This window comes from Quercus robur, chromosome 3, assembly GCF_932294415.1.
Source record: "Quercus robur chromosome 3, dhQueRobu3.1, whole genome shotgun sequence".
Taxonomy (NCBI): domain Eukaryota; kingdom Viridiplantae; phylum Streptophyta; class Magnoliopsida; order Fagales; family Fagaceae; genus Quercus; species Quercus robur.
The window spans coordinates 16,175,052-16,247,140 of NC_065536.1; the positions used below are offsets into that span (position 1 = coordinate 16,175,052).

The 72,089-nt window shown below is 35.0% G+C and overlaps 3 protein-coding genes and 2 non-coding genes across 5 annotated transcripts; 3 read left to right on the plus strand and 2 right to left on the minus strand.

Moving 5' to 3' along the window:
* Positions 1-7,138: 7,138 nt before the first annotated feature.
* LOC126720139 (U1 spliceosomal RNA) lies at positions 7,139-7,291 on the plus strand. The gene has a single exon (XR_007653294.1). It is a non-coding gene; the product is annotated as a U1 spliceosomal RNA (small nuclear RNA).
* A 3,485-nt stretch (positions 7,292-10,776) lies between these two features.
* On the plus strand, positions 10,777-10,929 carry LOC126720142 (U1 spliceosomal RNA). The gene has a single exon (XR_007653297.1). It is a non-coding gene; the product is annotated as a U1 spliceosomal RNA (small nuclear RNA).
* A 2,083-nt stretch (positions 10,930-13,012) lies between these two features.
* Positions 13,013-13,968, plus strand: LOC126717285 (uncharacterized). The gene has a single exon (XM_050418804.1). It carries the CDS (start codon positions 13,119-13,121, stop codon positions 13,650-13,652), a length of 534 nt encoding a protein of 177 aa, XP_050274761.1. The 5' UTR covers positions 13,013-13,118; the 3' UTR covers positions 13,653-13,968.
* A 5,864-nt stretch (positions 13,969-19,832) lies between these two features.
* LOC126717286 (serine/threonine-protein kinase EDR1) lies at positions 19,833-36,851 on the minus strand. The gene is made up of 13 exons (XM_050418806.1): positions 36,185-36,851; positions 34,537-34,959; positions 30,761-30,864; positions 27,760-28,955; positions 27,149-27,189; positions 26,170-26,238; positions 25,393-25,493; positions 25,123-25,201; positions 24,944-25,042; positions 22,667-22,735; positions 22,490-22,539; positions 20,387-20,563; positions 19,833-20,288 (listed from the first exon to the last, which is right to left on the minus strand). The coding sequence occupies exons 1-13, from the start codon at positions 36,656-36,658 to the stop codon at positions 20,153-20,155; spliced, it is 3,018 nt and encodes a 1,005-aa protein (XP_050274763.1). The 5' UTR covers positions 36,659-36,851; the 3' UTR covers positions 19,833-20,152.
* Positions 36,852-45,693: 8,842 nt separating this feature from the next.
* On the minus strand, positions 45,694-47,217 carry LOC126720044 (aldehyde oxidase GLOX). Its single transcript, XM_050422520.1, has one exon. The coding sequence runs from the start codon at positions 47,200-47,202 to the stop codon at positions 45,694-45,696; it is 1,509 nt and encodes a 502-aa protein (XP_050278477.1). The 5' UTR covers positions 47,203-47,217.
* Positions 47,218-72,089: the final 24,872 nt, after the last annotated feature.

Here is a 72,089-nt window from a genome sequence, read left to right on the forward strand (position 1 = left end):
CCGCCGAAGTAAACGAGTCTGGTGGATCAAACTTCAATAGGTGGCGGATGGGTCGGTTAGCGACAAAGATTTGAGAAAACGGTAAGGAAACTGCGAGAAAATCTCATCAGAATCTATGAGATTTCGCCAAATCCGGCGGTAGTCTCACCGGATTCGATGAGATTTTGCTAGATTCGGTCAAAGTCTCGTTGGATCTACATGAAATAGCGCTTGAATCCAGGTTTTATTGCCGAGATCTGGGTTTTTTTATTGCCGAATTCTGGGTTTTTATTGCCGGAATCTGGGTTTCTTGTTGGAATTTGGGTTTTTTGCTGGCCGGTTTGGGTTTTTCAGGTTTCTCGAGGAGAGAAACCAAAATTGACCTGCCAGAGTCGGTTTCTGGTGGATAAAATTTGACGCCGACAGCTGGAGTAGGTCGGGTCGGCCGGTTTTGGATCGGTTCCGGTCGGGTCACCAAATATGTTTGGATAGCCCTATCCAAGAGAAATTTGAAGTGGTCGAGATCAATGGATTTAACCCTTTAACCAAATGCATAAGTAGCTTTGAGTAAAAAAAAATCATTCTATTTAGCACTAGAATTAAAATTAAAAAAAAAAAAAAAAACTAACCAGTGGTTGGCTTCTTTGTTCCCACTCTTCAACATGCACAACTTCAAAGTTCAAACATCCCCATTATCACACTTCTCTGCATACTTATATCTTTTCTTCTTCTACTTCCAATTGGGGGGTAATTTTTTTTGTCAATCTCTTCACAATTTTATACTATGAGTTTTTAGTATAAATTTAAAATCTAAATAATTAGAAAAATAAAAATTTTAATTATAATTATTGAACATAATTAATCTTATGATTTTGAGTTTAAACATAATGGGGAAATTATTTTCTATGAAGGATTTAGAACCTCTGCATTTTTTCTTGGTCTTGAGGTAGTATACAGTTCTGATGGTTTGTACCTAATTCAAACCAAAAATACAATGGATTTGTTCTATTTGAGTCATTTGACACTCCCATATATCCCTTTTTGCGGAAACCAAGTGTGTCAATTCATGCACCAACCTTCAGCAACTCACTAGATTGCTGTTAAACGAATCTTAAGATATTTGAAGAGAACTCCTGATCATGGTCTTTTTAATCAACTTTGTTCTCTACGTTTGGAAGCATATCTGGATGCTGATTATGCTGTGTCCTGTGAGCCTAATGATCGTTGCTCTCTTGGAGGCTTTTGTATTTATCTTGGTCATAGTCCCATAAATTGGAGTCTTAAGAAAAATCGTATTGTATCTCACTCGATAACTAAAGCAGAATCTTGTCAATTGGCATATACTTAGCTGAGATTTTGTGGCTTCAGTCATTATTCAAAGGTTTGGGTGTCTCTCAATCAATTCCACTTATTTACTGTGACAAAATTAGTTCAATTTCTTTAGCCTCAAACTCAGTTTTTCATGCTCGAACAAAACATTAGAAAGTAGATTACTATAATGTGCATGAAAAGGTTGTTCACAAGGAGCTTGAGGTTCGCTACATGTTGTCCAGGTCGGAGATGTGTTCATTGTTTGCTAAAGGGCACTTCTTTGCTTCCTTCAATTAATTATTGACAACCAAGCTTAAAGTATGGTCACACTCCATTAGCTTGCGGGGGTGTGATAAACAGGTGACTAGTGAGTCCAATTCAAATCCAAAGTTTGCTATTAATGAGTCCAATTCTGATATAATTCAAATATTGTTAAAAATAGGTTACCAATATCACTCCCTTAATTTTCACCAAAATTTTGGTGAAAATTAAGGGAGTGATATTCCTTGATTTAAGATTTAATTTAATTTGTAATAGTTGTATATTCCTTGATTTAGTTAATTTAACTGAGGAGTATAATTGTAAAGGTTCATGTAGTAAAACTTGTAATACCATTTACTATTTTCTAATTGTAAATCCTTATAGTTTAGCTGCTGATTAGTTTTTACTGTATTTCCTACCCAGTTTGGGGAATTGCTTTTGATCTTTTCCATATATACAAGTCTAAACACACCTCATGTAGTTTTCAATCTAAACAAAATTCCTAAGTTTGAATTCCTTTATTAAGGATGCCGAATTCCCTATAAAGGAGCATAGAGTATAGAGAAAGACAAAGTTTAGCTACAAAATTGGTTGTAGTTTAAGGTTACAAATTCATTCAATAAAATAAATATTACTACATATTTTGAAAATCTAACCGTTGAATTACATGTTCTTTACGCTCTTAATACACATGTCAAATTTTGTGTCAATTAGATATGATTTACTATGTGATCTATAAGCTCATGTTTTATGCATAATTTTACATTACAAAAATTTGCAATTTAAAAATTTTATTGGTGACATAGCTATTGATCTTTAATTTTCTTGAAATTTTGTAAGTATGGAGAATATAAGAAGAAATTATAATCCAATGGTGAATTTATCAAAATTCACCTCTAATAAAAAGATATTGAGTAAGGTTGTAGCCTAAGTCTACAACTAATTTTGTAATTAAATTTTGTCCTATAGAGAATTGCATAATCCTCATACGTTGGCTGAAAAAATGCTAGTGCTAGGACCACAACAAACTTCACAACTTTGGCCACAACCATGTGAAGAGTTGTAGTGTTGGAGGTGTGGACCTATATAGACTCACTACTTTTTCTCTGCTACTCCCAGGTTGTGTAGGTCTCATGAGATCACAAGAAGGCTCAAAATCAACTTTAACCAAGATTGACTAGCCTCAATTACTTTTTACCCCAAATACAATGAAGCCTTAAAAAATACATTAAAATGAGAAGAAATACAATAAAAAAAAAAAAAACTTTTAATAAAGCCAATAAAAAAAGGACAACTCCAAAACTCTTCAAACTTTTTATATTTTTCTTTTTTGAGTGTGAATATTGAAAATTTAACTGTTGAATTTCATATTCCTTATGTTCTTAATATGAATATCAAATTTTGTTCAAATTAAGTGTTATTTATTATTCGATCAATATACGTATTTTTTATACACTATTTTAGATCACAAAAAATTGAAATTTTAACATTCATTTAATAACATAGAAATTGATCTTTGATTTTCTTGAAATTATGAACAAAATAATATGAACATACAATTCAACGGTTAGATTTTCAAAATTCACACTTAATATAAGGATATATGAGGAGTAATTTGAAGGTTTTTCTCCTAATTAGTTTGGAAAGAAATTTTGTTCTTACATGGATTTAATAACTCTTCTATCTTTTGACAACCTTTACTTGTGTCTTTAATTAAAATTACAAGTTTATGTGTGTATATAAATATTGTGCTTTTTTCCCCTTAATAGTTCGATAGTTGCAATAGAAATAGAGGATTTGGATATTGGATGTCTCTATTGGAAACCTATTTGAACGACAAGGCTCTTGACAAGCCTTTATAGTTTATATATGATTTGAAGAGTGAAGGCTTATTTGTGATTACTTAAAGACTCAATATTTGTGCAGGTTCCTAGAACCAAGTTTTAATGTGTAATAATTCCTTCCTCCATCATTTTGTTTGGGATGCTTGAATGTTGGATGTTGATCTTTTGTCGGTTGAAAGAAAGTTAAAACTTTTGGGTTTGGATTATGTTCAATGCAATTAGTTGCATTGCAGCACTAGTCACATTAGGATGTAGATAAATGTTTAGTTTTGGACACGTATCTATATCTTAATGTGTCCAGTGCATTAATACAAGCCGTGTCCAAAAAGTTTTTGGTGGGTAAGTGGAGGGGTTGATTTCAATAATATATACATGATGATGGAATCTTAGCGAACAATAATGAATATAATAAACCAACATAGACCTTCCATGTTTCTATAAAAATAAAAAAAATAGACCTTCCATGCTCTTAAATAATTCGTAACACCCAGGCAAGAAGCATAGTTCCTTTTTCCTTCAACAAAAAGAAAAAGTAGCCTAGCTCTTATTTACAGTAACAACATTTTGGTTATGAGGCCTGTGGCTCCATTGCTGCCATCACTGTCACATTGTTATGACCATTGTTTTATCAAGTATTTCTCTCCATCCCCTCAAGCTAGCAGACTTGGATGATTTCATGTCATGGGCAGGTGATGATCAAGTTACACAGTTCCTCCGATGGAAGACTTCTACATCTTCGGAAGAGGCTTTGACTTTCATCAAGGATGTTTGCATACCCCATCCTTGGTGTCAATACATATGCATAGATGACCGTTACATCAGTTAACACGGGAGATTGCTCTCTCTCACCTAGGTTGCACGGACATGTCATTTTTAGCGTCATGTCAGTGTCAGACACCGAAACGGGTATGACTCGCCGAATTCTGGTGTCCGGCGAGTGTCTCTCTCTTTTTTTTTTTTTTTTTTTTTTTTTTTTTACGACATGGCTCCGACACGTCCGACACGCTAGCGGTGAAAAAAAAAAATCATAGATTTTGATTGAATACCATTGATTTTGTGATATACCCTAAAACAAAAAAGCAAGTTTAGAGTTTGAGAAGTCATTAGACTGAAATTTGAAACCAACATCTCAAGTTCTCAACCCACTGTCCCACCCTCCCTCTGACCTCTGCCTGTTGCCGCTACCCTCGCCGGAGCTAGATCGGGTTGATCGGCGAGCTCCATAAACGTCGACACCATGCCCTGTCCCTTCCGATCTCTCTCTCTCTTGGTGTGGACAACAAGTCCAACCTCTTCTCTAGTTCTCTTCTCTCTCTCTTTTTTTTTTTTTTTTTTTTTTTTTTTTTTTTTTTTTTCAGATTTTTTGGTGAATGGGTGTACTATTAGTCTGTTACCCACTTATAAGTTATAAATTTATAATGTGTTTGTCTGTTTGTTTTTTTTTTTAATCCCACTCTGTCACAGACTCACAGTGTCATCGTCACTGTGTTATACTTTTTATTATGAATTTATTTTTGTTTCTTTACTCAGCCTTTTGTTTTGCCTTATAAATTATAAACGTATTTTATATCTAAAAATATTAAAAAAATATGCCTAAATATAAAATTTAATTAATTATTTAACCGTTGTGTCCCCGCTGTGTCGTCTCCTTATTTTTCAAAAATTGCCGTATCCCTGTGTCCGTGTCCGTGCAACATAGTCTCTCACAAGCGTTCCAAGGACTTTGCTCAAGGAGGTTATGCTGAGGAAGTATTGTTACTTAGCTTTTGTTGCTGTAGAATTGTCTTGCTTCACATGATTCTCAAAGACCTCAGCGTCTTCCTTCACATTGTTCCACGTATTAGTGATAATGTATCAGTTTGTGGTTGTGGGGGAATATTGTTTAAGGGCAATTCAGCCATGACCACCACAAGCATACAACCTCACAAAAATTCGACTAAGGGTCAGCCAAGTTGCAGAAACTAACATTCGTTTGATTATGATAAACACAATTGGTTAAAAAGTGTAACCAAAAAACTAATAGTAGTTGAAGCATTTGAGCACATGTACAATTAACCTCTGGTTAGTAGAATAAATAGAGGTCTGTATAGTTCAAAGATAAGTGAATATAGTTCATGCATGTTCAATCTGTCACTTTCTCTATTCTCCTCTTGCTCTTTCTGTAATATATGTTAGTCTAGTTTTGTTAAGTGTTTTCAGGCTTAAATCTCTTAATAAAACTCTAAGAGCTTAAGCTTAAGTGGCTTTTTTTTTTGGGTGTTTTCCACATATACATGCAGCCATCCCCTGTGGAAGCTCTCAAATAATTATATATAAATATACCCCTAGACTCTAGTTTAATAGAGACAAAACTTGAGAACAATCCGGTAAAAATATATTTCCAACTCCACGTAAAAATAAAATTTCAATCCACTTTGATATTTTCCTCAAGACCAAGTACACTAGACCAAAAAAAAAAAAAAAAGGCCCCTCATCACATGCACAAAACACATGTGATGAGACTAGTGTGCGTGCGTGTGTGTATATATATATATATATATATATAAAGTGCTAGGCGTGGATAAATAGTATTTCAAGTTTTCAACAATGGCCTATTGATGTTATTAATATATTTGCAATGATTAAAATATCCCATCGCCATCAAAATTTAATGGGTGTTCTTCCTCCCTTCTTCCTTCCTTTTGGGTCCTTGATTTTGAGTATGAAAGCATAGGCATAGTAAGAGATTCAACTACCATGAGGCCCCAGAGTTTTTTTTTTTTAATAGTATATAGTAAATTATTTTATTGTATAAAAAATTAAAATTTAACGTTTAGACTTCTAAAAATTACAATGAATTCCCTTTCAAAGAAACCCCAAAAATAGAAATTACTCGCAAGTTTAAAATGTAAGTTTAGAATTATAACATTTTTTTTTTCAAATATAAGTATAATGTCTATATCATTGAAACCTAAATTTTAAGATAAATTTTTGAATGTTTATTATTTTTATTGGCTTTTTAGGGCCTATCTCTAATTTTTAATGTCTATTTTGTTTGTATTTTTTAACCCAAAACTAAAGATTTTGGACCAAAAAATAAAAAAAATAAAAACATACTTTTTAACTCAAAAATTAAGGGGAAAAGTGAAATTTTGAGCAAAAAACGAAAAAGGCAACCTACAGACCAAAATGGACCAAAGTGGACCGACACGGACCAAATAGTCCCAGGTGGATCAAAATGAACCGAATGAACCAAAGTGGACTGAATGGATCAAATTGAACCAAAATGCTATGCTGTTGTGGCTTAAAGGGAGCTGCAACAATAAAGGCTAAGTTTTAGTTTTTAGATAGTATATAGATAATTAGATATAGATGATTTGAACCTTCAACTTTAACGACAAGCAGGTAACAAGAGTTTTATAATTCAACTGATTGACATCTTATATTTTCAAGGGAGATATCTATGGTTTAAATCTCTCTACAACCCAACTATCGAATTATTGAATAATTAAAAAAAAAAATGCAGCAAGCAGGGCAGGGGAAGCATAGCATATGGGGGCTATTGTGTTTTTTTTTTTTTTTTTTTTTGGAGAATAGGCTATGGTGTTAAAGGTAGTATAATTGTGCTTGCCTAGCCTTTCAATTAATACAATTTAGTTAACTAGACACTTGCGATTAGCCTGAAGTTCGCACATCGAACTAACATAAATGAAGAGACAGGCGCAAGGGGGTATAAATATGTAGCACTATTCAAGGTGAAAAACAAACTTACCTGGACGGGGTCTATGTTTGATCATTAAGGATCATGTCCTAGGTTAGTGACCTCCATTGCACATAAAGGAGGGGTGCAAACCTAAGGTCTTCCCAAGTGGAAGAGCCTACGTCATTATTTGTTGCTATGGGGGCTTCGGCCCCTGCCCAATTTCAGTCTTAAATATTTTGGACATTTAAATGTTAATGTATTTTCACAATAATTTGTTGAAATTTTTCTGTGACTCATTTGTATTTCTATATTGTTTTATGGTAATTGATGTTATTAGTATATAAGGAATTAATTTTAATTATACTGATATCAATGACTCCGAGTAGAAGTAGCAAACATAGAAATTTAAGCATCGTATAGTTATTATTATTAATTAAAATGATAACAAATTGAATAAAATTATACAAACTAATATATAATTATTATATGTAATTTTTTATAGTAAAAGGTCAAAGGAAAACATCAATGAGAAGCAGGGACCAACAAAAGAGCACATTTATGTGGGTGCATTAATGGATATGGTTATAAAAATTAGAATTTTACGTAGGATAGTCAGATCAAATCATAGGATTTTATCAAGAATACTAATATTATAATTTATGTAAAGAAACAAAGTGAAAATTCACCTATAGTGAAGATATAGTGATAATAAAGGAAAAACTTGGGTCCAGTGTTCATTGCATCGGACCTATTGTGATAATGACACTTGCCAACTTTTGGTTACATGTTATCATCTTAACGAACTCAACTCAAATATGATAATGAATTTTGTTAATGCTTTCTTATCTCCCATGAGTGCAAGTAGAAGAAAAATATAAAATATCATGATTAATTTTTTATTTATAAAAAATAATAAATTGATGTCTTTAATTATCTTAGAAATATAATACAAATTTTAATTTGTAATTAAAAATAAAAGATTAATTTCAATCAACTTTGAAGAAAACAAACAAAGAAAATACAGACATTCCTTAACAAAATTATTGACGATGTCTATCGGAAAGCCAATCAATAGAACCCATAGATTTTAGTATTTTACCGTCAAACATCTCTTGTGAACCACCTAAAGATGGAGTGCATGTCTGGTATCTATTTTGAAGCAGCACTTTTTCAATAAAACAGTCCATTTTCAAGAGGATGAAAAAATAAGTTATTTGACCTCAATTAAACTTCAAAATCCAATCAAAAGATTGAAAGAAAGTTTTTCTAAGTAGAAAAGTAGGTGGGATAAGATCAAATATAAATTTGTTTGGGCTTGATGCCTTGATATGAAGTGGAACGCACAAGTGATCAACTGTCAATAACAAATGGAGGCTAGAGGATGCATGGTTGCACAAGTAGCCGGAGAACAAACATTAGAAGAAAATCTAAGTAATTTTATCAAGACTTTAATAATATAATAGTGTAGAAATCATATGTCCGTGTGTGGATTTGTTCACAAACGTATAAATTTTGAATTGTAATAATGAGAAAATATATTATAACACAAAACTAAGAGAGAGAGAAAAAAAAAAACTACGGGTGTAATGAAAAATTATTTCACTTGCAAACACATAAGCCGGAGAACAAAATTTAGAAGAAAATCTAAGTAATTTTATCAAGACTTTAATAATATAATAGTGTAGAAATCATATGTCCATGTGTGGATTTGTTCACAAACGTATTTGTGGGGCCCAATAATTTATGGGCCAGGCCCACTTGCTCAAGGGGAGTCCAAAGGCCCAAGCCGAAGAAGGCTATGGCCCAAGCTCAAAAATATAAAGCACAAAATGGCCCGGAGATGCAGCCGAGGACAGTTCAGTCCTCGGCAGACCCAAAATTCCATTGAGAAGAGGGGTAAAAAAGGTATAGGAACAAACTTGAAAGAAGATCTAAAATATCTCGGGAAAGTTGCCCTTACTACCCCTCCCAGATAAGACTCTGCACCTAACAGAACCGGATTCTTCGGCTTTATCAACCACCCCCAACGATTTTGGGATTAGACTGACGGGACAAATATCAGTCTTAGAAAGGTTGACCCTACACGTGGACGAAGGACAGCGAACGTAGGCTAGTATAAAAGAAAATGTAAAGTAATCAGGAAGGAGAGGATGGCCAAAAAGTAGAGCCTCCCATCCTACCTCCGGGGAAAGACTCCAGGGGTGAAAACACTTTAACAATGTATGCACACCGCAAAAAAACCCACCGCCGGGTAACCGGGGGAAGAGCCTAATGCTCCTCGGACAAAGTCCGAGGAGTCCAATCCCTCAGGTTACGAAGCTGTAGAGCTTGGATGTTCAGGTTGAACTCTTTTTCTACATGAGTTCGCCTAAAATCAAGTCCGGACCATCGCCCCGTAATCAAAGGCAAGCCTTTTAAGCCCACTCTCTACAAATCATATTGTGAGGGATCTTTCATGTGCGAGCCCAACATCATTCTTGGGCCGTTAAATAATCGTGTCCCTAAAGTATTAATCTCAAATTGTAATAATGAGAAAATTATAACACAACAAAAAAAAAAAAACTACAAGTATGATGAAAAATTATTTCACCTGCAAACACATTATACTCATCACACCCTAGGTATTTTGCGATTGGAAAATGTAGTAATCTCAAATTATAATAGATGCAAATTATTAACTTTTTGTAAAAAAAAAAAAATAGAAGAGCCTCTAACCACACGCTTACATGTGTGCTCTGAGGCTATTTTGTGTGTGTGTATATATATTTTTAAAAATATATGCATAATGCCTATATCATTGAAACCTAAATTTTAAGATAAAATTTTGAATGTTTTAACATTTTTATTGCTTTTTGAGGGCCCATATATCTAATTTTTAATGTCTTTTTTGTTTGTATTTTAAAGCCAAAATCTAAAGATTTTGGCCCAAATAAAATAAAATAAAATTTCATACTTTTTAAATCAAAAAGGGAAAAATGAAATTTTGAGCAAAAAAAGAAAAAGGCAACCTATAAATCAAAATGGACCGAAGTAAACCAAAGTGGACTGAATAGACCAAACAAAAAGTGGATCGAGATAGACTGAATAGGCCGAAGCGGACCAAAATAAACCTAATGAACCGAAGTGGATTGAATTGAACCGAAATCCTACGCTTATGTGGCTCAAAGAGGGAGTAATAACAATAAATACTAGACTTTAACTTTTAAATAATATATAAATATAGTTGATTTGAACCTTCAACTTTAACACGGAAAATAGGTAACAAGTATTTTATAACTCAATTGGTTGCCCATGGTTGAAATCCTCTCATCACAACTATCGAATTATCAAATAATTTTTTTTAAAAAAAAGAAAAAAGAAAAAAAGAGAAGAAGATGCAGCAAGCAGGGCAGGGGATGCATAGCATATGGGGGCTATAGTGTTAAAGGTAGTATAATTGAGCCTGCCTGCTTTCAATTAATACAATTTTTTTTTTTATGCATTTCAATTAATACAATTTAGTTTAACTAGACACTTGCGACTAAAAACACTGATAGATGTTAACCAGTTGAACTATAAGAATTTTAACAAGTTTTTATAAGGTACATAACCACGACAACTTACCTCTTCCCCAGTCAGCTTTGAATCCCACATAGGTTAAACATGACATAAGAGAGACAAACAAGATGTATAAATAACCAGTAAGCAGCAATTAACAATACACTTACCTGGACGGCGTTTATGGGAAACCAAGAATGCCCATGACCTAGGTCGGTGACCTCCATTGCACTTATAGGAGGGGCTCACTCCTAAGGTCTCGCCAAGTGGGAGAGCCTACGTCATTATTTGTTGCACTGGGGGCCTTCGCCCCCTGCCAAGTACTAGTTTAAGAATTTTGCTTTGACACGGTTAAATACTAATTTTATATCATCCAAACGGCGAAAATGGGTAATTACCCATAAAAAGCAAACTATATAGTTAAGAGGACCGGTTTACAAACTATATAGATTTTTAGCAACTCGAGCCTTAAAGGCTCGATTTTGGGCCCCTAAATCGAGCCTCTGATGCTCGATTTTCATGGGTTGTTCGTCTCTGATTTGGCACTTCTCCCAGGTGGCGTCTACATGGAAATCGAGTCTCTAAGACTCGATTTACATTTAAAAAGAAAACAAAAAAAAACCACAAGGGCAGCACCAACGTGTTCATCAGAGAAGAGAAAAAAAAAAAAAAAAAAAAAAACCCAGAGAAGAAGAAGGTGTTCATCAGAGAAGAAAGAAAAAAAAAAAACTCGTGCGACCTGGGTTCGCCGCGCGACCTGGGTCGCGGTGCGACCTGGGTTCGCCGCGCGACCTGGGTCGCGGTGCGACCTGGGTTCGCCGCGCGACCTGGGTCGCGGTGCGACCTGGGTTCGCCGCGCGACCTGGGTTCGCCGCGCGACCTGGGTTCGCCGCGCGACCCAGGTCGCACCGCGACCCAGTTCGCGCGGCGACCCAGGTCGCACCGCGCGACCCAGGTCGCACCGCGACCCAGGTCGCGCGGCGACCTGGATCTATCGCGCGCGGCCTGTGTCGCCGGCCTGGATCTGGTGCGGCCTGGGTCAGCTTGAGCTGATCTCCAATTCTTCTTCTTCTTCTTCTCTTTCTTTTTTTTTTTTTCTTTCTTTCTGCGTTTTTTTCCGCTGTTTCTGCATTTTGGGTTGCATTTTGGGTCATTAATATTTTATTTTTGGGTTAGAAATCGAGTCTTAGAGACTCGATTTCCATGTAGACGCCACCTGGAAAAAGTGCCAAATCAGAGACGAACAACCCATGAAAATCGAGCATCAGAGGCTCGATTTAGGGGCCCAAAATCGAGCCTTTAAGGCTCGAGTTGCTAAAAATCTATATAGTTTGTAAACCGGTACTCTTAACTATATAGTTTGCTTTTGATGGGTAATTACCCATTTTCGCCTCATCCAAACTGCTCATAACTCATGCCACTTGAATTGCATGGTTTGTGGGGTACAGTCTCCGAGAGGACTAGTTACAATTGAGATTCCTTATAGTTGTTAATAAAGTTTAGATCTATCCAGTAAATACCCGATGTTGGACTCATCACATACCCACACACATCACACAATTAATCAAATTGGGGTATCACAATAAGTTGAACATGAAATTCAAATATAACTTTATGAGAGAATGTCATGTAATTGTGGTGCATGGTCTTTCAGATCATATATTAAGTTGAGCAATTTTGGACCTAACAAGTATTTTGCCTTCTTTTTTATTCTTTTGGGAATACACATGCTCAAATATTGGTGCCAAATATGGCCAAAACATAATTTCATGCACCAAATAGAGTCCAACTCAATGGAAAAATTATTTAATACTCTGAAATTAGTACTTCTTCCTCTCAAATGAATGATATATTCTATCAAGAATTTTATTAATAAGACCCTTTATTATATGAAAAGAGAATTTATATCATAGTACTAATTACTCCAAAATAAATGAATAAATAAATAATCCAATTGTAGTAATTAATATGTTTATATTTTGAGTTTTTGAATAAATTGATTTTGACAAGGACATAGATGAAATTTCAACCCATCCTATATATAAGTTTATTGACATTTTCATGGCATTAGACTAAAGAGTGAAGACAGAAGACTCATGGCATATGTGCAGCTTCCTATATATATTTAACCAAGTAAAATAGTGTGTAATAACTCTTTCAAATCTTTTTGTTTGGAATGCTTAGAAGTTGGATGCTTATTTTTTGACAGTTGAATGAGAGTTCTCTTTATCAAAAAGATTTACTAAGTGAATTGAAGTTAGAATTTTTTTTTTGGTGGGTGGGTGGAGGGGTTGGTTCCAATAATATATTCTTGGTGATGGAATCTTAGCAAACAATAATCAATATTATAAACTAAAATATACTTTCCATGCTCTTAAATAATGCGTAACACAACTACCCAAGCCTAGTTCTCCCTTCAAAAAGAGAAGCCAAGTTCTAATTTACAATAATAGCATTTTGGTTACAAACCCTGTGGCACCATTGTTGCCATTACTGTCACTGTTATGGCCATTGATCTATCAAGAATTTCTCTCCGTCCCTTTAAGCTAACAGACGTGGATGATTTCATGTTATGGGCAGGTGATGATCAAGTTACACGGTTCCTCCGATGGAAGACTTTTACATCTAAGGAGGAGGCTTTGACTTTCATCAATGATGTTTGCATACCCCATCCATGGCGTCGATCCATATGCATCGATGACCGTTCGATCGGCTTCATCTCCATTTTCCCAGGATCGGGTGATGACAGGTGTAGGGCTGATATGGGGTATGGTATAGCCACAAAGTACTGGGGCCAGGGAATAACTACCAAGGCAGTGAAGACTGCTCTCTCACAAGTGTTCAAGGACTTGCCTAATTTGGTAAGGTTGCAATCTTTTGTTGTTGTAGAGAATATAGCATCTCAAAGGGTCCTAGAAAAAGCTGGGTTCCTCAAGGAGGGTATGCTGAGGAAGTATACCTATCTTAAGGGGAATTTAGAGGACTTGTTTGTCTACAGCTTTTTAGCCACAGACTCCTTCCCAGTTGTTGACCCTTAGATTGTTGTGGAAGAAGTATTGCTATTGGTATGATGATTAAGTGGAAAATTCTACCCTGCAGTCATTACAATGACTTCTACAAAATTTGGAAAGTAATGCATGTAGCACTCAACCTATAAGGTTGCACTATTCAAATTTTAATGGTTTGTAGGTCAATAGAATAACTTTGCGTATAATGATGTATGTGATGTAATGTATACATTTTCTTTGATGTATTGTGTTTATGGTATTTTGTGTGATTTTTATTGCCAATGATTTCATCAAGATGATTTGGCTATGGAAATACAGAGTTGAAATGTCCAATTATTTTTTATAATTGACGGGGATCCAAAACATACATTATTTTTCCTTACTAGTCGCAAACCCATTTGATGCGCAAAATTTTCTGAGAATTTGTATTTTTGTTAAGTAAAAAATGAAAATAGTAGATGAGACTAATAAATGTTTGTTCCAAACCATTTTTTAAATAATGTGATTATTTTCTAATAAAGTATCGTTAATAGTAATACAATAGATTTTCTAAATTAATTAAACTATATATATTTTTTATTTGAAAGTGTTTTAAATTTAGTAAGATTTTTTTTTTTAAATTTTTTTTGGTGAAGGAAACCTATTGCAATTTACATCTAATCATTATATAAGGTGAGATATTTTGTAAGTAAAGTAATGTATGATTGTGTTGATGATCATTTTCGGAAACCCAATAGAAAGAAGAAGCCCAACAACATGGGCAGAAAAGAGTTAGTAAGTGGATAGAAAAAAAACCATTAAGTCCAAATGGCAGGAATAATGGATTGCAGGCCCATGAAATAAACAAATGGGCCTTGAGGAAATAAACGGGCCTAAAGGAGCCTGGAAAGAGAGAACAAGCAAACTCATGGGCAGTATATGATGTAGAAAAGTGAGAATGGGCCATAGTAGGCCCGAAGTAATGAAAATAAGGAAAGTAAGGGGTTGATGGAAAGTCCATGAGCCTCAAGGATGAAGGATAAGGTAATTGGGCCAGGGAAGCCCAAAGGAGTTAGTAAAAGCCCATGAGAATGCAAAACTAGGAAAAGGGCCAAAAGGGCCCAAGGAAAGTAAATGGGCCAAGGATGCCCAACGTAAGCAAAATAGCCCAAATGACTATACTGAGTCATTGAGGGAAGAATAAGCAACAAGCCCAAAGAGGCCCAACATGCTTGGTTCAAATAACGCTACAGCAAGAATAGCAAAGCAGTACAGCAGGATACGCAAAGACTGCAGAAAAGAGCAAGAGAGTGGGCTCAAGGAGGAAAAGCCCATGACCAAGCAAAAGCCTAGCCCCGAAAGGAGCAGGCTTTAAAGAATGAGAGGCCAGAAAATGGTTCATGCCATAAGAAGCCAAGTATGGGTGGCAGGTTGTGCAGACAAGTCTCTAGACCATGACGGACGCGTAAGTAGTAGGCAGATTTCGGATATACATGGAAGTGAAGCACGTGAAAGGCCCAGACATCACCAGCCTATACCCAACCAATACAGGAGGTGGTGAGGTCATGGGTCAGAGGTAAGAGGGCATGGTTTGACGGTGGGGAGAGGGGAAAACCTATTTTGGGGTTCCTACTCTGGCTCTTTTGGGGGAAATGTTCTGCTGAGATGACATACCACCAAAGGAAGCAAGGACGAGCTGGGACCACTAGGTGCATGCCATGAGGGATAGGAAGAGAGAGAGAGAGCACTCACACTGTAGCACGGCAGGTAAACAAACAAAATAGCCTTCTTTGTTTGGTGTCACGGTTAGCACAGGTAAGTGGTGGTGGCTGAGCGACTGGTGAACCAGTAAGTGGTTGGCAAGGACACTCAGATCAGACAAAGGTTGTTAAAGGCTAAAATAGTAAAATCCAGTCATAGCGGGCACTATAAAAAGGGGCCTTGCCGTGCACAGCAGGAAGGGAGGACAATCACAATCACAAATACTGTAATAGCAACCTCTAGGAGAGAATCTCAACAAAGTGAGTAAACACTGAGAAAGAAAAGGAAAAAAAGAAGAAGAAAGAAATGAAAAACTAGGAAGGATAGAGAATAGGGAGTATAGAATGGCAGGCATGCACCAATAGGTTGATCTCTTCTCTCCCTTTAAAGCCTTGCTCTCTATCAAAAAAGACAGAGGATCCTCATTAAACATAAACCATTCAGGCCCATTCCCTCAAAGCAATTAATTTCTTTCCCCTGGGAGATTAGTCGCATTGAGGAAGTGGTTTATCTTCTTGGTTTCAGCTTCGCAGCATTACTTGGCATGGAAAACTGATTTTTTCCTCTTTAATTCAATAACCCCATTATCATTATTACTCATTTATTTCTCTACTTTCAGCCTACGGGGTGCCTCTTGTCGCTCCCTTTTATTCATTTTGTCTACTATTTCTTGTATTGTCTTTATTATATTTGTTTGCCATAACTTACCTACAACAGCTTTGCTTGCCATGGGTCTGTGATCAAAGCTTGGCAAACGGGGCATAGTTTGTGCACAAGCCGGATCAAAGTGAGTTGCAGTTGGACCGGTCCCGACTCTCTTACTCAGAACATTTGGGCCTAATACTGTAGGAGACAGCCCAGCCCAACATTGTAAAAAAGGCCCACTACAGATTGAAATTTGTTTCTAATGCTCCTTACAAACAGTCCATACTCTATACGTCTTGAATAACCTAAAGACGAAGCAAATCTATCATTTATATAGAAAAAAAAAATACTAAACTTTAATAATATAACAAAAATGTAATTTTATCAATAACCTACCAGCATTATGATGAGAAGGTGACATAATTGTTAATGAAGAAACTCCTCTTCCTACTCAAATCTTTCCTCCCAAAGCACCATCAAACTGGAACGAATGAACTTAAGTGGACAAAAATGGACGGAAGTGAACTAAAATGATACATAGATATCGCTCAACAGGAATGTGGGAATAATAAATATTATACTTCAGCTTGTTGAGATTACTAGTCGTAGGCCCACGTAATATGTTTATTTTTTGTGCCGATTTTTTTAAAAAGTTTATCATTATTATTCTTTTGTTTAGTAAAAAGATTGGTGCTTCTTCCAACCACAACATCAATATAAAGAACTTGCTTCATGTAGTTTTGTTTTGTCATATTAACTATTTTGAGTGCTTGCATAAACATATATATATACACACACACACACTAAATTGGTCTTCAAATTTAAATTATATTATTTCACTAAAATTGTGTAATTCACTTAAAAACTAAAATAATAATATCAGCTAAGGGAAGAAAAAAACATAAAGAAAGATAATATTGAATTATTAAATTAAACAATTAAAAATAATAATATTACTTTTTGTCATCTTGGAATGAAGTGGACCAAAATGGGCAAGAAGGATCGAAATGGACACCTTTTTTTTTAGAAGAAAAAAAAAGGTGATTAAAATGGACCGAAGTTGAATAAAATGGGCCAAAGTGGACCAAAATGAATGAAATGGACCGAATTTGACCCAATTGGACTGAATAAACCGAAGAGGGCCGAAGTGGACCTAGTTGGACCGAATGGACTGAAGTGGACTAATAAGTACGAAAATGGACTGAAGTGCACTAAATGAACCAAATTAGACCAAAATGACCGTAGTGGATCATATTTGAAGGCAAGTATCAGTAACAATCCTAGATATTAATTTAGTTACAGGCATATTACATGTGTTGATGATGTGCACATAATATTTTTTTTTAAAGTGATAGAAATTTATTTATGGATTGTAAAAAGGATTATCAGGCGTACAATAAAGATAAATATATTTTAAAAATTAGGAACGTAATTTTTCATATTTTTAGTTGTCATTACAAAGCATTGAAAGTACTACAATGTTTCCCATTAAAGCTTTGCCTTGCATGCAATTTTTTTTTGTCTGGAGTATGCCAACAGCTTCATGGCCAAGTCATTAATTCTAGTAAAATGGAGTTATGTGGGTTCATATATCAGCATATTTTAAGCACCCCATATATCAGCATATTTCAAGCACCCGATATAGGCCGAGTAACCATTTATAGCCTATTTTTCATTCTCCTCGCTGGTTTTTGCGGCCATACACGTTGCGAAAGTGAGAAGCAATAAATTGAGTAAAAGTAACGAAGAAAAAGGAAAGTGTGAAAGAAGTTATTTCTAAATTAAAGTAGATGGATGTATAAAGGAAAAATATATGTAAAGTTAAAACTATCCAATATATTATTATGGAAAAAAAAAAGTTCAAGATGAATGGGTAAAGTTAATTGGTCAATATATTTAATATTATAAAAAAAAATTAGAGGAACAAATCAATAAAAAAAATGGTGACATAGTTGATGTTGCTCAATAAGAGTATTAATATTAAATGCTACCATTTGACTTTAAGATATTATATAAATATAGATAATATTGGCATACTTTGAAGAAATTATAAGATCCCCATGGTGGACAAGTGTTGTGGTCCACCATTCCACTAAAAATCTTCTACTTGTTTAAAATTGCTGAGTTAAAATTTTTTTTTTAAACAAAAACTAATTATTAACTCAACAATTTTAAACAAATGGGAATCTTTTAGTGGAATGGTAAACAAGTGACGTGGTTCACTAGAAAACTATATAATTTCTCCATACTTTGGGCCCTAGCAAGCACCTAAATTACACTTTATCAAAATTTCTAACGATAAACTAGGGATGGCAATTTAGATCCGACCTGCGGATACTCGGCCCGGCCCGACCCAAATGGGCCGGATTTTACCCAGCCCGATAAAGAATAGGGTTGGGTCTGGGTTTTAAAAAAAAAACCAAAGCAGGTCCGAGTTTTATCAAAAAAACCCGAAACCCGACCTGGATAAGACCCGATTATATATATAATTACTAAATTACCCTCACATATATATAGTTAAAAACCCTAAACTTTTCTACTCTCCTCATTTCAGGCTTTCAACTCACACCTCCGCCTCTCCCTCTTCATCTCTCAACTCTCTCACACACACGGCCACAAGCCCACAACACACACGGCCACAAGCAAACTGAGTCCTCTGCCCCTCTCATCTTCCTCACGTCGTCGCCACACAGGCTTTACTCCACGCCGCCGCCACACAGGCTCTCTACTCTCTCAACTCCATTTCGTCCTCGTCGTCGCCGATCTCGCACTGTCACAGACAGCACAGTCCTCTGCCCCTCTCATCTTCCTCGCCCATGGCCATAAGCGTGACATGGCCTCACTCCACCTCATTCTCCATTTTTTTTTTCCTAGGTTCAGTTCGCCTCAATCATGTGAGTTTGTGTTTGTGTTTATGATTTTTGAAAGGGAAAAATGAAAATCATAGACTTGAAATTTGTGTTTGGTTTGTGATTTTGAAAGGGAAAATCGTAGATCTGAAATCTGTGTTTGTGATTTCTGTGTTTATGTTTGGATTTGTGTTTGTGTTTGTAATTTTGGGCTGAAAAATCATAAATCAAAATTTTTGTTTCTGATTTTCTCTCTCAAAAAAAATTTTGTTTTTGATTTTGGGTTGGACTGGTCATGAGGGACGAGGCCCGCGGGGCCTATGGGGCCCGTGGGGGCGGGTCCAGGTCCCGGAAAAAAAATCCGTTTAGTAAACGAGCCTGGGCCGGGTCCAGGCCACGGGCCAGGGCCCGCAGGTCAGGTCCAGGTATGAAAAAACCCGGCCCGAACCTGACCCGTTGCCATTCCTACTATAAACGAGGAACACATTGAACCCTTTGAAATCACTCACCGGCCATTCTCTTTTTTCTTATTTTGGGCTGGCTCTGCGGTCATTCAAAATTTTTAAGTGCGTGGATGATTTTAGTAGATGGGTAGTCAGCAATGATAATGCAAGTATAGTGTCATTATCTTGTAGTTTCCGGTTCATATCATACAGACCAAAAAGAAACAAGATCCTGGTAACACCTTTAAATTTGTAATATTAAATTTGAACAACGAAATTGATCAATTACAAATTCCTGAAGTTTGACATTATGCAAGATTTTCATTGTAAAATGGCAGATTTGGGTATGGCATTGTTGGTAGTTATGGTGTTTGTCTTTCTATGTAGCTAGTCAACAATGTCACCATGTTTTCCTACTCAAATTTAGCATAATTTGATTGCCAGATAATAGAAAACAATTGGTAAGTTTCAAATTATAATTAGAAAAATGGCCAAAGGAAACCTGACATTAAGGGGGCATCAAAATGGAACAGTTTGTAACAGCAGAATGTAATTTTACTTTCATTATGACAATGTGCCTTTTGTCTTACAAAAGGTATGAACACATATATTACACAGTTCCAGTTCTTGTTGGAACAAACGATGTACACCAAGCTGTACAAAAAGAGCTGCTGCAGTCTTTTTGGCTGCAGCAGAAATACATACAGAACTTTAACACAAATTACAAACCTACAAGCCTTCTAATCAAATGTTCCTTTTCTTTTCTGTGTTTTTCCTTTTAAATTTTCATATACTACTCTCATGGCAAAGAAGTAAAATGTCTCCTTATTCACATTTGAGAAAATGAAACAATTCAAGGTGTAGAATTTACTGAAATCTCTTGTGGCAGAGGTGAACTTGGCTGGTCCAGATGTGATGGGATGACAAGCCGCTGCAAAGGCTTGAGAGCTACTGTGAGCTGTGCAAATGAGGGTCGCAAGTTTGGATCCCTGGGAATTAACAGGCAAGAAGAGCAATCAATTAATCTGAATTTTAGTAAAGGAATGATAGCTGAATATATGTAACTGTTCAGATTTCTTGAACTTACGTTTGCCAACATTCCCAAATTATCCGAGCAACCATAGGATCCACTTCCTTGGGGATGTCCAGGCGACGATTCTGGAAACCTACTGCACCCACCACTTGCATTGGGTTCATCCCACTCCAAGGTAATCTCAAGGTAGCTAGCTCCCACAGAATGACTCCAAAGCTATAGACATCACACCTGAATATCCCATATGGGATAATATAATTAATGTTAGTGGAGTTCTACAGTTTCAACAAGGCTGTAAACAGAAGCCATATTTCCAATTTCTGGGCTCTGTTTCTTTAATCCAAAGCCCAGCAACACATGGGTTTTCACAAGGGATGTCATGATCACAAGATTTGATGGTAGAGGACCATAGTTATAGGAAGTCATGATATGCTCAGTTTCATGAAGACATGATTAGTAGGGTAAATTAGGCATATTCCAAGACCAGAAAAAACATGTTCCCAATGTTCCTAACAAACACCCTCTGACCTCCCAGCACTTATGTCTTTGATGAGAAAACATAAATGTGATGCACTGGCTTTATATATAAGGAATTTCAACATTGTCTCAAGTATCTTTCTGCCATACTTTTCAGGACTAAGACAAATCCAAGAAGGCATCAAAACCCATATCCAGACCTTTAAAACAGTAAGCCAAAATAGGCACACTTCACTCAAACTTACCTTGAGCACAAACATATGCCAAAGCTAGTAAACCAACCACAAGACAACTGGAGCATTGGTGCTCTCAATAAATCAGACCTATTAATGTTGATTGATTTTGTTGGACTTTATGAACGTGATTGATGCTGATTACCACTGACTGATGCTATTTAGAGTCGTGGATTTTATTTCCAAACATTGTTTAATCTCATTATGATTCTCTTTCTTTCCATAATTTATGTAATCTATCTTACCTCAATCTGAGCAAGGAGACCGCATGGTTTGGAAATTGTCGAAGAAAGGGGTTTTTGACATCCGCTCGTTCTACAATAAGCTCCGAAGCTCCCTGCCTATTACCTTTCCTTGGAAAGGTATTTGGAAGGCTAAGGCTCCTACTCACGTTTCCTTCTTTGTTTGGACTGCGGCTTGGGAGAAGATTCTTACAGGGGATATTTTGCGGTATAGAGGATTTGATTTTGTTGATTGGTGCATTTTGTGCCGTTGTAACGGGAGTCGGTGAATCATTTGCTTCTCCATTGTGACAAAGCTTATATGTTGTGGAGCATGGTTTTTAGATCCTTTGGGATTTCTTGGATTTTGCCAAGATTGGTTGCAGATATGCTTTTCGGTTGGTGGAATTGGTTTGGAAAGCACTCTTCTGGTGTTTGGAATCTAGCTCCGTTGTGCCTAATGTGGTGTATTTGGAGAGAGCGTAATTGGCGTACTTTTGAGGATAGGGACAAGTCTGATGACCAGTTGCTCGCTTACTTTAGTGGCTCTCTTTTTGATTGGTCTAGGGCTTGGGGACTCACCTCTAGTGATTCTATCCCTATGTTCCTTAGTTCTCTTCTCTGTAATTAATTTGCTATTTGTTGTCTCCGTTTGTTTTCTTATTCTTTTCTTTTTCTTCTCTCTTTTTGTTTGTTTCCTTCTCTGTATTCTCTGTTCTGCCTTGTGTTTTCATGAGGTAGCTTTTAATATATATCTTTCTTACTTATCAAAAAAAAAATAATTTATGTAATTTGGAGACTCGATTTAAAGGGCCCAAAGTTCACTATTGTAAGAAGATAATTGAGGCTTAATGAAATTTGGGTTGGAAGTTTTCTACTTTTCTTCCAATACTTGGTCATGGTTCCAAGCAGGCTCAGGTGGTTCTTCATGGGTTCCTATCTTTATCTCATGCTTGGTAGTGATTCCAAGCAAATGGTGGTGATTCCTAGGTTCTATTATTCTATTTTCATCACCTGGCGGTGATTCCTAGGCCATTTCCCTTTCTTTTTTTTTTTTTTGTTTGTTTCCCAAACACAAGTTAGAGTTTGTCATCCAGCATCAAGCATATCCAGTAACTATGATAGATGGATGGAGCATGGACTAGCCAAGTAGTGTAACAATACAGGTGAACATGCACCAAGTAAAGCTGAAAATTAAAAATATACTTATAACAATAGAAACTCACTTCTCATTTGATGGCTCGTTTCGGAGAACTTCAGGTGCCATCCACTCAGGCTAACACATAGAAGAAGATGCAGTCAGATGTAAATGAAGAAAGAGTGTCAAGTAAGCTGATGAAAATTGTGTCATCTACAGAAACAACTGAAAAAAAATATATTGATTATTGATCTCAGATTCTCACCGTTCCTGCAGTTGATTTGGATGACAAGAAAGTGTTGTGCTTTAAGCGTGATAACCCAAAATCACACACCTGTATATAAGCATCATAGTTTGTCAGAAATAGCTCACACACCAGTGGCACCACAAACATTGACATTTGACACTTTTTTATTTTTATAGTTTGACTTTCATGCAATTCAGTGAGGAGGGTATCATATAATTTCCCACAGTGCATCAACCAGCTTGTTAAGCTTCACCAATCTAAACAAGCCATACTACAGCCTGACTTCCAGGCTAAAACAATTTTTAAAATTCAGAACCAAAGGAAATTTTGGCTTGAAAAAACCCCATAGGCAGACCAAATTTACATAGATTCAAGTGCATAATGTGTCAGGTGTGGGTGAGCATTCAAGTACCAGAGGAAAGAAATGAGGAACAAGAGATCTAGCTGCTGTTTTTCTTTTTACATTCTAGTTTTAACAAGTAGAGCTTTTTCATGTGTGGAAACCACCTGCAATGCCTGGCTGAACAAAGATTTTTATGGCTACAAAGTTTACCTTGCAGGGTTCTGAGGCTTCAATAATTTTTGTTTTGAGTCATTGATTTGAGATTTATAGGTATATATGTGCAGGGGAGAACTAGAATTTCACAATAGTCCTAAACTGTTTTTTTAAATAAGTGCTACTATATCCACAATATTTTTACAACATTTTCACAACAAATCATAGGTGGTAAGTGGTTATTGGTTCTAAATTGAATCCACAACTTAAATTACTTTTTTGGCCACCTGTAACAACCAATAGCAATCTACTACTTAAGATTTGTTGTGAAAGTGTTGTGAAAATGTTGTGGACAAAGAATTTTTTTTTTAATATATATTTCCTTAGTTATGTCTGAGTCTAGAATTCTCTAGGAGTTTTAAGAGTCCTTTTTTTACCCCCTAGGCTTTAATTAAATCCCTGATTTAGCATAGTAATCAAATTAGTATTGTCATATAGGAAAAGATAACATCCAAGAGCCCATAAATATTCTTTCACTGTACTGAAAAGAATCTATAGATTCATAATGGAATATTTAGTGCTTGAATGCTGAGGCAACATTGGCTAGTGTGTTTTCTCTCTTCTTATTTTTTCTTCTTTCCTTCTTAATGTTCAGCACACTATGAGAATACTCTGCACTGTATTTCTTCTTAAAAAACTAACTTCTCATCCCCAAATACTTCCCTACCTTAAGCCACCATCCAAGCAGCCCCAAGATAATAAATACAGCCATTGCCCAATTAAGCCCCACAACATATACATCAATGAATATCGAGAAACCTATATTCTTCAAATCTGCCCCCTTTTGCCTTCAAACATTGTAATGACTCAGCCCCTAATCAGTTTAAAAATAATAAGGCCTTATGTATCCACTAAAATTCTTAAAACTAGAATACATCCCTACCTTCAGCCCACCACATAAGCAACCTTAGGAAAAATTTAAGGCCAATCCCATGTCATCAGACTGTCACATTTGGGCACGTCATAGCTCAAAAGTAGCCATCTTGAAAAATGTAGTTGTATACCATTCAAACCTTAATGACAAACAAGAAATTTGTTCCTCTTTATTACCTTTACCTAAATATCAGATACATATCCAACCATGTATTTTGACTGCATATCCTATACACACACACACACACACGCCAATACCAGGTGCAGGACGTGCACTTCACGCACTTTTATGTCTCCAGTAACTAGACGAAAAGGTTCATCTAGGCCAAAAGAATGTCACTCCTGGCCTCTTGAACAAGCTCCCTGATCCAAAATCAACCAGGCTTTAGTGATTAAGGGTCATGCACTAGGTAGGTTTGAACTTTGGGCAAGTTCACCTAAGCCACACAAAACTGGTATAAAATTGATTTACATTCCCACTCATTTCCCTCAAGTACCAGAGACCACCAGTTGGCAACTAGGATTCTAACTTTGATAAGCATTATGCATATCTGCCTGTCCAGATGATAGATCAGACAGTAGAGCAAATTAGGTTGGTATGGCCAAGTTGGCAGTAAGCAACAAATATAAAAAAATAAGATTACAAGGATGCTATTCTTACATTGGCACAAGATTCAATTTAGGAAACAATAAACACCATAAACAACCAGAAACAGTCATAGTTTACTCAAAATTCTGTGACTAATACACAAATGTGACTCCAAACTATCCAGACATTATAACCACGATTATGTAGTTAGGAGCAATAACCAATAAAAGGAAGAATTACTATGCTAACATAATATTGAAACGAAATCATCATATACCTTGACATTCCAGTTCTTATCAACTAAAAGGTTCGGTGACTTCAAATCCCTGTGAACAATTGTGGGTGTGCTTGCATGTAAGCAATTCATGCCCCTAGCCTGAAAGATGACAATAGCTTTAAATATGGGTATGAAAATAAATGATGATTAAAAAGAATGGAGGGTTAATAATGTCATACCACATCAAGAGCCATTTTTATTCTGCGCTTCTCCTCAAGTTGACATTGAGGACGATGAAGAATTCGATATAAGCTTCCCCTGAAAAATCAAAATTTAGTAACATTACTAATGAAATGAAAGTTGCACATATATAATCATGCATGCATATACATATTAATCAATGCAGGTAAAATTGCAAGGATCATTAGAATCTCATTGCAGATGAATTTTGTTTTGCAAAACACTCAAACTCATTAAGATATGACAACAAAAAGAGCACAGAGTTGTACCTTGGAAGAAACTCAGAAATGATAGAGAGGTTTGGAGGACGAGTAACAGCACCCATGAAAAGAACAACATTTGGATGCCGCAGTCTACGCATTATTCGTACCTTATTTTACATATGAAAAAAATGCAGGTTAATGGCTTTGGATTGATTAGAAAGTATAAGCCATGAACCCAAACCATGGATATTATCTTTTCATTTCTATGTGTCAAGTGGGTTATATGATGTCATGTCTTAAATGTCCAATTTTCAGGGAAAAAAAAAAAAGAAGAAGAAGAAGAAGAAGAAGAAGAAGAAGATGAAGAAGATGAACTTGCCCCACAATTCCTGTCATGACATTCCATTCTATCACTAGAGAATCCAATATTTTATGAAAGGGGTTAGGTTGGGTTTTGTAGTTTTGGGAATTGTTTGGGCTGGTGAAGATGTTAACAAATTGAACTTGGGCTGGAAATCTCATCATTAACAAATTCTAAGAAGGAAGCAGAACGTGTATGCAAGACCACCATTGGTAGTGCCATCACATCCTTCTCATCATCCTGCTCCCTCATTGGTAGTGCCATTCTGCTACCACCTTGGTCACTAGCCATCAACAAGACAACACCACCACTGATACCAAGAATGCTTTAGTTTCCAGAATTCTGATTTTTTTTTTTTGGTTTTCTGGGTGATTAGATATTCATATTGCACAACATTATTTAGTGTGTAAGGTTATTTTACTTTTTCCTGAACAAAAAGAGCAATATCACATGCATATATAGAACCTTAATTCATTGCTTACTTCACTTTTGAACTCAGCCAAAGCTGCACCTGAGAAATCCTGGTCTAAAAACTTCTTCACAGCGACCTCCTGTAGTTCAAAATTTACCAGAAGATTATTAGATTATCAGTTTCCCTTCATTGTCTAAAAGCTCCTATTTTATGTCAAAAGTAAAACATTAAATAAAAAATAATACCAAACTCATAGTAATGGCAAAAAAGCATTATAATGAGACAACAACAAAGAAAGAGATTCCACATTATACATTATTCACCAGTGATAGTCAGAATAAAGAGTTCATTCTATGGTTCACCAATGACAACTATACATGACAGCCATCTAAGTTTACCACTAACTAATGGTGCCAACATTCATGACATCCGTAAATTTTCCTGTATCACTATAGCAGACTCTATCACTATGCATACAAACATTCTACAGTGGATGATGAGCATAATGAAGAGAATTTTTTTTAATTTTACTTTTATTTTAAGTAAACTCACTTGTTATTGCAGTTGTTAGAATATTGGGCAAGTAAATGATTAAATTAACCTTTCCTAATAGCTTAAACTTTTGGAACTACCAGAAATTTATCATGGTCTCAAAGCAAAAGGTCTTGAATTCAAACACTATCTCCACTTTACCACCTATTAAAAAATTTCAAAATTCCACATGTTGGGCCCCACCAATTATAAAGTTTAGGCCCACTTGTGAGGAAGTGTTAGAATATAGGTTGAATGATTAATTTCAATATTTCCAAATAGTTTAAACTTCTGGGACCAGTGAAAGTTTATCTATAGTCAAATAGTAAAAGGATCGATCAATCAAGCCATTAATTGAGCATTCAAATTCAAGTTGAGTAAGTTAACACATCAAGGCATTTTAAAGATGGAATTATACAGAGCAAAAGATAATGGACAACAAAATGCAATTCTTTTAATTCAAAGCAAAAGAGCAAAGAGCAAAATGTGACTATACAAAAAGGAATCATAGAACTCACCGTGCCATTCCAATCAGCATGATAAACCTCCCCATATGAACCTAGTAACAGGAAAAATGAATAAAAAATTAAAGAACTTCCAAGGAAACAAGGGTTATTGCTATGCAAGTACTGAAATAAATGAGTCTCTCTTCCTCATACTTAATTTATTAAGCATAACAGTAGTACAAAGCTACCAAAATAACATGAAACTATAACCTCTTAAGAAGGATTTACCATTCTGTTTCTAGCCAGAAGAGAGAGAGAGAGAGATAGAAGCACTAGATCCTTTATAGGAACATAATTTTCCATACATAATTCATTTACTATTGCTATAACTCTTTCCAAATAATTCATGCACTATTACTATAACTCTTCCCTTTGGAAAGCTTAAACACAACTAACACAATCTTATGGTACTAAACCCAAAACTGCAACATTCATCACTTGCTTTGTTGAGGGCGAAGATGCCATTTGGCCCAAAGACCATAGCAATACACTATAATTAGTAAAACATATACATACATTCATACATACATATTTATATAGAACATGGAACGAATTCCAAAATTGCAAAATGTCTACCAAGATTTGCCAAATATGATGTACTTCCAACAAGCCATATGCATTACCTAGTCCAATCCTTTCACCAATAACCAGGTCTTCCCAACGAATTTCATCTCCTACATCGACATCATCAAATATTTGGTCAGCCCTACTTGTGCTGGAGTATATTTGTTCAGCCTTACTTGTGCTGGAGTCAAAAGACGAGCTAGCACTTTCTGGATCTTTCAATTTCAAATTGTTCCCCATAAATCGATCATGCATACTCTTTCTACGATCGTGAAAACCAATTTCATTGTCCTCAAGTTCTTGAACCAAATCCACCGCATTACTTTGTGATTCTTCCCCATTCCTAGGACGTTCTCGCTTTAAATTAGCATTCAAATCCCCCACATGATGAAACCTATCAAACTGACTTGAGCTAGCTTCCAACAATGAACTGGTGCCACTAACAGAATTTGCTGCATTACTGCCCATACTGGGCATATTTGAATTACCAGCTGATTTGAAACCATCACCATAGATCTTTCCAGGTGTATTAGAACTGGTGGAAGCTAACGATGGCAGATTATAGTCATTAGGCTCACGATTGATTCTTGGATATAGACCCTCCATATAATCATACTCCTTTTTCTGAGGGACTTCATTGAGAGCATATCGATTCTTCCACATCAATGATACAGGGGGTCGACCAGGGTTATTTATCGGTCTCTGAAGCTCATCAACTCTATTCTCTGTAGGTTTGTTATGCAAAGAAGTTTTGCCAGTTCCTTTTATCTGGAATGGATTAAGATCTGCAAAAAGATTTTTTGGATCCTCAGGGTTATTTTGGTTATATGGAACTCCATTGAGATTTATCCTCACACCATCACCGACTGCATGGGTACCACGACTGCCTTTATACAGAGAGGTGCCAATGCCTGATGATGAAAGATCCGACTGATTGGGACTCGGCTTATTCGACATACCAGATGAACTAACAGTAGTGTCACTTGTACTGGGGAATAAAGGAATGGATTCTGCCTTTTCAGAACTTGACCTTCTATCCAAGGGTGAGCTACTCTCAATTGCAGAGTTATGACTGCTACCTTCACCAAGTAAAGGCTTTGGTCTTAAGTATGTAACTCCAATGTCATTAGACAAATGGAGAGGTGGGATTTTGTTTATTTTTGGATTGTATGGCTTAAAGGTATTTTCCATTGCACTTAGAATATCAGCTGGTATAAGTGTTCCAGGAGCTGCCATTAGATCAACCAAAAATTCCCTGAAGGCAGAAAAATATAAATTAGATCTATGTAGAAGCAAAAAAAGTTTAAACCAACTTTTATGAGTCAAATTAAATATGCGCACACACTCAACACTCAATTGCATGCATATCACGGAGATATTGCTTTAGCACACATAGGAGAGAATAAACCATGGGACATGCATGAACTTTGGATTAGTTATGTAGGTTTAGGTTCAATCCTATTCTATATATATATACACACACACACTATCTATAAGAGGATTCCCCTCTTTGAACTAGACTTTTATGTGGTTCAAATGTACCCTCATTAATGAAGGGTAACTTCTCTTATAAATAGGATCATAAATGTCAAATAACAAATTTCATTTTGAATTTAAAAAGAGAACTTCTAAAATTTGGGATTTTTTTCCATTCACGTTCATCCAAATAAAAGTAAAACATCCCCAATTTAAAAATAAAATAAAATAACTAAGAGAACTCTTAAAATTTAGCATTCTTTCCCCTCGCGATCACCTTATTTTTCCCACCCAAACTTTTCTCTATATCACTACACCACTTTCAAACACACGTTCAAAAAATAAATACAGTTATTGCTTATCTCAAAGTTTTATCCTTTTTATTTGTTTGAAAAATAAATAAAAAAATATTTCCAATGTATAATAGATACAAATTATTAACTTTCACAAAAAAAGAAAAAAAAAAAAGAAGAGTATATATATAAGAACTTTACTCATAATAAAGGATAAAAGGAAAGACTTAGTACACAGAAGAATACATCTCACAAACAAAATCATAATGAGTACCAAAAATCAAAGACTTAGAACACATAAGTACACACTTATATTCTAGATGGGAAGAGAGCAGAGAAGGTATAAGATCAGGCAAAGTCAGCGAAAAAGGGGACATCTAAAATGCCACTGAGATCTGATTAACAAAGGAACATAAGCCAGTGAAAGAAAATAGTGAGTACCAAAAAGAAGTCAAATTCTGGAAAGTTCTTACTACTCATATCCCTTTTAGGAAATATTTCCCAAAGTCACATAATCTGAACCAAAGTGTCTTTCCTGCTTAAGGTATCAAATTGTTGACATTATTTCCCAAAGTCACATAACCTGAACCTCAGTGGCTTTGCTACTTAAGACATCAAATACTTAACTGGTGGAGGAGAAATATTTGTTGTCATTGTCCCTCACATACACATTTTATATTTCTACAGTTGAGAGAAATCCACAAGAATCTTACTTATCAAAAAAAAAAAAAAAATCCACAAGAATCTTAAGGTAGAGATTAACATAAGATATTAGCCAAAATTAATGAATTGGATCAAAGTTTAGTTTTGCAAAGAATTTGCACTTGCTTCCACTTGATCATTCACCATCGTGAATCCCAAATATCAGCATTTGAAGGATGACTACCAAAGGGGATGACTAGGTAATTGCAATATGAAAAGACCTTCCAATACCAATGCATACTATATAGCTATTGCCTTGATATTATTTTACTTCAAGATAATTTCCTAATAAAAAAATTCAAGGACATTTTTGGTTGGTTAAAAGATTGAGAAAACACTTCAGACTTTAATCAAAAGCAATGAAACATGCTTGAGATAAATACATAGAACAATAAACACTAAAACAACACTCAAATGCAGGTGCAAACTACTGCTGATTGTCACAGTGATAAAAATCCAAACTCCACTGTAGGATATATATATATATGTGTGTGTGTGTGTGTGTGAGAGTGTGTGTGTGTGTGTGTGTGTGTGTGTGTGTGTATTGAACATCATCATACACAAAGGAAAGAAGTTCACAAGAAATCACCTTTCATCTTCCAACTTTATTATGTTGACAGCATCATCCTCAACACCAGTGTAATGACTACCTTTTACTAGTCTACAAGGCATCTTGATATTGTCAGCTAATGCCTACATAAGAGAAACAAAGATAATGAGAATACAGCTACCAAGTAGCCCCCTTAACTCACAATATTAGAGGAACTTCATAAAAATCAATAGTTAAACCTGAGTACTTTTATACTTGGATTAAAGAATTTTACAAAGATGAAAGAAAAAAATTAGAGAAAATGTTTCTTCAATCATAATTACAAAAAAGTGTTTTTATTATCTTAATTGCTAAAATTAACTTCTTTTAATAGGTAGAAGTATACCATGAAATACACAGGTTTTTTTTTTTGATAAGTAAATACACAGGTTAATTAAAAATCATAAATTTTGCAAAACTGAACAAAATAAAAAATTAAAGAAAAAGTAATTAAATTAAGTTGTATGACAAGAACATATTGTATAAGGCCATGTTTTTATCAAAACTAAAAACTTTGGTGGGCGATTAAATAATTTAAATAAATTATGAAAGTTCTTTAAATTTCTTGAAGATTTTGGTAATGTCAAATTGAAATAGTAGTTTGAACGTTTTAGAACTTTGGTAATAAATTTTTAACTTAAAAAAAGGAAAAAAAAATCTTCCTAGTGCCACATAGAGAATGCACATCATAATATGACGTGTAACACTTACATTTAGCCACTGCAATGCTTAACTTGAGCCACCACACAGTGAGTACAACATATATGGCCCAACTTTTATTATTTTATATATAAGTTCATACATAGCACACATAAAAAACTATTCTCACAAAATTAGAAGTGAGTAAAATTTGATCACAACATCCTGTAACAGAATGAAAAACCCAATTGACCTCTCTAAAATTTTTGCAAATAAAAAACTACGTAGCATATGTGGACAAACACAAGAGTCATGTTTGACATATAAATAGGGTGTTGACCACAGAGTCTTGCTAAACCAAGACATGGGGGCATGTTTACTTATTTATGTTTAAAAATGTGTGCCTACATGTACAATAACTTTACAAAGTAAAACATTAGAAATAATTACTCTCTTCCCCAAAATTTTATTCCACTTTGAAAAGGCACAATGTTTTAGGAAAGTATATTGAATGCCGCCACACTAATTGATTAAATTTTTGTATTCCATTTCTGTCCTCAACTGTAATTTTTATTTGAAAATTCATAATTGTTTCCACATTTATTACTCGATAATAAATGACATAGTGTGGAAAGTTAGAAAAAATTTACTTTTTTTACTTCTTATGGTAATAGTTTTGGGGACAACAAAAAAAGGAAAGACAATAATATGGGGATATATTGAGTGATTCTCAATAGGTCAAGTAAGAGAAGTATCTATCCATTTTTATGAGGTGAGTTCAACTTCACTTGTGGTTAAAATGAAGTACTTTACTTAGCTGAGCTTTGTCTTCTCAACGTCCATTAAACTCTTCTGCCATAACATGCATGTGCAAAAATATATTATACTTCAGTCAATTGCAGTTTAGAAAATTAGCACTTTATGCACGATGGTGATTACTCTTGTAGACTGCATAATAATATTTAAAGACTAAGTATAACTAACACAAATGGCTTGAACATCAGGTGGATAAGCTGTCCCATTTAAAAGCACACGTTGTCAGACAAAATTCACTCTATACCACAAATGGCTTAACTGTAATTTGCCCTGATTAACAGTAGTCACTTAATCATTGTAATTTTTAAGATTAAATAAAGTTGGCACCTATGTAAGTGTTCAGACAGGTGTAGAAGTTCAGTGCACAAAGATGTTACATCATCTAGAACTTGGCATACCTATTGTCTCCAAGCAGAATAATTATCATAGATAAAGAAATCAAAAGTTTTTCTTTTTGATAAATAAAAATAATGTTAGTATTGGACGGACTGGCCTAGTCCACACACACTTAGGTGGTGCTCATCTGTGGTAGAAGGCCCACTTGGATAAGACCTCACCCTTCCACTAAAAGTGGGGTGCCCCTTGGGCCCCGTAAAGACGACAAAAATTCTCAAGGGCATGTTGACGTAGGACAATTTGGGGAATTCGCCTATATGTGGTTGTGGTGGATTTAGGTTTAAGAAGATTTGTAGATTTTGGATTTAAGAGTTGCTGAAAAAAGAGTTAAGGGTTGTGTTAGGAATTAAAAGGTGGTTTGATGAGTTATTTGATAGAAGAAAATATGTGGGGATTTAGGGTTTTGATAGATAAAAGAAACAGCTTGATTTGGGGTTTTAAGGAAGAAGAAAAAAGAGAGAGATTTTATGGTGTTTTAGGGGCTGTTTGAACAATTTCCGTGAACGCTACCATTAGAAAGAGATGAAGAAGAAAAAAAGAGAGAGTTAGAGAGAGAGAGAAGTCACATAAAGGTCAACATGCCTCAATGCTCAAACACTCTATAATTTTATTAATCAACTCCTCCCTTTGAAGGCATTCAGCACAAATATATAAAGACTCTTTCATGTACTAGAAGTATTAGGGCTCCTACTAGTATTAGGACTTCTAGTACTAAAAACCTAATAAAAGACTATGTTGGACCCAAAGAAAATAAAACCCAAGATACTTAGGATCTCCTAAGTGACTCTAGACTCCACTAAATTACCAAAATACGCTTAATTTGCCGTAATTGCATAAATTACAGATTTACCTGTGACTACAAAACTAACCATAACTAATAAAATAAAAACCCAAATAAAATAAAATAAAATAAAATAACTGTTTTAACCCTAAGACTCATACCTAGACCATTAAAACCACACGACTTTCACTTCAATTGGACTTCATGCATGAACCCCATAAAATAATTCTTTTTGATAATTCAATAAATGGGGAAGGGGAGATTTGAACCCTAATGTCTCCATTGGAAATGCCAAGAGGTGCCAACTAGTTGAGTTACAAGGCTCTTGGCACTCCATAATATAATTCTTCAATAGGAAAATTTGCAAAGTAATAGCAAATTAATCTACCATAATTGCATCACATTCCCTTCTTTGTAAGTTCATAATCAATAAAACTTTATAATAGAAACATGGGAAACAATTTATAAAATCTCCCAATAAAGGAGGTATTTCTCCTTAAGTTTAGTCAATTCCATGAAAAAGGGGTATTTCTTTTAAAATTTTAATGAAAAGAAACATATCAACATGTTCTCTACATCAATGTTGCATTTATTTCCCAAAATCAATCTCTTTTTTTCTTTTCATCTCTTTTTGTGCAATTGCACTTAAAAAGTTATAACACTATGATGTACCCCTATTCCACCCCCTCATCCAAAAAATACAGATTCTTTTATCAAAGAAAACTAATGACACATACTCCACATGGGTTTTATTTTGTTCTCGATAAGTTTTGATCCTATAACCTATTCCATCCCCACCCCACCTTCAAAAGCAATGTGTAGGTACAGTAAATGCAATTGAAAACAAAATTAAAATTCCATCTTAGAAAATCGCACCCTATAACATTAACACCATGGAAGCACACAAAGTAAATAAGCCACCCTGCTACAAACAACTAAGATGGTAATGCTCAATTTGGTGTGGTTCATCAACACCATGGATTGGAAGTTCTAGGGGGAGAAAGTATCCTTAAAATATTGTAGCAGGGCCTATACCAAATTTGGCCTGAGTTTTTCAATAACCAGGATATAGCCACAAGAAATCAGGTCAAATAAGATACAGCCTAAAAACACTAAAATCAATAATGTAAGTCTGATAGCTGACCTTGAAAAGCAAAGCACGATGTCGAGAAAGGCCAACATTGATGGATCCAATAGGCAACACACTTGTTTGAAGAGACATCCTCAACTCTGTCCTCCTTTCCATCCACCGTGCCAGCATAATATTAGCATCCTTCACAGGCCCACCCATATGTCCAGTAACTAGTTCAGCAAGCCTCTGTGCCAACACACTAACCTCAGTGACTGGACAGTCTAAAGCAATACAGTGTGCAATTTGCAGTAACTCTTCCAGGGAAGGATCAACTCTTTGATTAACCATTACAACTTCAAAGCCAGAACTACCAAGGTTTGTTTCAATATCAGTGATAGATGGCATCTTTCCTTGGTTTGCTGATTCTGTGGAGAGCCCATATATATCGTAAAAACCATCCACCACTTTATCTTCATAGTCAAGAACATTGTATTCCTGGTGAACCAAAGAACCCAACAGAAATCAAACCAAAATAGAAGAAGCACGAAAACTTTTTTTTTTTTTTTTTTTAAATCAGTTGATATGTGAGCAAAACATAATCAAGCAGTAACATAAATGCTAACATCTAAGAACATCATGATAAATATGGGGTAATCTCCAGTTGCAATATAGATTTTACAAATCTAAAATGCCTTTTGCCTCCTAAATTACAATATGAATAAGGAAAGAAAATCTAAAGAGTGGGATGTTTTGAAACCATTTCCTCTCCTTTCCTCTATGTGTGTTTCGGTCAAAACCACATTATCTCTTGTTATGATGTAACATCACCCAAAATAAAAATATATATAAAATAAAAGTCGACTACATAGTAAGTCAGTTACAATAATCAAGCTAAGCTCAAATTCAAACTGACTAAACTGTGAGACGCAGATGCATAACAAAGCTTTAAGGAAAACACCTCCTGATTTACCAAAATCACCACTTCAAGTGCACAATTCAGTCAGAGAAGAGCTTCAGTAGCTTTCTGCTTGAATACAGAATACTTTGCCTAAAGTAATGGTGCGTAGTGCAAAGCTAGTACATTTTCCCCCTAAACTCAAGTAAATATTGGTAAGCTAAACGCACAAGGTAATATCCAGAAACCCACAAAATTCAGAAAAGGTTCAAGAAAATCAAACTCAACCACTTATAATGTTCTTACTGCATGAACCAGATTCTACCCAGTTTAGCTTTAGATTAGGCAGAATTTTGACAATCTGGACTTATCAATACCAAGTGAACCACCATAAAATAAGCTCATACAACACAACTCACTATATCCAACACTCAGCAACATCTCAATGAACCAAACTACCCTTTATTTAAAGTTAAATTAAACAATTTAGACACTTGGCATACTTGAACGGTTATTGCCTAATCTACAACAATCCCCAACTCAGTACAAATTGTCAACTACCAAAAGCTCCTAATTCAAGCTCGTATTGTACATTTCACTACATGAAATTCTCAATCACAACTCATCAAACTAAGCTCCCTCTAATTCAATAGCAATTTAATTAAATTTCAAACTGTTGACTGAATAGAACAGGAAAAAAAAAGCCCTAATTTATACCAATTCGATACTCAATACAACAAACACCAAGTAGAAACACCTAATTCAAGATCATTTACTAGAAATTCACTTCGATTAAGACCAAAACTTCACTGAATTTCAACTCACCCAATACTGCCTCGACAAAGTCTCCGCCGAAACTTCATCCTTGTCCCTCACCAAATCGATCCGATGACCTCCCAAGCTCAGCAGCGTCGCGGCTCTGATCTGATCCTTCTCCGGATCGTCTCGGAACTCCGAATTCGACGCGCTGATCGCTAGGGCCAGCTGAACCTGGAACTCCTCCTCCGACGAGATATAGTCAGCTCTATTAGCCGCCGCAGCCGCGGCCGCAGACGCAGCAGCGACAGCAGAAGACGGCGTAGTACCAGCAGCGTTGCTCGCCGGAGAAGTAGTCGCCGACGACGAAGCCGAAGGACTCGCCGGAGGCCCGGCGCCGGAAGTCTGCACAGAAACCGGCCGTTGATCGGGGGCACAAGACGGCGGCGTCGATGCCGTCGCGGACGTCACGTTAGGGTTTTCGTTTGATCGGTTCGGGTCGTGGTTGCTTCCTATGTGAAGCTTCTTGAAAATGTGCTTCATCTCTCTCTCACACACAGTAAAATTTTCCCACGCTTTCCCTCGCTTTCTCGTTCTTTCTCTCTCACTCTCTCTCTGTATTTACTTTCTCACTGTTTCAATGTTTTTTACTTCTCTCTCTCTCTCTCTAATTTTTCCCTCACTTTTCTTTGGTTTTTTTGGGAGTCAAGGCCCTCGAGAGAGAGGAAAGTGTTATAGGAGGGAAAACTTAGCGCAGTGGTATTATATATCGGGCGGTAACTAAAGGGTCACGTTCTTTCTCTAATTTACGAAAATGCCATTCTCGCTTTCACTATTCACATACGCGTGGGGTCGACAGAGAATAAAAAGTTAAATGCGCCAATCAGAATGCCACAGCTTCGTGTACGGGAAAGAACCGGATTGGATGACGTGGAGGTGTTTGTCCACGTCATCAAGGTAATTTTTATACATTTTTAGTCTTTGACTTAGACCAACCAATTTTACTAACAAAAATTTTCATTAACTTTATCTACAATTGCTAAGTAATAGTAATAAATATTATTTTAATAATAAGTTCATTTGAAAATGATAATACCTTCATTATAAATTACAAGCTACAATTTCCTTTTATTAAATTATATTTGTGACATTACGATTGTGCGTGTTAATCGAGGTTTCAACATGAAAAACACGTGTAATGATACTTGAGATTTTAAACTTTGAGTTGTTTGCTCAAGTTATACCTGGATTTGTTAGTTGACGTGTGTGTCAGCGTGTGATTAAAACCGAGCTTTAAGTGTTTCATTATGAGTAAAGTAATTAATAATGGTGAATAACTATAAACTCACCCAAATTAAGTTAGTTTAATCATTTCATTTTTTGTCAAATTAAGTTGGTTCATAAGTTCGTGAGGTTTTTTCATTGTGTTGTCGTTAAACTATTAACTTTAGATTTATCATAATGCCCACTAGTTGAAGTTATTGAAACTTTGGTGGAATAGAGATTAAGTTCTGGCTAAACTTAATTGAGGGAGTGTCTATAATATCCCTATCTCCCAGCCTTCCATTTCTTGTCTAGAACTTTCAAAGTATTGGCTTTCTAACAAGTAGGTATAGTTATGGTCAAATCCAAACATGGTCTTTTGCATACTGAATTACTGAGATAGCCCCTACCTATTCTTTACGTAACAACAAAAAATATAACATCACCCAAGCACGTTAAAATTTGCAGTGTAGTAAGGGAGCAAAAGGATGTGGAAAGGTGCGACTATAAAATTTAAAAATTTAAAAGTTTGACTGCTACTATATTTTCACATTACTTTTATAACAAATCATAGATGATTATTTGTTATTGATTCTAATTTGATCTTATTATTAAAATTACATTTTTGTCTACTAATAACAACTCATAAAAACTTACCACTTAAAATTTATTGTAAAAGTATTATGAAAATATTGTGAATATAATATTTATCTAAAATTTACAAACTCATTTTTTTCTCTCTCTTATATTAGGAGGCAGGGATTTGAAGCTCACATCTTATCTAGGAGAACAAAACTTTATAATTTTTGTTTGATAGTTTGGATGGATTCTATTCCATCATACATTTCTTTTTTTGTCACTTCTAATCTTTCAGTTATTTGAATAAAATTTCCAGTATTGATTCTTAAAAAATAAAAAATAAATTCTAACTTTATTATGACAGTCAAATTACTTGTCAATAGTCCTTTTTTTTGGAGTCTAAAGTTACTTATCCAAACTCTATGGTTACTTTCTACCTTTTACCGTAAATAAAAAAGTAATAAATAATAAAGACCAACTCTATGATTATTATTATATTTTTTTGAGGTGGAACAATATGATTTTTGCTCTATGATTACTTACTAGTTACTACAACTTAGGAATATCACCTCAGATGCTAACATCAAGCCTTAGTTGTTAATAATTAAACTTGAGACTAATCTTTTTTAAATAGGTGGCTAGGCTAATTAATCAATCAAGACAGTGTCTATACCAACCACTTTCATTTAAATAAGTTAATTATCAATGAGTGATTTACTTTGTTCTCTCTCTCTCTCTTTTCTTTTTTTTTCTTTTTTTTTTTTTGGTATTACCATTCGACCCGGTTTAATCTAATCCAAATTCCAAAATGGTCACATTCAAAAGAAAACTCAATTAACAATGGGTTTAAAAGGTACAAAAACTGATTACATCAAGTCAGGTTGTCAGGTTTCCATCAAATAAATCTGTTAAACCCAACTCATCTAATTATATTTTCTAAGTAGATGTCTTATACTTGTCAGCATGTATGTGTCACTGTCAGTAAGAAAATTATGAGAAGAAAAAGTTTAGGAACACAAATTGTTTACAATTTTTTGCAAGGCATGGCAGAGCGTGATTAGTGAATAAAAAAATTGTGGGTTCATATTTAAGTAATGGTTAATTGCTCATAGTTTATCACATTAAAATTGTAACAAAGTAATTGTGAAATAATTTGTGGCCCTAAGACTATTCTCACGAGATTTGTAAAATTATTTGATAATTTGTTTTTCTTTTTCTTTTTCTAACCTCATGGCTTGGCTGAGAACCTACCCCGCATCCACCCAAAGTAAATGGTTTTCACCCAATCTAGTGGTTGATAGCAGGTTCAAAAATTGTTATCTGACATAATCGAGTCAAGTGACAAGCTCACCCCAAACTCGAGCTTTACTAACCCTTGAACAACCATAGTACATATATGTATTAAAAGCAAAAACTGAGATAAAATCTAATTAATTAGAATCTAAAATAGATTTCAGTTGTAGTCTAATTTTGTATTATGTCTCATCTAAAATTTTTAATTTTTGTGTTAAGTAAATTAATTTAGTACAAAATACAACGAATCCAATAAGTGGAGTAGCCACTTAAAGGCCGAGGAATTTTTGAAAAAAATTAAAATTTATTTTTTGGAAATATCCTATATAGTTTGAAAATTATTAAGTAACCTTATCATTTTGGTCCCCTATACTTGAAAATATACATATATATTTAAGAAAGTCTAAAAATAAACATAATTTTTATTTAAATAAAATAGAAGCAATTTTTTTTTCTTCATTCCAATATATTTAGGGCTTATTTGTACATAGCAGCAGAAAAATTGAAAAGTTAGAAACTTTGTTGATGTGCTGCACCACCAAGTCTCCACACAAGTCTCTCTCTGAGTCTCTGTGTGTGTTTGCCTCTTTTTTTTTTTTTTTTTTTTTGTACACAGGTCATAGGTGAAAGATTGAGAGGCTGTTTGGCCAACCAAATTTGATAACTCAATTCTCAGTTTCCATAACTCATAACTCAAAAATAGTGGGACCCATAGCAAAAAAGTTGTTTGACCAAACGATAACTCTGTTTCCATAACTCTGTTTTCATCACTCAATTCTCTGATTTTTGAGTTATGAGTTATGGAAACTGAAAACAACCAAAGACTGTTTTCAGTTTCCATAACTCATAACTCAATGACATTTTCGTAAATAAACACACATGGAGGGACCCACAACCGCAACTTTTGACCACCTTTTGACTTTTTTTTTTTTTTTTTTTTTCACTTGTTCGGTCTTCAATTCTGGGTTTTTTATTTTTTTATTTATTTTTTTTTTAGCTTTGGTGAGTTTGGGTACTAAAAAAAATAAAAAAAAAAAAAGAAGAAGAAGAGAAAAAGCTACACCGGCTGACAGGTATGGGCCCACAAACAGGCTCTCTCTCTCTCTCTGTGTGTGTGTTTGCCTCATCTTTTTTTTTTGTACACAAGTCACAGGTAAAAGATTAAAGCTTTTGTTTGTACCGTGGGCCCCTCATCCTTATCCCCAGGTCCCCTAACTGCGCAGCAATGCTCTCTATCTATGCCCCATAGTTGACCGACTCTATCTATACCCTGATACCCATTGTTTTTAACTCTTTCCAAGTACAATTTGCTTTGTTTTGATTTTTTTTTTTTAAATTTACTTTTCATTGCTTTCTTTTTTATTTTTCTTATAATATATTATTTATTATTATAATAATCAATATATTATACACAGTATATACTACTATATTAGCATATATTTAGTTGTTGTTTATTATATATATTTTTTTATGAATTGACCTTTGAATGAATGTTTGTCTTTTATTTAACAATCGTTGGACTATTAGTAATTTTTTAGTATATTTTTTAAAATCTCAGTCATTTCATTTAATGGGTGATAATTTAATTTGTTAAATCTAGGTTCATGGGCTACTTTAGGACTATTGACTCAATTGTAAAAAAAAATGAAAACGATAATTTAGAAAATAGTACACTTTTAGGTTCTAATGTTGAAGCGTCAACTTCTAATGAGTCAGAAAATAGTAATATATTTTTGTTTATAGTACATATTGAGTTATGAAGTATTGTACATTATTATTTTATATTTTATACACACAAAAAAAAAAAATTTATATATAGCCCTCCCAAAGATAAATTCCTGGCTCTGCCACTGAATCCAATATAAATGATCTTGTCTAGTTAAAAATAATTCGAATTTATCAACTTTTTACATAATATTATGAACAATCGTTATTTATTAGGTAATTAGAAACCTTTATATATATATATATATATATAGTGTACTTGTATTTTTTTTTTAAATTATACCTGTGCATATTCACTCAACTAATTAGCAGATAGGCTAGTATAAATAATTGAATCCAAAGTTGTTTCACCAATTTTTTTTTTTTTTTGATGGTGTTGTTGTTTCACCATGTTAAAGCAAGGTTGACAAGTTCACCAAATTATATTCCCTCTCGTATCTTCCTTATCAGGGTATACGGTGCGGACTTTTCTTCTTCTTTTTTAATATATAGGAGGAAATGAAGGTTTTATAAGAGTGAGCCCCAAATCCAACCGAAATGAATAATCAACCAAGGTACTTAATAAATAATAATCAATATAGACTTTATCGTTAATTCACAACTAACTGGATAAGTTTACGTTTATAATCATTGGGGTTTTTTTTTTTTTTTTCACATGTTTTAGAATTCCACACGCTTTTGACAATAAAGTAGGATTTTTCACTTTTCACTTGTCCAATGAATTGGACGAAAGTAAAGCATTTGGCCTTTGATTTTGTCACGCATGAATAACGAGTTATTCTTATGATTTTTGACATCATAGATTATACATGTTAATCAAAGTTTTGGCTTGACAAACACGTATAATAGTGATCAATTTTTGAGTTTAGGATAAGTTTACTCGAGTTACACTCAGCTTAATTAGTTAAAATGCTCTTGTATAGCTAAAATTGATCGAAATATCGAATTCAAAGTTGATATATATATATATATATATATGGACAAAATGGGCTTCTGCCCTTTTCCACAAAACTAATTAGCCTTTTGCCCTTCTTTTCAAACTAAATAGGGAAATGCCCCTCTTTTGAAACTCGACTTTTTCAAAATCGAGTTAAACCCTATAGTGACGTTTTTAAGGACCTATAGTGACGTTTTTAAAGACCTATAGTGGCGTTTCGTAACTTGATATCCATGAAATCGAGTTATAGGCAATTTTATTGCCTATAACTCGATTTCATGGATATCAAGTTATAAAACGTCACTATAGGTTCTTAAAACGTCACTATAGGTCCTTAAAAACGTCACTATAGGGCTTTAGAATTTTTTTTTTTTTTTAACTCGATTTTGAGAAAGTCGAGTTTCAAAAGAGGGGCATTTCCCTATTTAGTTTGGAAAGAAGGGCAAAAGGCTAATTAGTTTTGTGGAAAAGGGCAGAAGCCCATTTTGTCCATATATATATATATAGGATAAACGACAAAATTTCATTCAAAAACAAAAGCTATATATACAATTGGATCCATACTATTCGAGCTAGAGGAGAGGAGACACCATTTGCCTCTGCCATATTTCTCTAATTCCCTTAACAACAAACAAAGACAAAAAGAAATACTTCCTATACATAACAACTAAACTTTTAGAAAACCTCAAGTACAAAACTACCAAAATTAGCTTCTAAATCTTCTAAAGCATCGGCAGTAGCAGATCTGGATAGGGAGACAGGGTTAGGCCATGTTGTGCCTTGTCGAGCTTCATTACGATTGTACCAAATCATTTAAATAGTTGTAAAAAATATTGTAATCTTGGGGTATTTTAATCTATTTATCATTTGGTCTACAACATCAACAAAAGATATAGATTTAAGCATATTTAAGTTTGTCAAGTTTACCAAATTATAAGTGTAGGCCTTTTTGTTACTTTTTTTTTTTTTTTTTAAGTAGTTAATTGCAAGGGAGGAGCACAAACTAGCTACTTAATTAATATAAATCAAGATTGAGTTGATCACAACCAATTCCATTAATTATAAAAGACCTTTATACATGTTTTACAATACATGTTTTCACGCGTTTTGAAAAAAAGAAAAGAAAAAGGTAGGGTTATATATATATACCTGTCAGATAATTCAACTGACCAGATCACCAAAATATACTTTGTCTTTTCTATATAAGAAAAGCATGTGTAATGATTTCCAAACTTTGAGCTTAGAAGCTTCCCAAGTTCCTTTCAGCTTAGCTATAATTGGCTTGTATATATGGCTAAAATCAAATCTAAAGTCGTTTCATAGTGTGAATTTAATTAAGGTTGAAATTCACTAAGTTAGATTCCCTCTAAGGTCTTCCTCCTGAGGTTAATTATGAGGACAGGTTTGGTTTTTTATTCTTCAAAGAAATCATGTGGAAGTTACTAAAATTTTTTACTACACATTTAATGGTTATTGAAATTTGGACTTAACGTTAGATTACTCAAGTTTCACTTAGCATAGTTATCTTCTATGACTTATAATTCAGCTTAAATTGTTTCATTTCTGTAATTTAGTGATCAGTAAGGATGGCAAATTCACATGATAAAACAGGACCACCATATGTTTGTCCAAATTGGAGCAGATTAATTTTGAGATTTCTTGAAAAAGCCACAAGGCTAGGATAGCAGACTATATATTACAAAATTTAACATACAATAAAAGAAATAAAATCCTTAATTAAACGAACCAAACACAAAGTTATGACCTTAACTGGGGAAGGTAAAATAAACAGGTCGCTTTTAGAATTTCATAATTCGTTTTGATAGACTTTTTCCTTTGAAAACAAAGAGATTTTTTCAACACGATCTTGATGACATGAATGTGAAAGTTGGTTTTACAGCTAATCCATATGAAATTTTGATTTTTTTTATTTTATTTTAAAGATTTTACAAATTAACAGTTTCGGTAATACAGATCAAGGAAGTCTCATACTATGAAATTGGGTACCTTGCTTGACCGAAAGAGGGAAGGTTCCAAAAGACTAGAGAAAACGAGGTAGGTGTTATAGATAAACAAATTGTATACGACTTTTTTAAAGCTTGACTAGTTATATAGGAAACAGCCATATATCTTGGAAGCCATTAAAGAAGTTGGAGACAAAATACGTAATATTCTATGAGCCAAAACGTTACCAGCCGTATTAATTTGAAGGTCAAGGTCTCTCATTATATGCAGTTTTTTTTTTTTTTTTTTTTTTTTTTTGTTTTTTTTTTTGGGTAGGTAAAAGAGAGAATATATCTTTTAAAAAGTTTTAAATTGTTAGATTTAATTAGTTAATCCGTAGTGTCTACTCTATAAGTCTATATCGTAATTGATGTTTTCTTTAACAGCATGATGCGCCAATTATTGGATGTTATACATTAGGAATTTCATGCCAGAGTCATAACCTTTTTTTATTTTTTTTATTTAATTTTAAAATTTAGTCATTTATTACTTTCATACCATATTAAATTGAAAATATTGACCAATTTAGTTATTTTTATTTTTTAAATTGAGAAATTTGATATCATCTAGCTAGGTGTAGGTACGTATTGCCACCATCACATAATCTTACAAAGAATATTATTTGTGTTACGTACCTTGGTCTTTATGGAATTTGCATGAATTGCATGAGTATTTCTAGGGTGTATAATAATTTCACTTTTTTACCTCTTTCGAGTAATAATTTCATTTTTTGATGTATAATAGAATCAAATTTACAAATCAAATTTTCAGTTTTTAAATACAAAACAAATGGAGTAATGCTATGGATATTTCACCTTTAATTTATAGGCTTTACAAATAGATGTGTCAAATTTTAAACACAACACAAAAAAATATAGAAATTTATTTATTATGTTATTGATATGTTACTATGACATTCTTTGTCATGCAAACTTGTAATAATTTTTGTAGTAAAATTAGTAAAACTTTTAGCTTTTTTCAAAAAAATACAAGTGATGCTACACTAAAAATAGATTTGCACCAACCATTATAAATCGCCACTACAACATCCAAAAATGGCCGGTATAGAACCAATGGGGCTATGCCTATTACTAGGGTCGGCTCATAAGTGACAAAACACTACATATCTTACTTGTATAGAATTTTGATCTCAAGAGTTTGATATTAAACTTGAGTTTGAGCTCGAGCTTGACTTGACTAATGAATCAAGCCAAACTAAGTTGAGCTCAAGCTATTAGACTCTCTAACAAGCTCAAGCTCATACATTGTTTGTAGACTTGATTAGTCAAACTTGAACATGTTAAATTTATTGTCGAGCCAAAATTAAACATTTAATATTGGACAAAGCTTGACTCATTTATAACCTTAACCCCAAATAGTGTTTTTGGGGCCATAATTTCCTCAACAATCCCTTTGAATCTATATTGTTTATATACACCATGTAATACGTGTGGACATATGGAAAAGAAAAGAAAAAAGACACTTGGTTTGAAATAGAAGCCATTATATGTATACAGTGCATTGGATTTTTTTTTTTTTTTTTTTTCAACTACTATTGCTTTATTTAAAGCAAAAGTTCAAAACACACCATTCAACTTTGATAAAACTAAATTCTAACTATAATTAAGTAATCACACACCTTCCTTCCAACCCCTTTTTCTGAAGTACATAAATAATGGAGCAAGCATGCATTAAGCTAAAGTGCAAAACTAAACATTTTTAGGATAAGAGAGCGCCGCCGCCGCCACCACCACCACCACAACTACATTCCCCTTCATTACTGCACCTTCACCCACACACCAGAACTTGGTATCTCAGCATGCACCACAAACAACATATAATACCCCTGCGGCGCAATCTCAGCCGTGGATGGCCCTCTCACTGTCACTTCAAACGTATTTGGTGCCACAAGCGTTGCCCCAATCAATTTCAACACCACCATTCTCTGATTCATAGAGAATGAATGTGTTGTGAACGATGGAGCAATTAGCCTTACAGACAAAAACTTTATTGAAAAGTACTCTGGCACCGTGAAGACCAACGCGGAAAACTCCCCATACCCTAAAACCTCGTTTTGAGTCAGAATTCTCGGCCTAACCACCCCGTACTGCTCCGCTAAATAGGGTGGCGAAAAGGCCTCTAAGCTTAGATCAGTGGGGAACTCAACTCCAGTGAAGTTATAATACATATGTGGATTGCTACCGCCTACTATAACCCGTCCATCGGGTACTAAAACAGCCGAGGAATGGTATAATCTTGGTTTCGGGGAGGCGGCCATGAATGAAAACCGCCCATTGGGGGGTTGAGAAAGGCGATAGAGGACGGGGGCTCTTACCGGGGCATGACCTTTTTCCCATCCGGCGGTGCCTTGCCTTGCACCATTGATTATAAGGACATCTCCTGTAGGTAGGAGCAACATGTCACCCATGACTCTTGCTATTGGCATGTCTTCCATCACCCAAGTAGGGTTTTCATCACTAACATTTAGCCTTCCACATGTTGAAAGTGCTTGTCCATAGCTCCCATGTGCTGCACGACTAAACCCATCTTGTGGTGCACCACCACAGACCATGATTTCAGCTACAACATTGGGCAAGTTTTCATCAAGAGGGAGCAATAGCGATGAGCCTGAGCTTGGATAGTTACGAGGATCATTGCCGGGGATACGAGGATACTCTTTCAAAACACGGTTGTTGTTGTAATCGAGTAATATCGACCTTGTATTAGCGAAAATGAATAAGTTTCCGTCTGGTAAAAGGTGTAGAAATGGGTACAAATTGTTTTCACTTTGGTCCGAGGTTTCAGCTAGAAAACTTAGCCTGAAAAGGCCTAAAGATGAAGAGTACATTTGAGGGTAAAACTCATAATTGAATTGTCTTCTCCCCCCAACAATAATAATACGACCATTTGGTAGTATTTGATTACTTGCATACCATCTTCTTTCAATTAAGTAATTTGGAAACTCAATCCAATCACAATATTCATCGATGCAAGGAGTGAATGACCGAACAACATGGTCACCATCGTTGAAGCCACCGATTTGGATGAAGGTTCCGTTTGGAAGAACAGCCCCAGAAGAGCACCAAGTGTCAGTCTGAACCATAAGAGGTCGGAAAGTATTGGTGTCAATATCGTAGAGGACAGAGTGAGCAGTGCAATCGATTTCGAGTGCAGTGTCTTGGGAGTCATACCGGCAAAGGCCATTTGGGAGTGAGAGGTTAGACTGGCCAAAATCGGTGCGATCAAACATGATGAGTTTGTTGTCATGTAAGACTTGCATGTGCATAGCAGATATGCCTATGGATGCATGCAAAAGATGCCACTCGCCTTGGCGGCCACTACTTGGAGGAAGTGTTTGACAAAAAACTAAGGTGTTAGAGACAATAGATGAGACCAAAGTTAGGAAGAATGTGATCATGTTGGTGGACATTGTTAATGTGGTCAGCAAGAGAGAAGAGAAAGTTAAGTGCTGGTGGGCTATGGTTGTAGTTGCTGGTTTGTGAAAGAGTTGGTGCAGTGAGGTTGATAGACTAGTGAAGGAAATGTGATTATTGATATGTATATAATAAGCATTTAGATACTGAATATATAACAATCAACCGAGGAAGTAGAGTCAATCTTTTCAGGGGATATATGGCAGCTAAAAAGTTTCAATCAAGAAGTGCATCATAAGCTCAAGAAATATGATATTTAACATATATGCGGCTGAAATAATGCTCATTTCCTTGGCAAGTTCAGAAACTTTAGGGGCGCATAACAATGGCTAAATGCTTTGGCAGCATTCAATAGAAGTGGGATTTATTCCACAAAAGAAAATGAATACTGTTCATCTCCATCATTAACTCCCAATACTGAGAGAAAGTTGGAGGAAATGGAGAGAGCTCCTCTACAATTACAATCACATTCAATAGTTGTTTACCGTTAATCATATATCTAGTATGATGTTAACCATATAAATATATATATATATATATATATATATATATATCTAGTATAATCTGCATTGTTTTATTGATTTGCTCCCTTTTTTTTTTTTGTATTAATTTATTTTGGTATGCAAATAGGTTACGGGAGTGATAAGAAATTTACTACAAAATCACGTTATTCATCATGTCATAGGATCCTCTGCATTTTAAGTTTATCTTACAATTTAGATTTTGTTTGACTCTCATAATGTAAACTACACCTTTAATTTAAAATAATTATTTTTTTTTTTTGAGAAATAATTACAACATGCTACTAATCTCGTAACTCGAACTCTTCCCTCCTAAATCCCCAAGCAATTTGTGTATAAGGAGGTACCAATTCAGTTACAAAGCCTTTGGCAATTTAAAATAATTAATTTGAACTATAAAATATATCAATTTTAAATTGAGGACTAATGATTAATACAATGTTAATTATAGCTAGCTAGAACTCTCTTTTTAAATTGGGAGCATAAATAAACTTTGTCAAATATGGGAGGTAAGTTTGCACCAACATACGGAGGTCTGTATATGGTGAAGAGGGCTTTCTACGGAGAAACACTTATTTTAGGGCATCTCCAATAGATGCTTTATATCTATTTTTTGGAGAGAAAAGTTCACTGTTCACACTCCAATAGATTCTCTAAACACAAATCTTTTCTAAATATTTTTTTGAAGTTACTATAGTGTTTATCTAGATTTAGAAAACACTGTAGCAACTCCATACCCTTATTTTATCTTAAAAAATTGCCCACTGGTATTAATTTACTAATCTTTCTCTCTCATCCAAACATTTTCCTTCTCTCTATTGTGCTCTTGGTTTCTCTTCAGAATACATCAACGTAGCTCTCTCGCTTCAAAAACTCCTCCCTCACAAAATCAATCCTCGCCGCTGCTCTCTCTCACAAAAAACTCGCACTGTGTCTTTCAATCAAAGTTCACTCAACCCCCTGTGACGAAGAATAGAGTTCTGAAAACAATGGCTTAACCTTGAATATTGGTACCCAAAATGTTGATTTAATATGGTTTTTGTCATGTTTGGATTTATTAGTTTATCACACGAGTTGATGATTTGGTGGTTTTGAATGATTTTCTATTGTTCTTCACCACTATCTGGGTTTAGGTTTTGGGTTTTTGGTTCTTTTCTCTTTGTCTATCTTTCACTTTGTTTCTTGATCTTTTCTCTATTTTTTCTATTTAATTAATCTTATTAGAGTCGATAAACTAATCTGATTCCTTTAGAGTTTCTTATTTTCTAATACAAATTTTGGTCTCATCTCTATTGCACACTAACTGTTTGATAAAGAAGGCATGGGTATGTTTAAGAATTGATATGGAAGGCTTTTTTTTTTTTTATTATTATTATTATTTTTTTTTAAGAACTGATATGGAAGGATTTTGTTTAAGAATTGGTATGTTTAAGACACGGGCAACAAAGTATTTTTCTAATGCTCTGTTTTTATCAGTACATGCACACTCACATGCACAGCCTTGCAGCAATACATGCACAGCTCATCATCAGTACACGCACACCCCTGCATCAGTACATGCACACCCCTGCACTAACACACACACATACTTGGACCCAAATGCACCTACACAATAGAGATGCCTAACATATTACTACATAAGCTACATTCTTCTTGATCGATTGGATTGATAATCTGGACATCCTATGTTTAACTTTGGCATTTGTTGATGGTTTTAATTCAAAGCGGTTGTAGCTTTGAATTCTGGTTTCTTGAGATATTTTCTTACATGTGGGGTATGCTTCTTAGAGTGATTTGCTCTATTTAATCTTTCCATATTTGTGTTTATTCTATAATTTATTGTTCATGCTTTATAAGTCTAGAGTCCTATAATTTATTGTTCATGCTGTTTGCTTACTTCTTATTGGAAACCAAGTTACTCATGTGTTGACATAATGCAAAGCAAGGACTTGCAAATATAAGTCCTAGTTGGTTTAGGAATCCTGTAGCCGACCTAACATAGACACTTTTGATGTGTGTTATGGCTTTGTAAATTGTATTGTTTGTGAGTTGATCCGTTAATGCCCCCCATGACCATGAGTTATTAGGTGTATGGCTGCACATGAAATTCAAGATGGACTTGTAATTGCATGGATTCCCTTTGAAATTGATCTGTTAATGCCCCCATGACCATGAGTTATTAAGGGAGCAAGTGTATTATGAGTTTCTTCATAATATATAAGATTATCTTCCACCCTTCTTTCCCCTGTTTTTGATTCTTGGTGGATACTTGACATTAGTGTGAACAATGGAAATATTTTTGAGATTTTGATGTGAGATGCTTCAGTATTGTAGTTTATAAACACTTCTTTATGTCAGGTCTTAGACAAGCTTAACATTTTTTTTCCTATACCTATAAGAGGGACACTAACTTTACAGTGGAAGGATAATTGCATTGCACCAAAGCAATAAGGTAATAAAGAATTTATAAGACACTGACAGTAGGGAATAAACTTTGAGGAAATAATGGTCCAAAGTTTCAATTAGAGAAAGCTTAACCATTAAGTACTTGAGCCAATAGATAAGTGATATACCGGGACCTAATTTATCATTGGTTTCTACATGTGTTATGGTTTTTTGAGCTCAATATGTGATTTGCCTGAGGGGTTTCTGTAGGGTGTGAAATCTGCCTGAGTGCATTTGTTTTAATATTTTCAGGTTGTGAAATCTGCCTGAGGGGTTTCTTTAGTGTCCCACGAGCCTACAGAAGAATTTAGTCAATTTACGACATTCATTGCAGCCCATGAAAAAATTAGAAATAGAGAAACTCATTCTGAACTCCAATTGGATCTCGTTGAGCACTTGTGGCAATGATATAGCGAGTTGTAGAATCATCTAATTTTAAGTTTTATGCTTGCATTAATTTTTATGTCTTTAGTCTTTATTGTAACTAGTCGCTAACCTGTGCGATGCGTGAAAAAAAAAAAAAAAAAAAAAAAAAAAAAAAAAAAAAAAAAAAAAAAAAAAAAAAAAAACATCCAGCACAGGATAATAGCATACAATAGAAAGGATTAATACATTGTCAGGTGAAGGTCTCAACACACATAATAGGATTCTTGCCGTTTCAAGTCTACTTTATAGTTAAAAATTTTATTTCTTGTATACGATAACATGCATAATGTCATGTGACACTTGTTGCATTTAGTCTGAAAGCAAACCAACTAAGCACTGCCGCTCTATCTTGAACAGTGAAACCACCAGTACCTTGTTCTGCTCCTTTACCTTAATTCACATGGGTGGGCGGAGAATTCCAAATTGGGATGAAAGAAATCAAAATTAGATAACTTTTGGTTTCAAAACGTGTCAAATAAAAATAATACCTTGGATTAATACAATGATAATTATGGTTCGCACAAACACTTAAATCACAGGCTCTTCAGCCTTTCAATCTGAACACAACAGCTTATTTTGGAAAGAAAACTAGGATTGGTAATAAGTTGTCCAACCAGCCTGGTTTATTTTCAAATTGGAAAGCAAAAGAAAAGGGAAGTTGCTTGATTAGGATTTAGGATGGCTTCTATAGCAAGGTCCTGAAGTATTAGTGTATGTTTGGGTTAGGATGAAAAATAAAAATTATTTTATTATTCAGTTTATTTTTACTACTATTTATGGGCCCCACTGCATTTTTTAGCACTATTCATGGGCTTTATTGTACTATTTCAACTGACTTTTACATTTATCTACTATACTTTCAGCAATTATTTTTCAGTTTCAGCAAAATAAGCAGTATCCAAATAAATCCTTAATAGAGGAGCCAAATTCTATCGATACACGTTACCAGATAATACTCAATCAAAATAGCATACGAGGATAATTTGATATATATCGCCTATGGTTTATGGGTTCTTAAAGAGTTCACACAAGGCATCCAAACATGTATGCACAAAGAAAAACCTCATCTAAAATATTCTCAAGAATTGGAAAACCAAAACTTTTACAATAACACAAGTTTGAAACAGAACAACTTTATACAGTTGGAGGGGAACAAGAAGCAAATGAAAATAAATAGACGAGATATTATTTGTATTGAAAGAGTACTACCATTGTTTCAACCTAATTTCCTTTACCCCTTCTCCGTCTTCCTGCAACTTGGACCCATCCATCTTCTATTTCATCTGCCCCCTTTGGCCTAGGGTCATCAACTTGCATATTTACAGGGTTCAAATTTAATTCAGACTCTAGTACATCCACCATCATATCTGACGAATCATCATTCTCATTGGCAACATCTTTGCTGACATCGTCATCATCATCATTCACAACCTGGCATAGAGTAGGTAAAAAAGAGGAGATAATTATTAGCATTTCAACTTCTAAATTCTTGTAAACTGCATTATTGATTCATGGCCTTAGGGCACTAACTTGTGAGAAAAAAAAATGATAAAATCCTAAGGTCCTATCTAATTTTTTTTTTGATAGATAATAAGAGTTTTATTGATAAAAAAGAACAATGTGTTTACGATTGTAAACTCACTGCTCTTGAAACAAATACAATCAAATCATAAGGAAAGTCTAATAGAGATAAGGAAATCAGACAAGGAACTATAATGCGTAAGACCCCAAATACGAGACCACTCAAACAAAGTCCTAGCAAGCAAGTTCTTCAATGTATCTATAGGTCTTTCAATGTCCTCAAAAGTTCGGGCATTGCGATCCTTCCATACTAACCACATAAGGCATACTAGTACCATATTCCAAACCTTTGAAGAGTAAGTTCCCAACCAATTCCTCCAAGCAAAAAGAAGAGAAACAATAGTATCCGGCATCACCCACTGAACCCCAAACATAATAAGGACCTCACTCCACAAAGCAGATGCAAACTTACAATGAAGCAAAAGGTGATCCACAATTTCCTCATCACACCTACATAGACAACACCAATTAACAAGGGGCAAGTTCTTCTTAACAAGGTTATCTATTGTAAAAATCCCACCCCTAGCAGCAGTCCATAAAAAGAAAGATATCCTTTTAGGTACCTTTACACACCAAATGCTCTGCCAAGGGAAAGAAACAAAAGGGGCTTTCAATAAAGCAATATAAAAGGATCGCACATCAAAAATACCATTGCGATTTAACTGCCAAATCAAGGTATCCTCACCCTATCTAATAAAATGTCAATAATACATACACACAAAAATTGTAGGAAGGAACGTTAGTTGTGGTTCATCTTATCAAGGAAGATCCAACAAAATTGACTGATTGAGTCTATGAAACTCTAATCATCATGGTTCTTTGCTGCAACAGTTAATAGAAAGATGGGCTTCTATCATCAAGAATTAGATATTAAGATAAGAACTTCCCTCAGAAAAAGGTAAAGTAACTTAGGTGTTTTCCTCCCCTCTGCCTCTTTTGTTTGTGTGGAAAACTCACCAGCAACATAGTCCATGCATCATTCACTACACCATTTGCAACATAATGGCACACACCACCATAAATAAAAAATTTCTTTTCCTGATTTTTTGTTTTTTTAAAACTTAACAAAGCTTAGGTTTCTATTGAGTCTCTCTGATATTGACTGGAAACACAGTACTAATATGGGACTCACTGTTAAATGTTAATTGAACATTAGACAAGTTTTTTTTGATAAAGTTGTTGAGGTACAAATTTTCGGGCCTTGATTTTATTAGCCCACTCACAAAATACCCACATGAGCCCACACATTATTCTAAACCCACATAAATATTCCCATATATATTACTCAAATATTCGCTACACTATTGGGTCTTCACAAATACTCCGTGCACAAGCCCATAAATTGCCTTGGGCCCTCTCACAAATATTACCCATTATATCCCACATATTACCCAACTAGAATTTTTCACAAGAATACTCATCATGTTACTACCAAAATCGGACCACAAAATTATGCTATCCCCACAAAAAAAATCCCAAGCTTATTTACCTTGTGGGCAAAGCCCAAAAAAGGCCCAACAATGTCACTTACTAAGCTAGTTGCTACACGGCACCTCTAAAACCCGTTGCTACATGACACCTTAAAGCCCGTTGCTACACAGCATCTCTAAAAGCCCATTGCTACACGACACCTCTAAAACCCGTTGCTACACGTCACCTCTTAAAGCCCGTGGCTACACGGCACCTTAAAGCCCGTTGCTACACGGCAATACTTTACAAAATCTCAAAATCATTTTCACAAAGCCCAAATACTAATTTGACATCTATTTTTACAAAGCCCAAATACTAATTTGACACTATTTCACAAAGCCCAAATACTAATTTAGCACTACTTTACAAAGTCCAAATACTAATTTGGTACTATTTTTACAAAACCCAAATACTAATTTGGCACTATTTTATAAAGCCCAAATATTATTTTGGCAACTCTTTTATAAAGCCCAAGTTCTAATTTGACAATTATTTTTTTACTATTTTTATAAAAGCCCAAATCCATTTTAGCAATTATCTTACAAAGCCCAAAATAATATTTTGGCAAAAACAATTACTTTATACTCAAAGCCCAAATGTTAATTTGACACTTATTTTGCAAAGCCTGAATAATCTTTTGGCAACTATTTCATAAAGCCCAAATGCTACTTTGGCACATATTTACTAAATTCAAATATTATTTTAACATTTGTTAAATCCCTAACTCATGGGAAATACACATTACTCATCTCTCAAAAGAATATCTCTTTTACAAAATTTTATGGGAATTATGTATATTATTTCCATAATCAACTAACTATAAAGCCCATGAATATCACCCATGGCAAAACTACTCATCTTGTAGGGATAACCAAGCCCAAGCAAGCTTATCTACAAAGCCCAGTTGGGTCAGGCCAGCCCACACACAAATCTTAGCAATTGGAAAACACATGAACTGGTCAGCCAAATTTCAACAACAATTGAACAGCTAGAGCCCCTTCCCATTAGGTCCCAACTTGTCTAATCAGATCAAAAAACAGATACTTGTCCACCAGGGGATGAATCCTTTCTCCATAAGCTGAAACCCCATCATTTCTCAAGTGACATAAAGCTGAAGGTGATGTGACAGAAAGCTGGGAAAGTTTCAGCCAGCTCTTACTTCTTTCTCCTTCTACTTATTCAGTCAAAAATCCAAAACTGCCATGACCAGATTAGTGAAGCTCTTGAAGCGACACAAAATCAGCTCTTTTTCATACTAAAAATATGTATTCTTTGGTTCATGAACCAAGCACATGAACTCCAAATGGGAAAACTTATGGAAATGTGGTTTGGAGGGCACCAAGGGGATCCCAGCAGAGTTCCCAACAAGGGCTCCAAGGTTGACACCTGGCTTAGGGTGGTCCAATCTGCCCTAGGGAACTCTAATTCTAGTTGCAGCATAACTAAGATCATTAGCCTAAAGCATGCTCTAATCCCATCAGCCAAGACTAATCAACATTCAATGCTAAAACCAGAAACCCAGCTGTTATTACTCAAAACAGCAAAAACCTTCTAAAGTTGAGCTTGCTACTCTTAGTTAAAAATCTTAAGAATGATTCTCTAAAGATTTTCTAGAGATTGAGGAAGATTTAGCAAAGATTATTTGCTAATTACCCCCTGAAAACCCTAATATAAATATAACTCTCTATTAATGCTTAACCAACAAACAATATACTAAGACATACACCAGAGAGATTCTTCCTTAACCTCTCTGCTTAAGCTTTCTCCAAGCTTTGAAAAAGTCCCTAAGTTCTTAGTTTCAAGCCTAGAAACTAAGTTCCCTAGCTCCTAACTCACAAATACTTTCTCATCGCCCTATTCTTATACACTTACTTGCCCCAACAGAACATTCCAGTAGTACTACTATACACTCTCACTCCTTACTCATACTACTCACAAATGATTTTCTCTACTCACTACATACACTATATTCACGAGCATGCTATGGCATCATAATGATCTTGCTGCGCTAGTTGGGATCTCTCTCTCTCCCTTCATCTCACACTAAGTCTTCTCCATTATTTGTCATTATGGAACCCATGATATTTACTTATTCATTTACTATCAATGGTTATGATGTAACTGTTACTATAGAGTTTTTCCCTCATATTGTTGTACTAGAAGACTCCTCTCCAGAGTTAACGGATAATGAGTCTAAAGACGTAGATATTTCCCTTAGTCTGTAAAGTAACTAACGGCTGGAGACCTATCATGTTTTGTTTTACTGTTGGGTTATTTTCTGTAGGAACACCTTACCATTGGGCCATTTTCTGCAGAAACATTTCACTGCTAGGTTATTTTCCTGCAGAAACACTTTACCGCTGGGCTGTTTTCTGCAGAAATACTTTACCGCTGGGCTATTTCTTGCAGTATGTTTTTCAACCATGCTAACGTGTTCGCTGTAGGGATTGTTCATGGGCCACTCTTGTTAGTTCCAATCTAAGCCCAAGGCATAAAATAAAGTGGATTTCTTGGACCTACACCGATAGCCTTTGGGCTGTGCATCGCAGCCCATCGTCGAGTTTCAATTTAGACCCCTCGACCCAACATAAATCTTATTTGTTGGGAAGAAAGCTTTTTCGCCCCCGACATTTTGGTAACTCCACTAGGGAGTCTACTGAAGCTAAGAGTTCACCATGCCTTCTAGATTGCGGAACAGCAGGCAAGAGGGGACTAGAAACACCAGTCTCCCAGCAGTACAAAGCCATCACAGTCAAGCTTTGCAAGGGGAGCAAGCTGTCCAACATGAGGTCAACCAAGAAAATTCTGATCGTCGATTCTCTTTCCTCTTAGAGACATTACAAGGAATGCAGCAAGCTCAATTCGAACTTACTGAATCTTTAAGGGTTTTGAGAGAGACTCAAGGGCTAATGCCCCGACCATTACATGAAGAACTGGATCCTAGAACCCAGCAGGAGAAGGGATCAGCTACTGGGAATCCCCAATCTGGTGAGCAAAATGCCTCTCTTCCTCAGTTTGTTACATTATCTGATCTCACTGCTTTGCTGGGAAGGGAAAGGCTTAGCTAGCCAAAAGAACCAAGGCACTTCGTTCGTAGGCCACCCTACCCAGCTGAGCTACTAAGCAAGCCATATCCAGAGAAATATGAAACTCCTACCTTCTCTCTTTATAATGGGAGGAAAGGAAATGCGATTGAGCATGTCAACAAGTTTCTTGATTCTATGGGTCCTTTTGCTGGAAATTGTGATATTTGCTTAAGGGAATTCTCAAAATCTTTTATCGATCGTTCTTACACATAGTACTTCACTCTACAGCTAGGTTCCATTGCCACATGGGATGACATGGTTGAAAGTTTCTGCTCAAAGTATTTTCATGGGGAGGAAAAGGTTACCATCCTCACTCTTCACAACACTAAGCAAAAGTCTTCCGAAGGACTCCTTGATTTTATCCGACGGTTTTGAGATACTGCTCTTGATTGTTATAGGCAGTTCAAAGAAAAAGAGCTTGTTGAGATTTGTATTGATAACATGTCTCATGAGTACCGAGCCTATTTTGAGAATCTTGATATAATTCAGTTTGCCCACCTGCTCCAGAAGGCTCGTAAGATAGCTATATCAGTCAAAACTTTCACAGCTAAAAAACCCAAGTCAGAAAAGAAAAATGCCCCTCTAGCTCTTGCAGTCTCCACCAATGAACCAATAGTTGGGGAAAGGCGGAAAAGGAAAGAGGAGGAAGAGTACCCTCCATTCTATGCACCGATAAAGAAATGAGTGCTGTCATTGACAAATGGGTGGCTGATGGAATACTGAGGCCCTTCAAGCCTATCCGTGAGCCTACTCAGGAAGATATGCGAAAACCCCTTTATTGTTGGTATCATCGATATGTGGGTCATGGAACTAGAAATTGTAGAAAAGTCCGGGGAACATGGGGGAAGAATATTGTCTAAAGAATGATGGAAAACTAGTAGTTTATTCATGTGATTTCAAATCAATATCTAATCTAATACTATATATGTTAAAGCAGAAGCTAAGAGAAAGTAAGGCCTTACAATTAAGGATGTTGGGAAAGGCAGAGATAGAGTTATTTTCTGTTTTTTGCTCTCATGCCTTACTGCTTGCTTTGTTGTATATGTTCTTGCTGTTGGTTGTGCAGGGTGAATGGGAAAAAGAGCTGCCTTTGCTGGGTTTCTTGGTTCAATAAGAAAAAGGAGGAAGCTTTATATGCTTTTGGTCGTGCTTTCCTTGGGTTTCTTTGAGAGGTTGGTATGACTGCTGTGGAGAGTTGTTAGTGGTCTTAGCCCTCTCAAGTTTGTGGGAAAGGAGGGAACTTTTTGTATTTTTGGGCTAGGAAAGGGTTCTGTTTATGGAGTTTTGGAGGGCTGGAACAGTGGTACTTTTTGTATCAAGATAGAGTTACAAAAATTGCCCCCTTTTGTAAAATATGGCTTATCAAACTTTGAATATATGTAGTTTGTTTTAAATCTAACCTACATATGTAAAGGGTTTGTAATGTTTCCTTCCTTAGAGGTATAGAGTATGGGTGTGTACACTTTACATGAAACTGTAATTTGTCTTTACACAAATTTTATTATTAATAGAAAATTTTCTGCTACGATTATTTAAATATGAGCTATGAAAACAAGTTTGAGTAAAAAGTGAAGAAGAGGATTAATTTTTTTAATAATTTGATAATTCAAGAAGAGGGTGTTTGAACCTAACAAATATATGTATAATGTTATATAGATTTTGTAGATATTCTTTGTGCTTTCCCGTACATCGCACATATTAGCGACTAGTATTAATGGAATTTTGTGCAAGGACAATAGCAATAAGGCTATATAATTGCTTTCGAATGGTCTATTGCAATAAAATTATTTTATTCTAAATCTAATATCTTATATCTAATAATAGTGGGGTTTTGTGCACGCTCCACTAACTCTTTCTTTTACTTTAACTAAACTCCTCAATTATCTATTGAGATTAATTTGTAATTTGATCTTATTTTTATGGATCAACAATTATAATCAATCTTCCACTTGACTTTAGTCTTGAATTTTCAATCTTAGACTGCATTTATTTCCAAAAAAAAATTATTTCAAATTTCGGTAATTTAATCCCTTTTTATATTTTGGTGTTGGGAATCTGCGGGTATCATGAATTTGTGTTATTTTGTTAAATTTTGTGAAACTATTCTCAATTAAATGTTGGAATGATGAATTTTGTGTTCGTAATATTATATCTTGTGAAATTTATAGTAGATTTTGGTATTGCGGATTTGTTGGTACCATGTATTTGTGTTTTTTATGTTAAATTTTGTGAAATTATTCTTTGTTAAATGTTGGATTGGTGAATTTTGTTTCCAAGAATAAAAAATGTTATTTTAGTTTGAATATAAAAATATGATTTTTTTAAAAAAAAGCTCCATACAAACCAATCACCTGAAAATGTTTTTTTAGAACATTTTCAAGAATGTAATTAATCAGTAAAAAATTATTTCCTTGAAAATATCTTTTATAAAAAAATTTACTTTGAAATAAATGCAATCTCAATAAAAGTTTGAAAGGTTGTTGCTTTATTTTTTTTCCTTAAAAGCTTTTGAAACAATTGGTAACTTAACATAGTATCAAATCGAGAGGCAGGAGATGCGTTGCTCTTGAATTAACTAAGAACCTTTTACAGCCCATGTAATTTTTTATATATATGTGTGTGTGTTTTTTATTTTATTTTATTTTATTTTTTTTAAGCTCAAGAACTATAACAAGTTATATAATAGATGTTTGCTATAACTCAAAAATAAAAATAAAAATGGTATGAAACACATGGCTAGACTTGGGCAAGCTATCAATACACAAACCTAAATGCCCTGGCTTTTTATTTATTTATGAAATTGTCAAAATATTTCTTTTGTCAAAAAAATTATTTTTATCATTTTTATCGTAGAATTTGGATAATATAATTTTAGTTGTGTAGAAATCTCACTTAACTACCTAACAGCTAGCAACATTTTGTTAAGCTACAAAAGGATTTCAAGAAAAAAAAAGAAGTTAATCCCAACTTTTGTAAGGTTGAATGTATTCAACTATGTATTGGCTTTATTCCGTGCCAAATTTGCTTGTAATTCAGTAATAAGAAATCCTGTATTTAGGTGGGAATTATGTAAGGGTTGTGTGTGAGAGAGTGTGAAGATTTGATTAGTGTGTGCAATCAAAGAGCATCTCGCGATTGGATCTTGCGACTGACTCGGGAGTGGTGACTCACCAGAAGTGTCACATGTGTGGAGCATGCAAGAAGTTGAAGGGTCATGATAGCTGGATCACTATAGGACAAAAAGTACAGTATGACCATTATGTTATTTGGCAACTAGAACTCGCGACTCATCCTAGTCGCAAGTCACTCACCAAAGCCTCTCGTTTTGCAGAAAAATGACTTTCACATTCCTTCTCATACCCTACTATAAATACTCTTATACCCACGAAATGTAGAGAGTTTCTAGAGAGAATTTTGAGAGATAAACTCTAGAGAACAACAAGATTGATTCATCCACAATCTTATACATTTGATTCTCCAAATTACTCTATTGTCACCCTCTCCATTGACATACCCTTGAGAGGATCTTTAGCCAAATCCTTATCTCACCATACCCATATCAGTGAGAAGGTTATTTGGTGCTTGGAAAGTAGTTTAGAGAGGACCAATTCATTTGGTTGATGCAATGGGCTTATTACGGGATCCGGAAAGCTAGAGAAGACATGGTTAGGCTTAACCTTGTTGGAACAAGAAGCTTGGAGGTCTTAGGTGTATCGGGTAGATTAGGCTTGGAGGGTCTATAACTATTCATGTATCCCAACTGATTTTCTAGTGGGTCGTTTTATTGTTTGGAGGGCGGCGGAGAGGTTTTTCACCAAGTTCTTTGGTTTCCTCTTCGATAACACGTGTCGGTGTTATCTTGCGTTTGCTTCTCTCTATCCTTTACTCTTTGCATTTAATTACTACTGTGTTGTGATTAAATTATGGCTTAGAGTAGTTTGATTGTTTGGGTATAGCTTATATTTATCATTCCGTACATATATTGTTTGAATATAAGCTTGTGTTGGTATTCTTTGAAATTTGGGGTCTAAACATTCACTAGTGTTTTCCACACCAAGTGAACATTCAACTTTAAATGTAAATCTTTTACTTCTATCAATACCAGCCATGAGATTGTAGCCAAAATTTTATTCTAGGTTTGGGGTTAAGACTTCAATAGGATTTAAATATATATATATATATATATATTGGTTTTGGTCAAATGGTTTCTTGCTTATGTCCTCAAGAAGAGTTAATGGTAAATTGGTTATTTGCTTTTGTGGAGGTGATCATAGCTTTTTTAAAGACGATTTTGAAGCTAGGATTAGAATAAGAGGATGATATCCTAGGAGAAGAGGTAGATACTGAAGAAACCATAAGTCCAAAATCAATAAGTACGAAAGCATATTAAGAAGCTAGAACTATTGTGTTTGAGCATAATTAGATGCATTTTGCATGTATTGGCGTATTCGGAGTTTGCTTGAGATTATATGCATTTTGTTCATTTTTTTTGGCCTCTATTTAACGCCATCTTTGGATGCATTTGATGCATATTGGCATATTTGAAATAACTTGAGATAATTTGCACTTGGATCTTTTGATTGGGCTTAGTTTTGATTTGGCATTTGAAACATTCAAGGCTTGAAAAAATCTTTACACCACATGAGGGTGTGGCTTGATGGTAGGAGTCCTTATTCTACACCCAGAGAGGAGCGGTTCGAGTGATAGCCTTAGCAAAGCCCGTGTGGTACACGTGTATTATCCATTGCCGTCACGTGGCGGGAGGTCGATGACCCCACACCAGAGACCCCTTTTTTATTCAGAAAAAAAGAAAAGAAAAAAAAAAGTAAAGAAAGAAATCTCTGCTAGGTGGAGAGGAATTTGATTAAATTTGATGATCTACAAATTTTTGAGAATGGTTTTTAGAGTTTGAAATGACTTGGAATTCTTGTTTTCAAATGAAGGGGAAATTCTTTAACTGACTTATTTAAAAGGTTTCTCGGTGTAATTTGAATTAGGATATGGTGAAAATTTGTTGGATTTTGTTTCATATTCATATTTTAAATTGATAATGTTTTGTATTTGAGATAGAAAAAGTTTAGAGGTATAAAAAATTTGATATTTGTTGATGTGATAGATTATTAATAGCATGTAAAAAAAAGACGTCAATAATAGGCCAAAATAAAAATCAATGAAAAATTATCAACTCAACGTGTGTAAAAAATATTGTCAAATTTTTTGTGTGTATGGCATTATCCTTTGAGTAAATCCATGGAAGCTTTGAGCCTTTGACGATGGTGACAAGGGATTTTCTTTTTTGTGGTTGTTAAATGATATTATTATTAGCAACGTGATGTGTTATACCATGTTGTATGTGCTAGAGTGAATGAGGAAGAGGAAGCATAGAATAGGAACACCGAGAACACGAGGGTTACGTGGTTCAGCCTTGACGGCCTACATCCATGGAGGAATCCCTTAAGGGCTACATCTTTATTATGAATAAGAGTGTAGTACAATAACCTATATTACAATGAACCCTAACATGAGTATATATAGGCGACTAAACCCTAGACCACTAGTACAATTAGGACTGGGCTTGGGCCTATTACATTGGGCTAATATGTCTAATATATATTTTTAACAGTGGTTTGATTGAATTCAGGTTTAAGTGGAGTTTTGTCAGATTTTGGCTTGACTTTCATGCCTTCACCAAATGCATGAATTTTTAGGCATGGGTTTTGTTTCACGCTTACATTAAATGCATGTACTTCACTGAATCACTTTGGTTTCCTTTTGATCAAATATAGATCGATGCTCTCTTATTTGGTTTGTGTGGCTAGTCTCACAGTGTGGGTGCAGTAGAAATTATAGAGGAGTGGTGTGGCATGGCAAAATGTGAGAGTGAGAGACCTCTTTAAAGAGGGATGCGTGAAGGAGGCGTTGCGTGAGAAAACTTCTTATTTTAGGTGCAGCCTTGAACTTTGTATTCAGCCCTAAACTTCGTATCGTGAGAAAGAGAACTGCGTACTTGTATGAGAGAATAATTTTGGGTGTATTAGAATTGAGTTTTGTGAATACCTCTACGTTATTTTGTTTTCTTTATATTTTTTAGTGAAATTTTTTCTTCTTGCTACCCGTGGACGTAGGCTAAAAGCCAAACTACATAAATTCTTACTGTTCTCTTTTGTCTTTGTATGTATTTTTCTTTTTAGTACTTTTTGTTAATATTGTTTAATTTAGATGTTTTTCTAAAACCTATATTCTACAGTCATGGCAGTTTCTTATGACAAATTGATAATAGAACTCAGTTATTACAATTAATTGATATATGTGCTCCGTATTTTACAACATTGCTCAAGTTTTTGTATAACTTTTTGCAAAGCATTTTGATTACAATTTACCTTTTATTAATATATATATATATATATATATATATATATATATTGGTAATTGAGATACTTATACCTTTTGAATTATAGTTTCTTTTTTAAATAATAATAATAAATTTGACTTTTTTTTCTTCCATTTTTAGTCATAGAAATATTAATGTTGTAAAGGCTTAGTCAAAAATTGAAACACAAATTTTACATGATTTTACTATTGACCATCATTGTGGTTTATACAAATAACAATTTTACAATATTGTAATGTACACAGGAATATGCACAAGAATTGTCATTTGAGTGCATACTAAGTGCCAAGAGCTTTATAACTCAACTAAGAGGCACTTCCCAGTTGAACTTAATGGATAATTTTCATAATAAAAGGACTTGAACATTAATTATTAAAAAAAAAAAGGTTTTTGTGTATCAGGAATTCCAGGGATGCATAAACATCTAAAAATGTTTGATACATGCAACTTAATGAAATAATAAAGCTAGAAAAATAGATTGATGTTAAAAATTTAATTATAAAAATTCTAAACCATTTCATGCCTTTAAGGAGTTTTATGGGGGCAGAACCCATTTTGGCAACAAGCATTCTGGCATATATCAAGCAATTATTATTTTTAACTAATGCTTCCTTCATATATAAGGGGTTCCATTGAAATAACAACAGCAGAGGTTGCACTATGTAATCGTTCCTCAACTGGACCAATTTGCAGTGTCATTTTTAAACCTTGTTTGAAAGTGGAAAATGTTCTATTTCCATTCGCATTTGCTTTCAAGTTCTTATTCTAAATAAAATAACGTATCCCTAAAATGAATAATATTGCTTTTAGATAAAAATGAAAAATATTACAAATTTTTTTCTTCTTAATTAGTCATGGAGAAAGATTTTGAAGTTCAATGACATGAACAAAAAAAAAAAAAAAACAAAAAACAAGAAACAAAAAACAAAACAATCAAAAATTCAACATTAGATTGGAGATGGTAGAAATGCTAATGGGCCTGGTGTGACTGAACCATATACAGATCAAGCCCATTCCATGACTGCTTAATTAAAGACTAAACCACCTAATGGGCCTGAATCCAATGGCGTGGGCCAGCCCAGTCACGGTTCTGCTATGATCAGGTAAGAATCTCAGAAACACAGACTGCATTCCTTCCTTCCAGATAGACTCATCAAGATTAATGCTTTAATCGCTCTTGAAATCCTGCAGTACCACAAAGACTCGTTATGCTCTTGTGTCACTGCTATTGTTGTTTGTAATTGCTAGGACACTCAGCTTCCAAAAAACTGTGCAAGATATCAAGCTGATTTACCCACTTTTTTATTCGTAAGCATAATATTCTGCAGAAACTGGTGGTGGTTGCAGATCTAGAAGGCTTTGTTGTTACGGCCTGCTACATTTGGCATCAACTATAGTTTTAAACCTGCGTTTTTGAACTCAAGGGCTTGTTTGCTATGATTTGACTTATGGTTTTATGATTCTTCAAAATGTTTCATTGATAGAAGGGAGGATCCACGGACACTGACACTGACATGGATACAGACTGGTATGAGTACAATATAATAACACGGGCAATTTTTATAAAATTATAACATGATATGACATATAGGACACCGTTACGACATAGGAGTACGGCACCCTAATAATTTCAAACTTCCAAGTACAAAATTGTACATATTTAAGAGGTAATCTGAATTCAATATATGTATAAATAAAAAAAACTACCCAAAAAAAAAAAAAAACACGTTTATTCATCACATTTTCTCTATCTATCCATTAGTTTTTGTCAAAAAGGTGACATTTTTCAGTTTCATCCAAAGTACAGTTCAAAGATACAGTTTATCACAAGTTGTATCTTGTCGAGTTGGAAAATTTTAGTTAAATACTAATGTTGCTTGCTATTGTTCACTACTGACCTTTGGGCCTAATACCACTTTGGTCTTCTATAAATATGAATTTGTGGGTGATACCATCATTTCAAATTTCATTTTGAAAGTTCAAATAACGTATAAAATACCAATGAACGTTTAGACCCCTAAATACAAAATTACCAACACAAGCTTATAATCAAACAGTATATGTGCGGAAAGATGAATATAAGCTAAACCCAAATAGGTAAAACACTCTAAACCGAAATTAATCACAACCATAGCAGTAATTAAAAGGTAAAGAGTAAGGGAAGAGAGATGCAAACACAAAGATAACACGGCGATGTGTTATCGAAGAGGAAACCGAAGTACTCAGCGAAAAACCTCTTCGACGCCCTCCAAGTGGTCAATAATCCACTAGAGAATAAAGTTGGGATACATGAATAGCAGAAGACCCTCCAAGCCTAATCTACCCAGTGCACCTAAGTCCTTCAAGCTTTTTGCTCCAACAGGGTTACGCAAAACCTTGTCTTCTCTAGCTTACTGGATCCCACAATTGCCCATTGCATAAACCAAAATGAATTGGTCCCTTTTGAACTGCTTCCCAAGCACCAAAATAACTTCTCATTGATATGGGTATGGTGAAATAAGGATTTGGCTAAATGTACATCTTAAGGATATGTCAATGGAGAGGGTGAGAGTAGAGGAATTTGGAGAATCAAAGGATGAAGATTGTGGATGAGTCAATCTTGTTTTTCTCTAGGGTTTCTCTCTTAAAATTCTCTCTGGAAGCTCTCTACATTTCGTGAGCATAAGGGTATTTATAGTAGGGTGTATGAGGAATGTGAAGAGTCAGTTACAACCAAACAGGGCATTTTGGTGACTCGAGCTCGCGATTGGAACAAGTCGTGAGTTTGAGTCGCGAGTAAACTGCTTGGTCAGATTGGAAATTTTGTCTTGTAGTGCTCTAGCTGTTATGACCCTTCAACTCCCCTGCATGCTTCACACGTGTGCCATCTTTGGCGACTTGTCAATTGCAAGGCTCTTCTTGAGTGCACACATCTTGAGCTTTCTTCACACTCTCTCACACACTATCCTTACATAATTCCCACCTAAATACAGGGTATCTAATTACTAAATTACAAGCAAATTCAGTACAGAATAAAGCTAACACATGATTGAATAAATTCAACATTATAATCTCCCCTTTTGTGTATTCCGTGACAAAACCCTAAAACAAAATCTAGACTTAACATGTGAGTTGGGAACAGTTGCCAAAACTCACTCACACCTAACTCTAGAACCTGTGAAGCTCTTGAACCATACGAACAAGTATTTCCTAAAAACAACAACACAAGACGATCATTGTAAGCAGAAATCTTGAAATGCATATGAAACAAGCACAATGCGATCAAGTAGTAAAGACTAAAGCAATAAAGAATAACTTGACTAAACAAGAAAAATCACTATAAATAGTGATCACAATGAACATTCACATGGGGAATGAACATCTAGACATGCAAGCTAATAGGCTCAATGCAAAGTATCATTTGCATGTCCAACACTCAATCGATACAAGAACCTAAAGTAATTGCATCAAGGATAAAAAATCCAACAAAGGCACAAGAGTGAAGTACTAAATAAAATGCATAAAATTAATTAAAAGTACTGAGCTACAAAGCAAAGGTACAAATCCAAAATACTGAATATTAATTGAAATATTTAAACCAATGTACCAAAATCTTTAAAAAGAAGTAATGTAACCATCCAAGAGATAAAAGGAACTATAAACAAATAAGCTGTAAAATAGACTAGCCAATCAATGGTTAGACTATTCAAAAGTGTGTGTGTGTGTGTATTAACTTCCTCCTTTTGAGCTCACACAACTCCCCCTTTCAATATGCACACTTCCTTTCTTGTGTTGCTCTTCCCCTTATTGTATGCTATCGACCAATTTGTACAATGAGTTGCTCTCCCCCTTTTTGGCACGAATAACTAAAGGCTCTTCTCTAGTTTTTGTTGAATAGCATCTAACTGTGTCTCAATGGTGGTGAGATGCATTTGAACTTGATTGTGGGTGGAGTAGAGAATGAAAGTTCAATATGTGTATAAAACACTATGAACATTTAGACCCCCAATTTCCAAATTATCAATTCAAGCTTATTATCAAATAATTAAAGTGCGGAATATGAATATAAGCATATAACAGAATTGATTAACAATCTAAACCAAATAAAATCACATCCACAGTAGAAATTAAATGGCAAAGATTAAGGAAAGAGAGATGCAAATACAAGAACAACACAACGATGTGTTATCGAAGAGGAAACCAAAGTCCTCGACGTAAAACCTCTCCGCCGCCCTCCAAGCGGTAAATAATCCACTAAAGAATGTAGTTGGGATACATGAACAGCAGAAGACCTTCCAAGCCTAATCTACCCAGTGTACCTAAGCCCCCCAAGCTTCTTGCTCCAACGAGGTTACGCCGAACCTTTGTCTTCTTTAGCTTACCGGATTCCGCTATAACCCATAGCATCAACCAATATCAATTGGTCCCTTCCTAACTACTTCCCAAGCACCAAATAGCCTTCTCAGTGATATGGGTATGGTGAGAAAAGGTTTTGGCTAATGTACCTCTCAAGGATGTAAAAATGGAGAGGGTGAGAGTTGAGGAATTTGAAGAGTCACTATGTGAAGATTGTGGATGAGTCAATCTTGTTTTTCTCTAGGGTTTCTCTCTCAACATTCTCTCTGAAAGCTCTCAATATTTCGTGGGTATAAGGGGTATTTATGCTGGAGTGAGAAAGGAATGCAAAGAGTCAGTTTTTCCATAACATAGTGGACTGGCGACTTGGCCTCGCAACTTGACTGAGTCGCGAGTCCAAGTCGTAAGCTAACTGAATGGCCAATCTGGACTTTTTGTCCTGTAGTGCTACAGTTGGCATGATGGTTTAGCTTCTCTGTATGCTTCACTTGTGTGCATCTTCTAGTGACTTGCAAGTCGCCACCCGCGAGATCTAGCCGCGAGTCCCTGCTTCACTGCACAGTCTTGAGCATTTCTTCATACTTTCTCACACACTACCTTATATGATTCCCACCTAAATACAGGGTTACTAATTGCTAAATTACAAGCAAATTTGGCACGAAATAAAGCCAACAAGATGGTTGATTAAATTCAACCTTACAGAAAACATTTTCAAATCTGGAAATACGCTGATGCAAACCCTCAATCAAAATATTCAACCTATCAACTTGAGAGTTAGATTGTACATGCTGAGTGCTAGTCGTCTGTAACTCAGAAGTGTTAAGGAGATGCAGTCTCGGTCTGCCCAGACGAAGTGTGAGTAGCTGAGCCATGACTGAAAGGAGTGGCATGAGGAAAAGATTCACTCTAGGTACTTTGGAAGAGTGACTTTTGCTTGCTTAAAGGGACACCATGGATATTGGTTGAAGACAAACAAGTATTTTTCCATCTTTTGGTGGATGAACGCCTTTATGAGCCATGATTTTCATGATCAAACTACAAAAAAGAAGACATGTTCGTGCTACCGTTCGTGTTGCTATTTTCCCTGTTGTCTAGAAAATGTGAGCACAAATATCAATCGGAACTCTAGTGATGAGATCACATAAGAACTGGGCTCTTCCAAGGTTGATGAATCCAGTGTTAGACAGTGGATACAGGTTGAAGAACATGATCAAAGTGAGAGTTTTCGGTTCAGGTGCAAACTTTGTAGTTCCAATAGACGTTCCTTTGGATGAAATCTCATGATCTGGCCCAATAATTTGAAGAATATCTTGCACTTAAGGAAGTCTATCATCATACGGGGTGAGGTTTGCATTTGCTGGTCAAGTGATTCGAAGGACCTTTGCAATGTAATCTAGAGTAATGATGAATTCCTTTCCTCATACCCAACACTTTAGTTCAACTCTAGTGTATCTAGCATTTGAGTAGAACTCCTTAACTAATTCATCAATTGGATCCTCGAAGTTCTCGAATAGATTAGCCCAATCTTTTTCTTCAAAAATCCTAGGAATAAAAGTCATTCCCAGGGTATCAAATCTCACAATCCGTTCCACCACAGTAGGAGCTTTTTCAAAAATGCTGGAGAATGTCTAAGAATCGAGGGGAGTTTTGAATCTCTCATTGTTTGAATCATGGGACGAATGATAAGTCCATTTTGAAATAAGAGATGATGGAACATCAATCATTGGTTCTTTTCCACGAGAGGAATGGTGTGACATCTGCAAAAGAACAGACACACAACAGAGAACCAATTGCAAAACCACAAGACACAAACACAAACTTGATTAGATCCAAGTTAGTCCATGAAATAAGCACATAATCATAGATAGGAAGAAATTTCACTCAAACATTTTGACTGAACCAAATATGCAGTAATGTGTAGCTAGCTTGATTGAAATGCAAAAATATGGCATGTAGGTAAGCATGTGCAACACTGGTGCATGTGATGTGCATATGTGGTGCATGTGCAGGCAAGGCTAAGCACTTTGTAATCCATGAAGTTCTCAAGAACACAAGAAAATGTCTATAAGACATTTTACTATGAGCATGATATTTACAGCACAACACAAACAAGATATACTACTAAAAAATGAGAAGCACGCATGAAAAACATGTATTGTAGGCATCACACTACCAAAAACTAACAAAACCCAAACATCAATCTCAACAAAATATCCACATACTATATTTAACATCATATTTTCAAAACTCAACAATAATACAAATTCCAAGAAATCAAAGGCTAGAAACATGAAATACTTTAAGAAAATAAGAAAACCCATACCTTGTTCTTGAAGATTGGTGAAGAGATGATGAAGAAAGTGGAGGTTTTGTGAGTAAACACGGTGAGTTTGGAAGAGGGAGACAATGAACAGTCACAATAAGTAAGGGAAAAATGAAAAGTTTTTGAAAACTGCCCTGAAAAAAACCCTCAAAGCGCAAAAAATGAGTTTTTCGCGATTGGAATGAGCCACGAACAAGTCGCCAATTCAAGTCGCCAAAAGCTCGTTTGAAAATTTTTGAAATATTTGTCAAAGTGTTTTTTGCGCTAGAAGGTCCACTCGCGAGTAAGCCACGAAGGGAGTCTCAAAACAGTTTGAGTAAACTTGCGACTGGAGCTTCCATTCGTGAACCAGTCACCAAACAGAGTCGTGAAAATCCTAAAAACCCAAATTTTTGAAATTTTTCTAAGTCTTTTTTGTGACTGGGGCCATGACTCGCCAAAGAGTCGCCAAGAGCTTCTGTGTAAGCTCGCGATTAGGGGCTCGCGACTTGTTAGACTCATGAGGCAGAGTCACCAAAACAGGGTTGCACAGTTTTTGAAATTTTTTGAAATTTTTCAAGACAAAAATGATTTCCAAAAACAATTAAATTACTCAAAAATCTTTTTGTATGATAGGCCAAAAACGAATTGACCCTTCGTGATAAATTAACCAATTAATGTAGCCAAGTGAATTAATTAAGTTAATTAGCATGCAAATACGTGGTAGCACAAACAAATTACCAATAAACTAGTATGCAGTAGAAAATAAATTGATATGGTGATTGGTTTATGAATGGGGAAAACCAACATGGCAAAAACCCAATTGGTTGATTTTAAGGTCACCATTCCCGAAATTCCACTATTATCACAACAAGTGGTTACAAGTAAAGGAATCCCAGTATCTTATACTAATCTATAGTTGAACCCTTACCCCAATACCCAATTGGACTTGTTTTGTAGTGACAATTTCTCCTTTTGATGCACGACTCCTAGTACGTCACTAACTAATTGCGCGGATCCCAGGATGCGACTTCAATCACCAACTAGAGAAGGTTGTTGGTTGCAAAGTTCTTCAATTCATCCCAACGATGAAGATCAAGAAGATGCTTGGTTACAAAACCCTACGGTGCACAAACACAGCAACTTCTTCACAAGAACGATGAGCTAGGGTAAAACTGTGTCTCTGGTCACAATTTGCTTGAACAAACTTTGCTCAACATTTTTGCAACTTGTGAACACTTTGACGGCCCTTAAAATAATCCTTTTATATGTCTAGGGTTGTGAGAAAAGAAAGCCCAAACACATAAACACGGATTAGAGTCAAAACAGAACTAAAAACCTGTTTTTCATAAACCTCGACAGATACCCTATTTGTCGAGCTGCTGTCAAGCCACGGGTTGAACAACTCTTTAAGCTCGATAGATGGCTAGCTGTCGAGCTTTAATGATAGGCAATTTTTAGCTTGAATCTTGGCTAGACTTGCATGGTTTCAACACTTAATCTTGAAACAAGGTTTCTTGAAGTATTAAAAACATCCTAGATCTAACCAATTACAAGTAAAGTGCGTTTTGTCAAAAGATTAGCCAATTACATAAAATAGTGACAAAATGTTCCTAACAAGTGAATCACATTTATCCTAACAATCTTCCCTTTTGGCAATCCGTGACAAACCACAACAAACAAATGAACATATGAGAGAAGTCATAAATCACTCAACTCATATTCACTTGTTGAATATAATAAAATCTATCCCAACATAAACTCTTGAAAAACTTTACAAGAAGAAAGTTTATGGCAAGTAGACTTTGATAATCTGTATTTTTGAAACACTTTAAACAAAACTCATCAAGACATCTTTGTGTAAAACAGAAATAATAGATTGCATACAAGTAATAAGAAACATGTGCATAAAGAGAGAAAAGAAACAACACATGTAAGGGTAGGTGAAAGAACACACATCAACATATAAAGAAAATAAGTACAATGTATGTCAATAATGGTCACAAGACCCATATACAAGAATAAATGTATCTAAAATAGAGAAAAAAAAAAGATACAAATAATCCTCACTACATCCCTAAAAAATATCAACACTCCTTCTAACAAAAATGCCCTATACTAACTCTCCCCCTAAGTATGACTACTCTCATAGCCAAAACTACTCCCCATTTTTGTCACGAAT

Bases quoted from the DNA above. Each gene is read 5' to 3' on its own strand.
- LOC126717286 (XM_050418806.1), bottom strand. From the start codon at position 36,658: ATGAAGCACATTTTCAAGAAGCTTCACATAGGAAGCAACCACGACCCG. The intron at 26,239-27,148 runs GTGAGTTCTATG...TTTGAACTACAG, and splicing joins ATGCTGATTGGAATGGCACG to GAGGTCGCTGTGAAGAAGTT. The intron at 25,202-25,392 runs GTACAACTCTGT...TTGATTTTTCAG, and splicing joins ATTTCTGAGTTTCTTCCAAG to GGGAAGCTTATATCGAATTC.
- LOC126720044 (XM_050422520.1), bottom strand. From the start codon at position 47,202: ATGCACATGCAAGTCTTACATGACAACAAACTCATCATGTTTGATCGC.
- LOC126717285 (XM_050418804.1), top strand. From the start codon at position 13,119: ATGGCCATTGATCTATCAAGAATTTCTCTCCGTCCCTTTAAGCTAACA.